This window comes from Mirounga angustirostris, unplaced genomic scaffold, assembly GCF_029215605.1.
Source record: "Mirounga angustirostris isolate CCGP_5_RB_7025 unplaced genomic scaffold, mMirAng1.0.hap1 SCAF_5, whole genome shotgun sequence".
Lineage (NCBI taxonomy): Eukaryota > Metazoa > Chordata > Mammalia > Carnivora > Phocidae > Mirounga > Mirounga angustirostris.
In genome coordinates this window covers 175964874-176035612 of record NW_026991713.1, presented here as the reverse complement: position 1 = coordinate 176035612, position 70739 = coordinate 175964874, and the positions used below count along the sequence as shown (strand labels likewise).

General features: G+C 47.3%; 4 protein-coding genes across 13 annotated transcripts in view; 2 read left to right on the top strand and 2 right to left on the bottom strand.

Annotated features, from left to right (window-relative positions):
* The window catches only part of LOC123844889 (zinc finger protein 300-like), a 23169-nt gene extending 14873 nt beyond the window's left edge, over nt 1-8296 (top strand). For 9 of the 10 annotated variants that reach the window (XM_064593328.1, XM_064593330.1, XM_064593329.1 and 6 more), the window contains 3 exons: nt 1487-1613; nt 1895-1990; nt 3807-8296. In XM_064593328.1, the coding sequence (XP_064449398.1) occupies nt 1487-1613; nt 1895-1990; nt 3807-4882 (1299 nt within the window). In that variant the 3' untranslated portion in view covers nt 4883-8296. The remainder of the gene's footprint in view (nt 1-1486; nt 1614-1894; nt 1991-3806) is intronic. The other variant, XM_064593331.1, reaches the window with a different exon arrangement.
* A 2477-nt stretch (nt 8297-10773) lies between these two features.
* LOC123844890 (olfactory receptor 10AC1-like) lies at nt 10774-11878 on the bottom strand. Its single transcript, XM_045875868.3, has one exon. The coding sequence runs from the start codon at nt 11876-11878 to the stop codon at nt 10901-10903; it is 978 nt and encodes a 325-aa protein (XP_045731824.1). The 3' UTR covers nt 10774-10900.
* A 19520-nt stretch (nt 11879-31398) lies between these two features.
* Nucleotides 31399-55579, bottom strand: RBAK (RB associated KRAB zinc finger). Its single transcript, XM_045875861.3, has 5 exons — nt 55129-55579; nt 54282-54340; nt 43733-43859; nt 43344-43439; nt 31399-37897 (listed from the first exon to the last, which is right to left on the bottom strand). Exons 2-5 carry the CDS (start codon nt 54318-54320, stop codon nt 35979-35981), a joined length of 2181 nt encoding a protein of 726 aa, XP_045731817.1. The 5' UTR covers nt 54321-54340; nt 55129-55579; the 3' UTR covers nt 31399-35978.
* Nucleotides 55580-64300: 8721 nt separating this feature from the next.
* LOC123841402 (speedy protein E4-like) lies at nt 64301-68874 on the top strand. Its single transcript, XM_045871003.1, has 7 exons — nt 64301-64336; nt 64559-64691; nt 65186-65383; nt 66033-66091; nt 66603-66688; nt 68471-68639; nt 68815-68874. Exons 1-7 carry the CDS (start codon nt 64301-64303, stop codon nt 68872-68874), a joined length of 741 nt encoding a protein of 246 aa, XP_045726959.1.
* Nucleotides 68875-70739: the final 1865 nt, after the last annotated feature.

Here is a 70739-nt window from a genome sequence, read left to right as displayed (position 1 = left end):
CCTCTGACCCTCCTCCCTCTCGTGCTGTCTCTCATTTTCTCTCTCACAAATAAATAAAATCGTAAAAAAATAAAAAAATAAATAATTGCCAGTAGGTAAAGGCTTACTATTGCCACTTTGTTCATCGTTTTCTGTTCTGTAGTTTCTTTCTTCTGCTCTTCCTCTCTTGTCTTTATTGTGGTTTGAGGATTTCTTGTAGTGATATGTTTTGATTCTCTCCTCTTTATTTTTGTGTATCTATTATAGATTTTTTTGGTGTGGTTACCATGAGGCTTGCACTAAATATTTTATAGTTTTAGCCGTCTCTTTTAGCCTGATAACTTCAATCACATATGGCAACTCTACACTTTACTTCCTCACACATTCATACTTTGTTATTTAGGTCAGATTTTACTTTTATATTGTTTCCATTAATCTGATTATAGTTATTTTTACGTTTTTGCCTTTTAACTTCCATACTTGTGTTAAAAATGATTTACACACTGTTACAGTATTACTACATTCAATATAAATTAATTTGTTTTGGTCCTTAATTCATACAGAGAGAGAGAAGATGAAGGAGGAGGGGAAAGAGAGCCAAGCCCTATTCTGCATTTGTGGAATCCTTTCTCTGTTTTCCTCTTGTTGCTACCTTAATTTTGACCATATCTCATGTCATTGATTATAATTGTGTCCCAATTTTATTTACTTACTCTCCCAGTGATTCCCTACCTTTTTCTACATCTCATCATCTCTTGTAGCTCCCCTCCTTAAATACTGTGATGGGAGTCCCCATTGCCTTATAGGAGAAAAACCCTTTGTCTTGTGATCTGCACGCTCTCTCTATTCTCTCTCACTCTCTCACACACATACACACACATTATATTCTACATTGTCATTCCCAAGTATTTGCAATTCCTACCAGATTTTTTTCTGTGACTCCTTGCCTTTGCTCATGCCATGCCTCTTGATAGAAAATATCCTTCAGACATCAGGACATGCCGTTGATCTTTCACAATTCTGCTCAAAGGCAGCCTCCAGTGAAGCTTAACTTGACATCAGGACATTGAATTTGACTGCTGTCTTTGTGTCTGTTCTGTCCTTAATATACTTCCGTCATAGCCTCTGGTGTAATCATACCATATGGAAGTCTTATGTTTATCTCGCTCCACCAGACTCCAAATGCCTTTAGAGCAGGAATAATGTTGCACTCAGCTTTCAACCCCAAGCACCAGGTGGAATGCCATTAACCTACCAAATCTTCTATAGATGTTCATGCACTGAATGAATGAATGGATGAATAGAGATCCAGAAGTGAGATCTATTCTAATAATCTTTTTCTTCTCTTCCATAAAATGTAGTACAGAGTTAGGGGCATGCTAAGCTTCCTAAATCACTTAACATGGGGAAACCTGACATCGAAGGTGGTAAGATCCACCACCTCTACACCTTTGCCATGGTACTCTGTGCCGAACATTCCAGATTAATCAGGAACATGTTGTTCCAGGGGTCACTGTCATTCAGAGACGTGGCCGTGGGCTTCACCCGGAAGGAATGGCAGCAGCTGGACCCCGCACAGAGGATGCTGTACCGGGACGTGATGCTGGAGAACTACAGCCACCTGGTCTCAGTGGGTGAGGAGAGCTTCCCGTGTTTCCCGATTCTGTCTGAGCTCCTTTCTTTTCTGTTATGCAAAACCTCTCAAGGACTAAGCATGTTTGGCCTTGGGTTTCAGTTGTCAACAAGTCTGGCTCTCATCTCACCCAAATTATTTGTGAATTTATCTCCCAAGTGAGATACCCATTCTTCAGCCGAGATGTAAATGTTCGTTGAGCCACCCGAACCTTCTGCTTCCTTAGATGGCCCAAGTGGCTCGGCATAAATCCTCATAACCAGGGATATTTCTCATCAACAGGGTGTCAAGTTACCAAACCAGCTGTGATCTCCAGGTTGGAGCAAGGGCAAGAACCATGGATGGAGGAGGAAGAAATCCTCAGATGGAGCTTTCCAGGTGAGAAAGGAGCAGCTTGCAGCCGGGGGGACCCCGGGCGGCAGGGCGGGGGGGGGAGGCAGTGGACATCCAGTTGGTCACAGAGCAGAATTTCAGGTGGGTTTTTGTTTCAGGCCTTGGATCTTTGCACCCAGCTGTGGACGTTTGGCCTGAGACCTTGAGTTGCCCCAAATGACTCTTGCTACCTACACACATCACACATCACTACATGATCACTCTCCTTTCCCTGGGTTTTAGAGAAAGACCTATTTTTATTTATTCTTTTATTTGACTCGACTGTCCCCATCTGAGACCTTGCTTGTTCAGTTTTTCTCTAGAATCTTCAGTCTGATTTCTCCCATGGTTATGAAACAGACTTTCCCATGTTTTCAGGGATTTGTAGATTGCCCCTATTTTATTTTATTTTTTTTATTTATTTTTTTAAAGATTTTATTTATTTGACAGAGAGAGGGAACATAAGCAGGGGGAGTGGGAGAGGGAGAAGCAGGCTTCCTGCTGAGCAGGGAGCCCAATGCGGGGCTCGATCCTAGGATGCTGGGATCATGACCTGAGCCGAAGGCAGATGCTTAATGACTGAGCCACCCAGGCGCCCCTGCCCCTATTTTAAAATAACTTATTTTGTGCCCCTCATTTTTATTTTTGTTGTCTTGTCTTTTACTGTGAAATGCCTCAAAAACTTAATTTCTCCCTTTTATGTGACTTTAAATGCCTCTTCTTTCAAAACATGTAATATGGCCCCATTTGGCTTAATAGGTCAAAAATGAAACTCCTTTCTTAGGAATAAGAAGTATAATCCCAGTATAATCCCATGGGGAGAAGAGCATTTATCTTATTTGTCCTTATTCTGTGGGACACACATCGTGGACACTGACTAACTCCCTCTTCCTTCCAGGACCTTTTATCCTTCCAGGGTCATTTATTAAGCATTTGTTTCAGGGACGTTGTTACTAATCAGGGGTGCACACCAGAATCACTTGGAGAGCTTTAAAAACACCCCCTAGCTGGGTCCCAACCCAGAACACCCTGGTGTAGGCAGGGCGGAAGATCAATAGGCTTGATTTTGTCCCTTAGGAATTCAGCTATGGGACTCAAGGAACTTCAACATTTCTAAACCGAGGAGCTCCTTGGCTGCTTTGGTTGTGGGTGTGAGAGGTGAAACACAGGTATAGTTTGTGGTTTAAAATGTAAAAGAAGCTAAAAGCAAATGAGGATCCAAGCACGGGATGCCGAATCTGACATTTAAGAATCTCAGTGTGTTTACCACAGTGACGTGGACAGCAACATGCCCACTATCTTTCCAGTTTTTCTCTCACTCCCTTTTACTTGTGTGTCTTCACCTTCTTCTCATTTGACTGTGTCATACTCGTTAATAGCAAAGCTACTTATATTTATTGTCCATGTTTTATCCCTCTTTCTAGTATCCCATTTTTTCCTTTCAAATGCCAAGGGATGGGGCGCCTGGGTGGCTCAGTTGGTTGGGCATCCAACTCTTGATTTCAGCTTGGGTTGTGAGATCAAGCCCTGTGATGGGCTCCGTGCTCGGTGTGGAGTCTGCTTGGGATTCTCTCTCCCTCTGGCTCTCCCACTCATGCTTACTTGCTCTCTAAAATAAATAAGTAAATTAAAAAAAAAAAAAAAAAAGCTAAGGGACTAGGACGTATTTGTATTAGGCTTATGATTGTGATGATTGATTCTCAGCAATGAGGTCTGAAACCACAAAGTTAATCTTCCTCCTGAGTGTTTCTGAAATCATTTAGTTCTGTGACGTGATCCTGGAAAGATTAATAAGTTTGTGTCATTTTTTTTTTTCCCCTAGAAGAAATTTTGCAAGTTGACCGCCCAGTAGGTACACAACAGGAATACCAAGACAAACTTCTGAGGCACGTTGCATTCCTAGACAAGCAAGAACCAACCAAGAAAGGGCGCCACGAGTGTAAAACAATTGAAAAGACAGTCTGTCAGGACACAAACCTTGCTCCTTCAAAACAGCAAGTACATACATGTGACTCGTGTGGAATGAGTCTGCCGTGCAACGTGGATGTTAGCCCCAATGCCTACCTTGCGAGAAGGAGATTTGAGTGTGACGGACAGGGGAACTTGTTTCTCTACTCCAAGCTTGAAACCCCCCCTTCCGGAAAGCGGCTGCGTGAGTGTGACCGCTGCAGGAAAGCCCTCCACCAGAACCAGGCCCTGAGTGCCCACCGGGGAGCTGGTGGCGCTGAGAGAGCCCACAGGTGCCTGCAGTGTGGGAAAGGCTTCTCCTGCGAATCGGAACTCAGCACACACCTGGGGGTGCACGGCGGCAAGCAGGCCTCCGCGCACGGGGCACAGGGGCTCGGCTGCAGGGTTAGCCGGGGAGGTCACCCCAGAGAGAAACCCGGGGGAGATGGCCGCGGCAGGATGACGCCATCCCAGAAGACGAGCCTGTCGGTGCCCGCTGCAGCTCTTGCCGGAGGGAAGCCCTACAAGTGCTCCGAGTGCGAGAAGATGTTCTCCCACAAGTCCCGCCTCATCGAGCACCACCGGTCTCACACGGGGGAGAAGCCCTACGGCTGCAAAGAGTGTGGGAAGTCTTTCTCGCGCAAGTCGTGCCTCATCATCCACCACCGCATCCACACTGGGGAGAAGCCCTACGGCTGCGGTGAGTGTGGGAAAGCCTTCTTCCAGAAGTCGCACCTCATCCTGCACCAGAGGACTCACACGGGCGAGAAGCCGTACAAGTGCAGCGAGTGTGGGAAAGCCTTCTCGCAGAACTCCTGCCTCATCATACACAAGCGAACTCACATGGGCAAGAAGCCCTACGAGTGCTCTGAGTGTGGGAAGACCTTCTCCCAGAAGGCCAACCTCATCCGCCACCACAGAATCCACACCCGGGAGAAGCTGTATGGGTAAAAGGAGAGCTGGGCTTCGGCCCGAGTCACGGCACATCCGCGAATGTCACACCTCTGGATGTTGTGAGTGTGGACAACCCTTCAGCAGGAAGTCCAGTGCCATGGGTGTGCAAGGGATGCATTCCGAGGTGAAATTTGACCAGTCTGGAGAATTAGGAAGAGCCTGTCTCTTAAAACCATGACAGGAGGCTAATGATGCTCTAGAGTGATCTATTTTTATAGGCTATGCCTCATTATAAAGTCTATCTGTCTGCATTAACTGTGGCTATGGAGCTTTGAAGTCTGTGAATAAATTAAATCTTTAAGACAACAGATCTAATAAACATCAGAGCAATCCCAGGGAGCTTATAGGGGTTATGTTCCTGAGGATGCTGCCTAGAAAGAATCTGATTTATTTTTAAGCCATGTTGGTAATTGAACATAAGTGTGAGCTTGTTAGGCATGCACACTGGAATATACAGAACGACCTCTATCAGGATGTCTCACGTGAAATTATGCCTTTTTGTCTCTGATGTACACTATACCCAGAACAATAAGAGCTTATTATTAAACCAGGACTCCAGACATCATACCAACATCCCATTCCATTTTTTGTTTACTTGCTGGATCTGAAAACCAGCGATTTCATGACATCTCCTGAGGATCTCTCCACCAACTGGCTCATAATTAGGTTTCATATTGTGTAAGGTTAGAACTCCCTTTTATGGCAGAATGGCGGACCACCTGAGGTGAAAGCCGTTCCACTGTAAACGACCAGAAATGGTGACCAGTAATAGATAACATTCTTTTAAATGCATAGTTCAGCTGGCAAGAAAACCAGTGGAGTCTCCAGGTGCCAGCGAGGTAAGCTGAACGGAGAGCCAGAGATGCAGTTGGAGGGCCGAAGCTGTAGCTGCCCGGTGGGTTTGACTAGGTTTACCCCGAAGCTTGGGTGTTCGAGACCAAAGGAGGACACGAGGCGAGGCCTTGGGGCACACAAGGCAGAGAGTGGGTACGGAAGTAACTTACAAATTCAGAAATTTCAGAGGTCTGTACGTACAGGGAAAGGGGGTGGACTAGCAAAAAATCTCACGCAGAAAGCTTGTCTGTCTCTCCTTTGGGCTCTGATGGGGAAAAATTCACCCCCAATAATTCATGAGCCCTAGCCAGCATCCCGTGTGAGTCAGAATTTGGAATTTCCCCTATTCCTGTCCCAGTTTTAAAACTAACCAGTCCGTATAGAAATTTTCCCTGTCTTTGAAACAAATGACAGAAGCAAACAAAATACATTTTGGAGGGAGACACCCTCAACCCACATTTGTCAGGCTTCTGACATACAAACCCAACATGACTTCATAATCCCAAACTACACAACACGAAGGACCAATCCACAGCGAGAGAGTCAACAGACACTTGAGCAAAATAACATCCAGGATTTTAGGGTCGTGGAAACACACAAAATTCTATAAAAATAACTACCTCTACAAATGATTAAAAGCAAAAACTTAAAACCACATGAAAGCAAGGCACAAAGCCAGATAACTGGTCTCTTTGGAAAGGGGAACACAGAGAAATATAGGCATTGCAACGTGAACATCAAAATGCTGAGCGTAAAGCCCAGCGGTAGGCGATACTCAGCTGCAGAGAAAATGAACAGAGTAGAGCAAAGCAGATTCCTAGGAGTCCGTCTACAGAGAAGCATCTAGATTAAAACGAGAAGAGCAAGCAGGAGTTCCTAAAAGGCAGACTAGAGGAAGACAAGTACATATTCAAAGAAAACCCTGCTCGGATTTGACAAGACGTGAGCTCACAGATGCAGGCAGCACAGCGTATGCCCAGATGGATAAACGGTAAATTCGCATCTTAGATACACACCTGTCGAGAGCTGGCTAAGCTGCTCCGCCCCCGCGTTGTCTGGCCGAGCGGTCTGTGGGGACCCGACCCTGACACTGGCCCCCCGATTGCAGCCGTGAAGCCGCCAGCAGATGTGGGGTCCCCACGTGGCTTCTCCCACATCTTGCGAGTTGCAGACTCCCCTGCTCGCCAGCGCCTGACGCTCCTTAGCCAAGACCCCCATGGCGCTTACCTAAACCTGCTTTTTTCTGGTTTGCATTGACCAGCATGGTCCTAGCCTACAGACCCTGATAAAGTCACGTGCCCCAGGTCCAGTCTCTTTCTGTCTGCTTTCTGCCTTGACATCCCGTGTGGCCCCTCCAGGCCTGCTGTGTACTCCTCCCCCCCGGGGCCCTGTGAATAATAAACGTCTCTGTTTCCATTTCTCCTGTGGCCTGCTGTCGAACCCGCTGACCACCTTAACAAGTGTTAGTTTAACGTCATAACGGCCATAGGAACAGGCGAGCTGTGCCATCTGGGGGCCCCATGCTCGCTGGCCTCGGCGGGTGCTGGCTTTGCTCTGTGGCTACTGATCATGCAGAGTGCTGCTCCTTTCCATCCCGAAGTGTGAGCTGGGAAAGAAGCAACCAGAGTCCTCCTGGACCTGGGAGGATGGCCACGGGGGCTGCTTTGAGATCCTGCGGGTCTGTCTTCCACCTGTTAACGCCCCGCGGAGGGCGAGTTCCCCCAGCAAGTGTTGGACTTCGAGCGAGCTTCCCCACTCCGAGCACCCGCCCGGCCGAGGCTCTGAGGACCTGCTGCATGGGGTAACGGCCGGGACAGGAGTGGTGACCCTGCCGGGCCCCACGTGCCCTTACAGGCCAGAGAGACTCCTTCCCTGCGAGCTGTGCTCACAGGTGGCCCTGGGACTCCCAGTCCCGCCTGGCGCCATAGGGGCCCTCGCGCTCAGGGGAGGCACAGCTCCCTGCAAAGGCAGATGCGGCGGGGCCCGCGCTCCCTCCGTTGCTGTACACCTTGTCCCTTGACCCCGTGGGATATTGCGGGTCCCACCCTTGGCACATGGTCGCACGGGATCTAGTAGCCTGATGTCAGTGGTCCAAGTGCCACCTACGAGGCCTGAGCAAGTTAGCAACCTCATTGCTAAAGTCAAAGCCCACAGACGTGGCCCTGGGCTGGTCAGCCTGCAGAGTGCCGACGCGTCAGCCCTGGGGGCCTGGGGGTCCGCCTGTCACTGTCACATTGCTGCAAGTCACTCCTATCCTGGGGAGGCCAACTGGGACACCCCGGAGAGGGAAGTGGCCACGGGGGGACATCCACTGCAGATCTTTCCCGTAAGAGTCTGTAGGGTCAGATGGGGGATGGTAGAGAATCTGACACTGGAGACTATCGTGTGTTTGAAAGCTGCTAAGAGTCAATCTTTGAAGTTCTCATCACAAGGGGGGCAATGTGGCAAATGTGAGATGACGTTAACTATACTTCCTGCGATCATTTTACAGTATGCGCATCTATAGAGTTGTGTTGTACACCTGAAATCCATGTCATGTTACGTGTCACTTATATCTCAATAAATAAATGAAAAAAGAACCCAAAACTCGAAACTTCATGCGTCTCAAGACTCGCCATGTTCTCAAAGCCTTTGTGCAACGGGGGTGGTTAGGAGGGCCGGCCGGCTCTGACCTGCTGCCCGCCCCCAGAGATGTGGCCAGGGGCCTGCCGTGCCTAACCGTTCACGGGGACCCAGGGACCCAGGGCTACTGCCGCAGATGCAGGTGCGCCTGCCCCCGCCTGAGATGAACCGGTGACAGCTCAGACCCCAAATCAACCACAGACACCCCTGCCTTCCCCCCAGGGAGGCCTGTGAGCTGGTCAAATGCAGATGGCTCCTCGGTTGTGGCTCCCACTCTAATGGGGTGCAGCCTGCGTCGCAGGATTGCTCGTGGAGTGCCCCTCCGGAGCCTAACCCCAGCTCCAGAGCCCAGCTGGAACAAAATCAGCCCCACGCACAACCACAGACGGCTGAGCACCGGGTGCCCCTTCAAAATACAAGACCATCTACCTGGTGGATTCGGGGAGGGGTGGCGCATCTAGGGCCTCCAGCCAGAACTTCTGTGCACATCGGGACATCCCGTTCACCTCCTAGCACCGGCCTGAGGGAGACACAGTAGGTGAGAAGGCAGGTGGCGTGGGCAGGCGGGCGGGTGGCTGGAAGGACGGAGACCCTGTCACGAGTCGTCTGAGGCAGCTGGTGACCCATTCTTGAAGCTGCGTGTGGCCTGCACATATTCCCTTCTTCCTGGGCTCCGAGGCAGCCCCTGTAGGTGGGCCATTTCCCCGCCAAGGGGCCAGGTGAGCAGGATCCACCTGCACTGATTCTGCCCCTCAGAATTCCGGTGTCTGAATGGGACTCTACGGGGCGGGGGGCTGTTTTTCGGAAGAGTTCCCTCCCACACAATCTGGGACTCGGGCCCTGGTACAATCAGGTCTGCTGAGTTTTCTGAATGCAGTTAGGATGCCAAGTTACAAGCCTGCAGCTTCTGAGGCTCCTTGCATTGATTGGTAAGTTGGGCCTAAGAATTTGCCAGCTGAGGTTGTCAGCCCGCTCTGACACTGAGAACAGACCCCAGAGGAGGACTCGGTCTGACAGATTCTTGCCCTTGGTGGGACTCCAGAGCTATGCTATGCCCTGGGCCTGTAGCCCATATGTGAACCCCCCAGAGAACCCAGGAGCTCGTCTATGGTTTGTTCCTCCCATCAAATTCTTATTAAGAACTACCAAGTTCACGGATCTGGAACTAGAAGAACAGGGTCTGAGGTCTGGCTTTAAAGAGCTCACCGTATAGTTGCATGGGGGGCGTGGGTAGGTGAGCGGAAAGCGAAGCAGATGCTGAAATTATGTTTTGGAGTCGCAGCCATTGTCATTGAGAGGAGGAAGGCGTTTTCGTAGGTGGAACGAGAGGAAGAGAGTACCAGGGAAATAAAGCAGCATAAGCAAGGGCATGGCAATCCCGATGGCCCGCCTTACTTGGCAACAGTTGAACCAGCTGTGGTTTATTTTAGGGACAGCGAAGTGCTCAGATCTAAGGCAAGCATCTGGATGAAGATTTGCACACACGGATACCCATGTCATTCCCAACCAGATCAGAATACGGAACTTCTCCAGTGCCCGCGCCCACACAGACCCTTCTCCTAGGTGACCCCTCTTATGGTATCAACCACCACAGATGAGCCTGTCGTTGCCCTTACGAGGAGGGAGGCATTCGGTGTCTCGCTTCTCATACTCAGTATTACGTCTGTGTCTGCGTCTGCCAACAGGAAGACCTCTCCTCCTCATTGCTGTGTATAGTTCCCGCACACGAATATGCCACAGGTTGTTGGTGTCTATTCTTTTTTTTTTTTTTTAAGAGAAAGAGAGTGGGGTGGGGGAAGGGCAGAGCAGGAGGGAGAGAATCTTAAGCAGACTCCACACCCAGTGTGCAGCCCGACGTGGGGGCTCGATCTCATGACCCTGAGACCGTGACCTGAGCCGAAATCAAGAGTGGGATGCTTAACCGAAGGAGTCACTGAGGTCCCCCCCTGCTTTTTTTAAAGCAGGCTCCACACCCAGTACGGAGCCCAATGTGGGGCTTGAACTCATGATCTCGGCATGAACTGAGCCGAGATCAAGTGTCGGACGCCCAACCAACGGAGCCACCCAGGCGCCCCATCTCTGTGTCTAGCCCATGTCCATGAACATTTGGCTCGTTTTCAGTTTTTGTCTGTTATCAATAACGCAGCCGTAAACTTCTTGTATAGGAGGACTCGTTTCTCTTCAGCAGATACCGTGTGGCCAGAGTTCAGCGCAGCTGTTCTCCACCAGGGCTGACCTTGCCCCTCAGGTGACGTTTGGCCATGTCAGGTGACAGTTTTGGTCATCCCAACTGCGGGGGAGCGGTGGTGTGTTACTGGCATCTACTGGGCAGAGACAAGGGCCGCGGAACATCCCACAGTGCATGGCCACCAACGAGAACTGTTCAGCTTGAAATGTCCACAGACGCCGAAGAACTAGGCTGAGGTCCGATTTTGGAGTCCTGGTACGCCGTACTCAGGTTTCTGTCCAGCCCGTCCCGGGGAGCCCCAGATGGCTCTGGATGGTGAGGTTCCCCTCAGTGAGGGCGATTTCAGGACAGACACCACCTGGCTCACACCGTTAGTTGGCGTCAGCCTGGGGGACGGTCCCTGCCATCCTGCCGCTGACCACCCGCTGCAGGGCGCGCTGCACATCCCGATTCCGCAGCGTGTAGATGGTGGGGTAGAGCAGCGGTGTGAGGCTGATGTAGATGAGCGAGACCAGCTTGTCCTCCTCGAGGGAGCGGCCACTCAGGGGCCTGGCGTACATGGCCGTGGCGCAGCCGTAGTGAAGCACAGCCACCGTGAGGTGCGACGCCATGGTGTTGAAGGCCTTGCGGCGGCCTGCACACCCCCCAGCGCCCAGGATGACCACCAGCACCCTGGTGTAGGACAGCAGGATCAGGGCCAGGGGCAGCACCAGCAGCAACAGGCAAGCTGCCAGCAGGACGCGCTCCTGCAGCTGGTGGTTCCCGCAGGCCAGCACCAACACCGCCGGGAGGTCACAGAAGACGTGGTTGACTGAGCCCCCCTGGCAGAAGGGCAGCTGGAAAATGGCCGTGGTGAGCCCCAAGGCCAGGATAGAGCCCCCAGCACAGCAGGAGGCGAGAAGGCACCAGCAGAGCCCCGTGGTCATGAGCTGGGGGTAGTGGAGGGGGCGGCAGATGGCCAGGTAGCGGTCCAGGGCCATAGCGGCCAGCAGCAGGCACTCGGAGCCTCCCAGCGCCACGAAGAGGCCCATCTGGGCAGCGCAGGTGGATCGGGCCACCGCCTGGCCCCCCGGCGGCAGCAGGAAGCCGGCGAGCATGCGCGGGGTCAGCACCAGCGTGTAGGCCACCTCCACAGTGGACAGTGCCCCCAGAAAGAAGTACATGGGAGTGTGCAGGGCGGGGTCCACGACAGCCAGGCCCAGGATGAGCAGGTTTCCAGCCAGCGTGGCCAGATAGAGTGGCAGGAGGAAGGCGAAAAGCAGCTGCTGCAGCCCCTGGGGCCACCCGGAGAACCCCAGGATCACGAACTCCTGCGGGGTGGTCCAGTTGGACTCGGGCCAGGGGCTCATGTCAGGACCTGTGGGAGGACAGGCGCACTGGCCAGAGAGGAAGGTCGCGGTGACACATCCCTCCCAGAAAACACACGGATGGTCCCCACACCCCTTCCACCGGAGACACCAGGCTTTCTCCCCAAGCCAGCGCTCTCTGCCCCTCGTTGCCCCCAGCCCAGTGTCCCCCAGGAATTCAGATGTCTAGAGCCACCCCCTGCTCTCCCTCTGGCCTCCATGCCCCATGCTCTTCCAGGCACCCAGGTGTCTCTGCACACCTGTCCACGCAGCCCCCGGGTTTGGCCAGCATTCTGAGCCCACAGCCCCTGCACCCGAGGGGCCAGCCTTCAGGGAGGAAGGTGGGGATGGACACCTGAGTGGACAGTGGCCTGAGGGGTCAGATTTCTGAAGGGATAGGCTCTTTCCCGAGCGGCTGGTTCTGGGGTATGGAGATGGTCGCTCCTGGGACAAAGCCCCGGGTGAGGGGCTGGAGCAGCACCGGAGTCTCCTGTCCGCAGAGGCCCGTCCTATCCCCTGCACTCACGCATCCCGGGGCTCTCTGCGGATAGACCACACGCCCTCCTGTCCTCACCTGCCCTGGCTGTTGTCTTATTTATGTTTTCCCGCTCCCATCAGCTGGACTCAGGACACCCCCATGGTCATCCTGGGCCTGCCCATTCTCTCTGGCTCTGTCCCGGGGAAGACGCGCACCTGCCCCGTGTTATGGTGGACACGCCCGAGGCCCAAGCTGCGACGTTCAGCCCCAGCCCCCCACAGACCCACTCCCTTCTCCGAGCTGAAGACCCTCAGCACTGCCACCCACACGCCCCGCCCACACTTCCAATGCAACCTGTCCCGAACTACGGCGTCATTTCTCGAGGAAACTTCCTCGACCTTCTGTGAATGGAGCTAGCCCCGGGCCCATTTCCAGAGTCAGAAGTCACTGTGGAGGAGCCCCCCTCCTGCACCCCACAGGACGACTGGGCAGGTGCACCGCCCACCTCCGGGAGTGCTTCCCTGTTCTCTCACCTCTCCAGTTTCCTCCCCCCGCCACCCCCCACCAGCAATCACAGCGGACACCAGTCGCGCTCCTGCCTCCAGCACCATTCACCTGAATGACCCTCCAAACGTCAGCTGACAATTCTTGGCTTAACTCTCCCTTCTTTGCCCTGGGGTTATGTCCCCAGTCCCCTTCAGTGTGACTTCCGGCTTTGTCTCCTGCATGCTGGCACCACGGGCTCCAGGTGGAGGGCGTGACTCCCCTGTCCTGAGCAGACCTGTCCCTGCACATGGGGGAGGGGGCTTCCTGGGACGCCCTGCAGTCCCCACATTCCCTACAGGGAAGAGCTGGACTGACGTCACACGCTACGTGTGGGTGACGACCCCTGCCTCCCAGGTGTCATCCTCCCATCCCACCGTTGTCATGGCAACGCCACTAAACTCAGGCTCCGGGAACGGGAGGTTTGAGTCATGTCTGTTGTTTGCTGAATTATTGTAAGCGAGGGGATTAATCCCCATTTCTCCCAAAGGTATGCCTCCTGTCTGTGTCCCTGTATGTCCCTGAGTTTCTGGTCCTGGAGAGGCCTCACCCCTTGGCGACAGACAGCTGTCCCCACCTTCTGTTGGTTCCTCCCCGAAAGTGCTCCTCAGCACGTGTCAGTCTCATCCCGAGATGGGATCCATGCTCTCGGTCATCTTCAGGGCCAGTGCCCCCCCAGACTACCAGAGTCCTGCTGGGCTGGCCGCCCCGCCGTCAGAGGTCCCGCCGTCCCCTTCATTCACTCTACTAAGAGGCATATTCTCCTCGTCGTTCTCTTCACATACCCCAGGCCTTAAAACTGCACCGCTCAGGGGCGCCTGGGTGGCTCAGATGGTTAAGCGTCTGCCTTCGGCTCAGGTCATGATCCCGGGGTCCTGGGATCGAGTCCCGCATCGGGCTCCCTGCTAGGCGGGGAGCCTGCTTCTCCCTCTGCCTCTGCCTCTCTCTCTCTCTCTGACTCTCATGAATAAATTAAAAAAAAAAAACATTAAAACAAAACAAAACAAAACAAAAAAAACTGCACCGCTCAGGAGCCTCAGTCAAGCTCACCTCCCCAGGAGCCTCAGCTGCCCACGCCGAACGGCTGCCTGCCGGGCTCCGCGCGTAGGCACGCGTGGACGGCCCTGAGGCTGGTGCGGATGCAGCTTGTGCAGCTCCCCCCCCAGCTGCTCCCTCCTCTTCAACTGGTGCTCCCTCTCCGCACAGGAGGCTGCTGGTGCCTCGAGGCCATTTCTACAGAGCCCACGCCGCTGGCCACCGCCCGTGAACCGCGAACCCCGTCCCCCACCATCTGCTGTGTGACGGCGAGCGGGCCACCACGTATCAGTCTGGTTCCTCCCCCGCGAGGGGACTTGGACCAGACGACCTTTAGAGTTGCTTCAGGTTCTGATACCGTACAGTTCTACCGAAAGTTGTGTGTGTGTGGTTATGCTCGCTTGCCCAAGGTAAGCCGTTTTTTAAAGACATCTTGATGTTCCAAGAGCCTATGAGGGACTTGGAAGGGCATCGGGTGACTCTGGAACACTGGATCAGTAAGGGAGGCGTTAACCTAGGCCTAGCGGTTGGCATCCACTTACGGATCTTTGGAGAGCCTCAGACCAGCGTAGCTATCAAAACAGCTCTTTCCAGCCTTGCCACTGTGTGCGTGTGTGTGTGTCCATTTGCAGTGTGCAGGGCACGGTGAGGGGCCCCGGGAGTGCCCCGGGATGTAATGTCATAGTTCTCTCCCCAGCAGAAGCCCATCCTTTGTGTCTCTTGGAGCCAGAACGGCCCAGTGGCACAAACGGGGCCTTGGGGTTCACGTACACCTGTTCTGTCTCAGCTGTTTCACCGACCAGCAGAGACAGCTCCGAGTTTGAATCTCCTGAGGCACCAGCAGCCGCCTCGGTCGTGATGACGGGCCGGCAGCAAGTCCGGAAAGCGCCTGGCACAGCCCTGCCTACGTGCAGGAACCGTATGGAACGGATCGCCAACGTATCAGCACATGCTCCGTCCTGTCCTGTGCTTCCTGCTCCCCGCGTGTGGGTGACATTCCGCCCTGGCTGAAGATCTCTGGAGACATCAGACAGCGAGTGGCAGAGAGGAGAGGGACGGGCGGGGCCCGGGGAGGCGGAGGCAGGGGGCTGACCAGTGTCACCTGGCCTCTCTGCCCTGAGGCCAAGACCCTGAAGCCTGCAAGTGCCTGGCCTCGCTTCCTCTTCTCCAAAGCCTCCCCGCAGCTCTTCCGCCAAGGCCTCCTGGAAAGTTGCCCCAGGGACACAGATATCGCCTCCAACTTCCCTTTGTTGGCAACAGCCCCGTATTCCCTCCAAACGCCGAGCGAGGGGTGCGGGGGGTGGGGGAGGGGAGCCGAACCACCGCAACGACTCCCCTGTGACAGTCACTGCCACGCGCCCAGCCCTGATGGCGAGCTCTAAACGCGCCCCATGCGCGGCATTATTGGATCTTTGTGAGTCCTCTGTGAGGCAGGCACGTCACCGTTCCCGTTAATTTACAGATGCGGGAGCTGAGACTTGGGGGAGTCACAGAGCATCTCCCCTAAGCTAGAGGTCCCCAGGTCAGTCTGATTTCAAAGTCCGTGCTCTTCTGTCTGCCTTGTCTGTGGGTCCTTCCCCACCCAGGCGAGGGGGAAACGGAAAGGGGGCTGGAGGAGAGAGAAGGAAGCAGATTGAGGTGCAGAAACAGAACGAGGCACACGACGAGGGACAGGCAGAGGGAACTGCTGAGGGCAGAGCGGGAGGGAAGACACTCGGCCTTTGGCAGAGCATCCCGCCCCAGGGGGTTCATCAGGCTCTGGGCTAACAGAGACCCAGAGAGAGACAGAGAGGGAGAAAGAGAAAGAGAAAGACAGGAAGGAAGAGAGGGACAGAGACAGAGAAACAGAGACGGAGAGACAGACAAGAGACAGAGAGATAGCGGAGGACCATCTCCTATGTCCCTCAGGCTTCTGGACCTGAGACTCCCCTCCTTGTGGGATTTCCTCTCTCCTGAAAACATGGGTTTAAAGCTGGTGAATTCCTGGGGCGCCTGGGTGGCTCAGTTGGTGAAGCATCTGCCTTCGGCTTGGGCCATGATCCCAGAGTCCTGGGATGGAGCCCTGCGTCGGGCTCCCTGCTCAGCGGGAAGCCTGCTTCTCCCTCTCCCGCTCCCCCTGCTTGTGTTCCCTCTCTCGCTCTCTCTCTCTGTCAAATAAATAAAATCTTAAAAAAATAAATAAATAAAGCTGGTGAATTCCAGCAGGGGCTTTGCACTAAGTCCTTGGCACCCACACCCGATCTTCCGTGGCATCCTTGGAGAAAAAAGACCAAAATCTGAAAACTCATTCATTCAAGCCAGACTTGGGGCCACCAGACCCTAAATGGCAGCCTGAATTAAATCCTCAGCATCTTGGCTGGCCGGGTGCCTTGCTCACCCTGCTATCCCGGACGGGGGAATATGCGTCCCCCAGTGATGCCTGCGAGGGGAGAGATCCAGTCTGGGCTGAGTGGGTGACCTGAATCCTGGGTGGAAGGGCAAGTTCCGGCCATCGCGACACAGACCCTGTGGGCCTTCTCAGTCCCCCCATCTCCTGGTCATGCCTTCCGCACAAGCCATGCAGCAGTCCGCACCACACGTCCACCGGTCTCCCACCTCTCCCTGACAGCGCACACCTTCTCCACATCAGAGCGTCCTTCCCCACCTGGAAAGCTACTCACTCTTCACAGCCCAGATCAAATAGCAGTTCCTCTGTGGATACAAATCATAAAGTAGCAGCGGACTATAGGAGGACTTGGTAGAAAATGGGGGGCAGCCTGGCTGCACCACATCGTTCCCCCTCTTCTCCCATGATCTCCGCCCCTGTTCCCAGGGACGCTCACCATAAGCAAAGAGTGACTTAATAGGTTTCCCAGGGCCCACTTAAGGGTCTGGCTTCATCTAAAGCCCCAGGGTCTTGTTAAGTGATCTTGGCCCAGAGCTGCGGAGCTTGAGGAGCACGGCGGTCTCAGAAGGCTGGGGGCTGAGGGACGAGCGGGGAGGACAACTTGGGAAATCTGAACTGGGGTGTCCTGGGAGAGTTGGAAACTTCTGGGCCAAGGGGACGGAGGCCACCACCTTCCTGCAGTGATGGAGGGACCGGCAGGAGCCGGAGGTAAACTGGGATGGGGAACATGCCTGCTCACTCCACATTTCCCCAAAGTTTGAACTAAGGGGTGGTCAGCAGCCTGGATCTCAGAATGGGGTGATTGGTGGAGGGGATGGGGGTAGGCACCTTCTCCACCACCACCACCATCACTAGAAAATACCCCAAAGTGCTGAGCAACAAAATGCAACAACACAGACTTCTCGAGTTCTCACTGCCCAATTGCAGAGACGACCACAGCACTTCGAGACAGACGATTCCGTATCCTGCTGTTCCCATTTAACATTGAATGACACCTGTTTTCCATTTGCTACATAGTCTTCTTAACTATTTTAGGCATTAATTTTGTTTACATTTTAAAATATGAAATATCGGGGCGCCTGGGTGGCTCAGTCGTTGAGCGTCTGCCTTCGGCTCAGGTCATGGTCCCAGGGTCCTGGGATCAAGTCCCGCATCGGGCTCCCTGCTCCGCGGGAAGCCTGCTTCTCCCTCTCCCATTCCCCCTGCTTGTGTTCCCTCTCTCGCTGTGTCTCTCTCTGTCAAATAAATAAATAAAATCTTAAAAAAAATATATCTGGTTCAAAATTCAAAGGGTGTAAAAGAATAGTCTGACCCAAGAACCCTGCCTCTAAACCCACCCAGAGGCAACAGCCTTTAGCGGATCCATTTCTCCTTACAGAGATATTCTAAGTATACACGGGATAGCATCACATGTGTGTGTTATTTGCTACTTAAAAAAAAGATTTATTTATTTATTTTAGAGAGAGAGCTCGAGTGGGGCAGGATGGGAGGACAGAGGGAGAGGGAGAGAGAGAATCTTCAAGCAGACTCTCTGCGGAGCGCGAAATCCGACACAGGGCTCAATTCCAGGACCCTGAGATCATGACCCAAGCCAAAACCTAGAGTCGGACACTTAACTGACTGAGCCACCCAGGTGCTGCTAGACGCCATCACTTACTGGACAAGTCCCTGTTGAAGGGCATTTAGATGGGTTCTGATCTTTGGCCATTACAACCAATACTGAAATAAATATCCTTCCTTACCTACATGGTATTTGGCATGTGTGTAATTAGGGTCAATGGGTTTGTGCATTTTATTTTCTTTTTTTAAGATTTTTTATTTATTTATTTGAGAGAGAGGGAGGGAGCACGAGCCAGGGGAGATGCAGAGTGAGAGGGAGAAGCAGGTTCCCAGCTCAGCAGGGAGCCCAATGTGGGGCTCCATCCCAGAACCCTGGGATCATGACCTGAGCCAAAGGCAGATGCTTAACTGAGTCACCCAGGCACCCCGGGATTGTGCATTTTAAATTGTCTTAGTTATTTTGTTAGTTATTCACATGTTACTTTGCATCTTTATTCTAGCACTCAGTGCTCCCGTCTGGAATAAATTAAAACACCTGCTCGTCCTCCACATCTTCACCAACACAGTGCTGTCAGATTGTCCTCGATTTGGTAGAAATGCGGTGTCTCAGCATAATTTTAACTTGTACTTCTCTGTGAGTAAAGTTGACCTTCTTTTCCTATTTTAAAAGACATTTCTATTTTTTGCACTGTTCGTTCATATTCTTTTTCTTCCCCATTTTTTCTATTTGCCTGTGGCTCTTAGCTTCTATTGATTATAAGCCATTTTTAATATACATATTAAAGGAATTCAACTGCCTGTAGTGGGAATTGTAACTCTTTTTCCTGGCTCACTATGTGTCTTCTGATGTTGTTTATGGCGAGTTTTGCCACGGAGAATTGTTTTATTTCAATGTAGTCAGATTCATCAATATTTTCTTTTGTAGCTTCTGGGTTGCACATCATGCTTGAAACACTCTTAAAATAAAAATTATTTCTCCACATTTTCTCCTCAAACATTTGTGGTTTGATTCTTTTTTAACAATTAAGTGCTTAATCGATATGCAATTTACCCTGTAAGATGTGGGGTAGGAATCCAATGTTATTTTTACCAGATGTTAGTCATCATTTAAAAAATAAGCATTATAATTGATATACGACAGACTTACAGAAAACTACACAGAATAATGGTACAATTGAATTTTCACAAAGTGAAGAGACAGAACATTGCCAGAATTCCAGAGACCCTCCTCACTCCCTGCCCCACTGTTGTCTTCCCTCTTCCCTAGGGGAAAATAATACATTTTTTTAGCACCTTATATAGTTTTCCTTGTTTTCAAACCCTAAAATACATATTCTTCTGTGTCTGGTGTCAAAGAAAAATGTAAAGACACATAGTTAACCATCAGCATGCTGTTTACTGGTGTATAGTAGATATCAAAACCATGGACTGAGTCCTAAATAAGCAAAAAAAAGGGGGGGAGGGGTGGGGGATTTAAATTTTAAAAAGAGGGAAAGGAATTAACACTGCAGATAGTCTGGGAACAGTGAATCTTGTTTGAACATTTTGAGGGGGGCACTGATTAGCTATGAACCAGCAAGGGGGTCAGAATAATCTGTCTTTACCCAGGCTGATGAATGGTATCAGAGAAAATGATTTCACTTGTAGATTCACCAGGAAACCCTGAGAGATTAACTATGGAGAATAACAAACTATCTTTCTGTAACATGTGATCTGTGATTTAAAAAAATTATCTGGAGGGGCGCCTGGGTGGCTCAGTTGTCAAGTGTCTGCCTTCGGCTTGGGTCATGATCCCAGGGTCCTGGGATTAAGCCCCGCATCGGGCTCCCTGCTCGGCGGGAAGCCTGCTTCTTCCTCTCCCACTCCCCCTGCTTGTGTTCCCTCTCTAGCTGTGTCTCGCTCTGTCAAATAAATAAATAAAATCTTTAAAAAAATTTAAAAAAATAAAAAATAAAATTATCTGGAATGCATATAAGCAAGAAAACATGACCCATAATGAAGTGAAAAATCAATCATAACCAATCCAGAGATGACAGATTTAGTAGACAAGGACGCTGGGAGGGTTATCACAACTGTATTCCATATGTTCTGGAAGCTAGAAGAAATATTGGTCATGCCAAGGAGAGATGGGGAGTATTTTAAAGGGGGACAGTCAAACTTCTAGAGAAGAGAACAGCTGGGTCCAAATGAAACATACACCATGTGGAGACAATGCAGGAGAGATTGGTGAACTTGAAGACATCGCAATGGAAACAATCCAAAATTAAATACAGATAGGAAAAAAAAAAGAATCAGCAAGTTGTGGGACAAAGTCAAGCAATGTAATAAATGTGTAATTGGAATGTGAAAAGGAGAAAAGTAGAGGAGGATGGAGAAAAATATTTGAAGAAATAATGATCCCCGAAATCCCAAATGAAAACCAAATCCATATATCCAAGAAGCTCCACAAACTCTGAGCACAAGAAACATGAAGAAAACAATGAAACAGCTTAAAATCAGGGGCAAAAAGAAAACATAAAAAAATCTAAATAAAAAAGACACATTCTATACAGAGGAATAGATGTAGGAGTGATTGCCAACTTCTTGTCAGCAAGCCTGAAGACAGTGGAGGAACAGCTTTAAAGGACTAAAAAGGAAAAAAGTCTGTACCCAGTGAAAGTATCTTTCAAAAAAGGAGACATTTAAACATTTCTGAATGTACAAAAGCTGAAAGAATTCATCAAGCAGCGAATCTTCCACGATGCGTGGCCATTGATGTTGGCGAAAATATCTGTAGAGCAGAAGGAGACCTCGTTTCACGAATGCACAAAGCTTGTGAAAATAGAAGGTATTTAGAGTCTGTGGTTATTAATTGCCTTCTTTATTAGCAGGTACTTTTTGAAAGCTATTTCAACCTATCGTGTGTTATTGATCAGTAGCGTCAACTGTGAGCCTCATTTGCTCTTTTGAACTTGATCTTTGAAAATATTCTCACCTGTAGTTGTTTGATATCCGTCGAGGCTAATTCTTCAGTCACTTCAAGCTTGGCATTGGCATCTCAAAAAATGAACAACCTGCGAGGTATCAGTAACAACTGTCAACTCACTGAGAGACAAAGTAAACCACTCAAAGTCACTTGCCTTGTTTTGAAATTGACTACTGATGTTGCTCTCAATGTCCTTGACTCTTCTTCTCACCAAAAGGCCAAACGTCTCAGAATATGTTTATCTTCTCTTACACATTTTTTTTTCCAGCTGTCTCTGTCACGATTTAATTAACCCATTAGGGAGGTGGCTTTTCTTGCTTGGCTAATAAATGGGCCACTCAGAAAAACTCAGTTTCATTTCAGCCTCATTAAAAAAAAAAAAGATTTATTTATTTGAGAGAGAGAGAGATCAGGAGGAGGGACAGAGGGAGAGGGAGAGGGAGAGAGAGAATCCTGAAGCAGACTCCCCACTGAGCTCGGAGCCCGACATGGGGCTCGATCCCAGGACTCTGAGATCATGACCTGAGTGGAAATCAAGAGTTGGATGCTTATCTGACTGAGACACCCAGGCGCCCCAAACCTCATTATTATTTTTGTGAAGAAATTCTGATGCGATAAGATCATCTCTTTCAAGCTTTCTAATGTCTCTGATTGTTGCTCTCCTGTGAGCTGGGAAGAGGATGACGAGTGTCTAGCCTGGTAAGGTCAATGTCTACTGTACTCTCGAGCAAAGCTGTGTTTTGCTATGGCCAACACAATGCTTTGCCATCTAAGTCGATAACAAAATAATCTTCACTCCACCAGGTCTTAAAAGTACAGTGTTTGAAGTCACTTTTCCTCTTTTACAAAATGGATATACACCGTGTCTGTTGCAACTGATCTTTGTTGCACCTGCTTGAGTCCGCCATTGTACTCCCGATGCAGCCACATGGGAGTGAGCGATCCTGGTTACGTTCCAGTAACACTTTATTTACGGACACTGAAATTTGAACTTGGCAGAATTTTCATGTGCCACGAAATATTATTTTTCCTTTGATTTTTCTCAACCATTTAAAAACACAAAGGCATTCTTAAGTCAGAGGTGGTACAAAACCATGTGGTGGGCTGCATTTGTTGAATGGGCCATGGGTTTGCCAACTGCTGGGTTAAAGAGAAAATTATAGTGCCAAGTTCCTCTGTTAGAAAAAAAGATCTGAAATCAAACTCAGCTTCCACCTTAAGAAACTGGAAAAGGAATAGTGAATTAAATACAAAGTAAGCACAAGAAAGGAATAAAATAAAGATCAGAGCAAAAATCCCCAACATGGGAAAATGAAAACAGAGATGAATAAAATTACAATTTTATTTTTTGAGAAGAGCAAGAAGATTGATAAATCTCCAGAAAGACTGATCAGGAAAAAAAAGAAGAAACAAATTACCAAAATCAGGTAAAATGTGGAGAAACAGAGCCACATGCTCATCTCAATAGATGCAGGAAAAGCATTTGACTAAAACCTGCATTTATCTCTGATAAAAATTCTCAGCAAACCAGAGAAAGAGAGAAAGGAACCTCCTCTATTTAATGAATGATAAACACGCTCAAGTGAACTTGTGTCTTTTGAGTAATTTGTCCAGTGTATGTGAATTGCTGGATCTATTGGCATAAAATTGGTCACATATTTAAGTATGCATAGGATCTGTGGACAGGGATCAATTGTGCTTCTCTCTTTTTTCCTAACTAATCTGGCTATTTTTATTGATCTTCTCAAAGGATCAAGTTTTAATTTCATCAACTTTCTCCACTATTTTTTTTCTCTGTTATATTTTCTATTTGATTGATTTCTCCTCAGGTAGTATTTCATTTCTTCTTCCTTTTGGTGAATCTGGACTGCTTTTTCTAGTATGATAAGGAGGAAGTTGCCATCATTAGCTTTAGACCTTTGTTCTTTCCCAACGTAGACATTTATTGCTAATCCCCTTTAAACACCGTTTTAACCACGTCCCACAAAATTTTATACATTGTTTTTAATTTTTTTTTCATTTGATTCAAAATACTTATTTCCTTTTTTATTTCTTCCTTGACCAGTTTTTCTCCAGATATCTCGGGGCTCTGTTGTTAGGTGTATATATGTTCATAATTGTAGCATTCCTGATGGATCAATCCTTTTATCATTATTAAATATTCTTCATCTCTAGTAACAATTTTTTGTCACAAAGCCTATTTTGTCTGCTATCGGTCTAGTCACTCCACTTAATTTTTATTATTGTTTGCACGGTACATCTTTTCTCATCCTTTCAAGCAATCTTGTCTTTCAATCTAAAGTGATAATCTTGGGGCACCAAGGTGGCTCAGTTGGTTAAGGGTCTGCCTACATATTTTGGGGGCTTACCTTCTTTTTTAAAAGATTTTATTTATTTATTTTGAGAGAGAGAGGGAGAGAGAGAGAGAGCACAAGCAGGGGGGAGGGGCAGAGGGAGAGGAAGAAGCAGACTCCCCCCTGAGCAGGGAGCCTGATGTGGGGCTGGATCCCAGGACCCTGGGATCATGACCTGAGCCAAAGGCAGACACTTAACGGACTGAGCCACCCAGGTGCCCCAAGATAAATGTACTCTTAATTCCCTTTATCTATTTCACCCACCCTCCTACCCACTTCCCCTCTGGCAACAACCAGTTTGTTTTCTGTATTAGAGTCTGGTTTTATTTGTCTTTTTTCTTTGCTTGTTCATTTGTTTTGTTTCTTAAATTCCACATATGAGTGAAATCATATGGTATTTGTCTTCCTCTGACTTATTTCACTTAGCATTATACCCTCTAGGTCCATCCATGTTGCCAGATTCAAGATCAACGAAGATTTCATCTTCTTTATTCATTCATCTGTCGATGGACACTTGGGTGTCTGTATCTTGGTTACTGTAAATAATGCTGCAATAAACAGAAGTGTGCATATATCTTTTCGAATTAGTGTTTTCATATTCTTTGGGTAAATACTTAGTAGTGGAATTACAGGATCATATGATATTTGTTTTTAAGTTTCTGAGGAATCTTCATACTCTTTTCCACAGTGCCTGCACCAATTTGCATTCCCACCAATAGTACATGAGGGTTCCTTTTCCTCTACATCCTCACCAATACTTGTTATTCCTTGTCTTCTGATTTAACCTCTTATTTTTTCTTTTAGATTTTATTTATTTGTCAGAGAGAGAGAGCACAAGCAGCAGGAGCAGAGGGAGAGGGAGAAGCAGACTCCCCGCCGAGCAGGGAGCCCGACACGGGGCTCGATCCCAGGACCCTGGGATCATGACCTAAGCCGAGGCAGATGCTTAACTGACTGAGTCACCCAGGCATCCCCTGATTTAACATGTTAATTTAAAACAATCTAGCTTGGATTAATACCAACCTAACTTTAATAGGATAGAAAACACTCCTCCAATATACCTGTATTTTCTCTCCCCACATTTGTATGTGCTATCATCACACAAAATATATCTTATAAACCCATCAACACAGATTTTATAATTTACTTGAACATATTTATAATAGCTTATTTGAAATCTTTGTCTGAAGTCCAACATCTGGGATTTCTCAGGGCCAGTATTTATTGACTGCTTTTTTATTTTATGTGTATAGGCCACACTTGTCTGTTTCTTTGTATGTATCTCTCTTTTTTACATAAAACTGGCTATTTTAAATAACAGTGTGGCGATGGGATTCCCTTCCCCCTCCTCAGAGTTTTTGCTCTTTGTTGTTGTGCTGTTTATTTAGTGATGTTCTTTGACTAATTCTGTAAAGTCTGTATTCTTTGTTGTGTGAAGCCTTTGTTTGCTCAGTTATCCTAGTTTTCAGGCAATGGTTGGACAGAGCTTTCCAGACATGCCTTAAACCTGTAAGTCTCCCAGGCTTTGTCAAGGGGCCCCTTGCGTGTTGGGGCCACCCTCACTGCCCCAGCAATCAACAACTCTGCCCTAGCCTTTATTTCCTGCTTGCTCAGTCTCAAGGCCAAGCAGATGTGAGACTAACCTGTCCATGGTACTTCCTGGGCATGTGCATGGCCTCCTAGGCAAGGGGCAGTAAGTCAGAGCTTCTCTTCCCTCAAATTTTCCTTTTTTTTTTTTAAAGATTTTATTTATTTATTTGACAGAGAGAGACACAGCGAGAGAGGGAACACAAGCAGGGGGAGTGGGAGAGGGAGAAGCAGGCTTCCCGCAGAGCAGGGAGCCCGATGCGGGGCTCGATCCCAGGACCCTGGGATCATGACCTGAGCCGAAGGCAGACTCTTAACAACTGAGCCACCCAGGCGCCCCTCCCCAAATTTTCCTTTTTAAGTTCTTGGCCAGCCTCTTGTTTGCCTCAACTGGTAACATCACCCCAGATAGCTACAATGTGATTAAAAGGCCACTAATTGGTTTTGACAAATGCTCCGGGGATAGGTCTTTACTCCCACAGTGAGCTCGTAATCAGGGAAAATAAAGACAGTTCCTACAGATGAGGCTTTCCTGGGGAGCTGCCATACAGGCTAAGTTTTGACAGTGCCCTGGGGATGGAGCTTCTGGGGAGCTTCAACCCATTTGGTCCCTTCAATGGCTGCTAGGTTGATGCTTTTCACCACTGCTGTGTTTCAGGGGCTGCTAGTTTTCAAGGCGACCCCAGAGCTGGGGAGAGGGGGATGGAAATAGGGCAAATTTAGATACCCCAAAGTTCACTGTTCTTATATTCACCCATTTTTCTTGAATAAAGTCTCCCCAAATTGTTGTGAGTCTTTGGTCAATTTCCAGAGTTCTGGAAAAGTTGATTATGACCATTGTTTTCATCAATGTTTTGTTGCTTTTATGGAACAGAAGATTTTCAGAGGTCCTTATTCTTCCATTATGGAAGTGCCTATGCCCTCAGATTTACTCTTGATTCAATAAATGGAAAAAAAAAATTGAAGTGCAATATTTTGCTTTTGCAACAATATTGGCCAAAAAATGTTTAAAGTTTCTGAATCCAGAGCTGACAAAGATGAGAGGAAACAGGCTTTCTCACACACAGTTGGTGGGAGAGTGTAACTTTCTGGAAAGGAAATTCGGCACTTGTCCCTATAAATTGGAATTTCAAAAAATTTCATGTTTTCCTGGTGGAACCCCTCGTATTGGAGAGATTCCATCGGATTAGAGAGGGAGCACCATCCTCCCAGGCGAGGGCAGGAGGGCATTTGCTGAAAGGATGAGAGTGGGGAGCTCCCCCAAAACAGAGGTACATCGTGCCAAGCAGAGCTGACCACACGAAGCCCCAGTACGTGCAGGAACAGGGGCGAGAGGGAGAGAGGAAGTAGGACCAAGCCTTCATTCCCAGTGTGGTAGGGAGAAACTAGGAGATGTTTTTGACTGGACAAGTTGTGTGAACAGATGGTTTGCAGCATGATCTTTGTGTGCCTTCGAGAGCCAGACCACAGAGGAGATGTAAAAAACATTAGCCGGTAGTTTGGTCCTGTGATCAACAGATGCCAAGCAATAGATGACAAAGAGTTGTTTTGAACACCTTTTCACATGCCCAAGCTCCACACTCCTGACCAAAAGTGGCAGCCTAAGAGGATAGAGTCCCCTTTTGTGGGAGGTGCTACTGCTGTTCTCATTTTACAGCTGGGGAAATGGAGACCTCTGCTTCCCCTTCCTCTTGAAAGCATGCACACACGCGCAAGCGCACACAGCTCTTGGCCAGAAACTCGTGGCTGAGCTCTTCTACCTAATTAAGTCACCATTCCCAAACTTGTCTTAGGACGGTGATTCATTCTAATACCTTAGGATCTCTGCACTTGTGTTTTTGAGAGATACTGAACTGAAATTGTTCCTTTCTCAAAATTTACTTTTCAGGTTTTGCAGCAAGGCTATTCTGGTGTCCTAACACACATTTAAGCGACTGCCTTCGGCTCAGGTCATGATCCCGGAGTCCTGGGATCGAGTCCCACATCAGGCTCCCAGCTCAGTGGGGAGCCTACTTCTCCCTCTGACCCTCTCCCCTCTCATGCTGTTTCTCTCTCTCTCTCTCAAATAAATAAATAAAATCTTTAAAAAAAAAGTTGGGAAAAATAAAAAGAAAAAGATTGCCATTAATATTTTTCTAAAGTGTTAGGAAGGATTTGCTACTGAGGTGAGCAGAGTCTGTAGACTTTTTGATGGGAAGATTTTAAACTGTAGATTCCATTTCTTGTGTCAGTTTCAGTAAGTTGTGTTTTCTTTTTAAAAAGTTGTCGGTTTTATCCAGACTTTCAAATTTACTGCATAGAATGTTCATAATATCTTCTATGGGCTCTGTGATGATGTCTCACGCTTTTCCATCCTAGTGGATGAGGGGAGGAGAACAGAGATGGCATTCCAGGCAGTGGAAGAGTATGAGCAAAGCCCTAGCTCACAGACTGAACCAGCAGCTGGATGCACCTGTCTGGAGATCTGAGGCACAGGCCCCAAGGATATAGAGGGTCCCAATATCAGGTCCTGCTGACACTGGATAGGAATTTGTTAGCAGAAGAAGCTGCCATTTGATTGGATGTTTCCATCGGCCGGGGGTCCCAGAGACAAGCCTAAGAGCAACCTGAGTCACACACTGTGGCTTGAAAACAGGGCACAGCAACCATCCTGCAGGCTCCCCCTGCACCAGTAGGATGCCATTTCTTGCTGGCTGATATCTCCATCAGGTGTGCTCACTTGGGTCCCTGGTGTAGTTGCTCTTCCACCGGCTCTGCACCCTGAGCCCTGCCTCAGCCCAGTTTTTTTTTTTTTTTTTTTAAGTAGGCTCCATGTCCAGTGTGGAGCCCAATGTGGGGCTTGAATTCACGACCCTGAGATCAAGACCTGAGCTGAGACGGAGAGTCAGATGCTTAACCGAATGAGCCACCCAGGCGCCCTTGAGCCCAGTTTATAATTGCCATCTGGCCCACCCACCCGGCCTTAGACCAGGCCCACTGTATCAGCACGGTCCTGACCTTTCTGGCCTCAAGCTCGGCCCCCTGCCCCCTTTCTTGGTGCCCCCACATCCACCTGACTCGGATCAAGCAGGGACCTATCCAGACAACGGCCAGGACCCTCACAGGCTGCAGTACAACTGGCCGTGCCCATGCTGCCATAGGGCCCAGACACACCCACAGCCACCAGAACACAGAACCAAAGAGGAATATGTCATCACTTTAAGCTCAAAACTTAACTGAACAAATAGTGCTTCTTCACCTCTGAACAGAGGTAGAGGTCCCCCACTATGAATGACCCATTTCTTTTCACCAACCCATCAACGTGTGTTGTTACCTTCAATTTCAGCTTTAGGAAAATAGGACTCCAGTATTTTTCAACAGTCCAATGTGATCACCCCTTTAGGCTACATTGAAGTGGGATTTGGGGGCTGGAGTGTCAGGGAGGGGGTCCCTCCAGACAGCACACAGGGGACTCAACTGTGTCTATTCTTGTTGACAAAGTATTTTTGAGAACTAAATTCGAGCCACACTCTCTGGTAAGCATCATGCATCATCTTGCTGCTACAGGAGCTTGTAAATTAAGTAGAAGAAAGTATTTTTAGTTGGCCAAGCATTGGGGACCGGCCCTGAAAGGAAACGGCACAGCTGACTGTAAGAAAGGACTTTATTTCTAAATGGAGCTGGGGATGGGGTCTGGTAAGGTACATGTCTGTCCCCTGCCAGTGCTCTGGTGCCCACCCCCAGCCCTGACAGCTGCTGCTGAGCCTCAAGTGGGTTGTGGGGGTGGGCTGTTTGAACTGAGAGGGGCCCCAGGTCTCCCTTCAGGGCAGGCCCCCTTTAAGAAGCCCGGGGCAGACGGCCTGTAGCCGTGGAGGCTGCTCACAGAGCCACAGGCCAGCCTCTGGGGCTTTGGGGCTCATAACCCTGGAGGACAGCCAGAGTGAGGAACTTGATTTGTGATCGCCCACGGCCCTCTTTCTCTTCCAGCTTGAGTACCTGGTGAAGGAGAACAGGTTGGACTCCAGGAGGGGCTCTCTGGTGCTAGCTGGAAAGGGGGCTGCTCCCCAGCCAGGATCCCTGCTCCTCTGTGTGGTGGCAGTTCCTGGGGAGGCACTTAAGTCCATGGGGCAGAGAGGAAGCTGTCCGTGTCCCATAGCAAGTCCGCTCCAGCCTAAGCCCCTTGTCCCTCCACCCCCTTCCCTGTCCACCCTTTGACCGGGAGGGTCAAACCAGTCCACCCCCACCCCCATTTTGTTCCCTGTGTTTTTTTTTAATCTCGGTCCCTTGTCTATTCCGTCCCACGTTCTCCTTATTCCAGACCTTCGTCTGTCGTGTTGTATCTGTTTCCCTCAGGCTCCCCCCCTTTATCTCTGTCTCTCCCTTTCTCTGTGGCCCTCTGACTTCTCTTGCTGTCTGCTCCGCCCCTCTTCTGTCTTCTTCCTCGCCCCAAACCCCAACGAGAGACGGTTGGAACCTTGGAGAAGGCTCTGCAGGCTGTCCTGGCTTCTGGCATCCGGGATGGGAACGGCAGTGGCGCTGGGAACGGGGACGACGGGGAGCAGCAGCAGCAGCAGGACCAACGGGCGCCACATGGCCGGGCACCTAGGGCCGGCGCAGGGCGCCGAGGACCGGGTGGTCAGAGGCCCTGCCCCCTGTCCAGGCTCCGCCTCCCACTCCGCCAACCCCCTCCCCGCGCCCTTCTGTCCCCTCCCCCTTCGGGGTGCTAGGCCCACTGCCCCCGAAGCCCGGCCCTCAAGCCCAAGCCTCAGTCACTGCTCACCTGCCCGCAGGCCTGCCTGTCTTCTCACTGCCCTCGTGTCCGCCCACAGCCCGGTCACTGGCCTTCCGCTCCTCTGGCGCTATTAGAGCCACACGGTTTTCGCCCGAGCTCTTCCTGGAGCTTCGGACGCCTTCTGCAGCCGGAGCCACGCCCACTCCTGGCCACGCCCCCAGGGCATCACCACGCCCCACTCATTGTTACACCCAACCCTCACATAAAGATCACGCCCCCAGGACAGCCACACCCCCCATTGTTACGCACCACCCGACCGTCCTACTATGGCCACTCCCCTGGTATAACCACGCCCACATCCCTTAGCCACACCCCTAGCGTCAAGACAAGCCTCCGCCCCCTGACCACGCCTCGACCACAGCAGGCCACGCCCCAGGCCAGAGCCACGTCTCTACTTCGAAGAGCAAGGCCCTTGAGACCCCTGGTGTTTGGGGCCTCTGCTCTGTTCCACTTTTTTTTTTTTTTTTTTAAAGATTTTATTTATTTATTTGAGAGAGAATGAGAGCACGAGAGGGAAGAGGGTCAGAGGAAGAAGCAGACTCCCTGCCGAGCAGGAAGCCCGATGTGGGACTCGATGCGGGACTCGATCCAGGGACTCGATCCAGGGACTCGATCCAGGGACTCCAGGATCACGACCTGAGCTGAAGGCAGTCGCCCAACCAACTGAGCCACCCAGGCGCCCCTGCTCTGTTCCACTCTTGAAGACCGCCCAGCGACTTGGGGTGCCCTTTTCCGCACTGTGGTCCAGAAGGTCTGTCCAAGCAGGCACGCTGGGCACCCAGGGAGATCACTGTCCTGTGCCCACTGTCCCAAAGCCGTGACCTTATTTTGTCCAAGTTTGCAGTTTAGTCAGAAGCGTAAATCTGGTTCCTGTTACTTCACAATGGCCAACAATGGAAGATGAGAAATTCTTTTGAGTGAGTGACTACAGAAACTTGCAAAATTTTATCTTGAGTATCCTTACATTTCACTTTTTTTTTTTTTAAAGATTTTATTTATTTATTCATGAGAGACAGAGAGAGAGAGAGAGAGAGGCAGAGGGAGAAGCAGGCTTCCCGCGGAGCTGGGAGCCCGATGCGGGGCTCGATCCCAGGACCCTGGGATCATGACCTGAGCCGAAGGCAGACGCTTAACCATCTGAGCCACCCAGGCGCCCTCCTTACATTTCACTTTGACGAGGTATGGCTATTTCCATATCTTTCCTTTTGGAGCACCGGATGGTCTTTTGAGGTCATTTTGGTTTTTTCCAAATATATGAAATTAAGTATCCCCCCCAAGTAGTTCCTCCTCTTCACTGCTGCAGTCTCCCCCACTTCGGAGATTCCTGTTATCTTGTGGAAACCTCACTTCTACCCCTTTCCCCGCACATTTTCTTTATTCTTGCTGAGGCCTTCTGCAAACACTCTTTGCCACACAGTTATCTCCCAGCTCATCAGCCACCGGCTCATCTGAACTCTTGAATCTTTATTGTTCATACTCAACACTTCACCGTTTTACTTATTCCTACCTGACGTTAGCAATACACTGTTTCTTTGAGGACGTTCATTTAGCGGAGGCGGTTCAGCCTGTTCCTTTTTAGTGGCTAAGTCTCAGATTTTCCCGAGCTCCTTTTCTCCCAGGAGTTCCTGGAACCTTGCCCGCAGGAAAAGCCACTCACACTCCTGTTTCCCAGTGAGGGTTTCTGGAGAACCTGTGTGCCCCAAAGCTGACAAAGCTGTTGTACATTTCCTGTTTGTCCACCCACCAGACCACCATGCTGCAAAAGGATTCCCCCTTCCTTGGTTTTAACCACTAAAATATGCCCATTTTCTTCTGTTGCTGCAAAAGCTTAGGTTTGGGGAGTATGGCAGGGGGAGGGCGGAACACCCGCCTGTGTGTTCCATCTACTCCCCAGTCCTGCCAGGCTTGAGGGTTGTCTGGTGGTCCTGAGCTACGCACTTGCTTTCCTGTTCCACTGTCGTCAGGTCAGCTGACTGTGTGGAGAAACGATGAGGGTTTGGGAGCTGTGCTTGGCAGATGCCATATTTGCACCTGTTTCTTCACCATCCCCAGAGGCCACATGTTCCTCCATAGAGAGACCATGGTCCTGTCTTCCCTTGGAGGATTTCTGGACATTATTTTCACTCCATACTCTGCTCACAAGTCAACAATTCAACCAGTTCCCCAATTTGACAGGCACTACAGCAATCTGATTTCCTAAATGTGAAAGGGAACTTTGTCATGATTACCACGGTGGCAAGTCAGGGGGTGGGGAGGTTATATATTTGCTGTTTTTCTTTGTGGCCTTTAATTTGGGGAATACTGTAACCCCATGGTGAAAGAGGCAGGCTCTGGCTGGGATGGAAGGGGAGCTTGACCACATGCCTCGCGGTTAAGCCCAGTGGACTGAGGGAACAAACAGGCAGCTGGGGTGGGGGAGCAAAGCATCAAGCCCCAGCTCCTGGCTTACTGCTCCTTCAGCCAGGTGTTAATCTGTATACACTTCAAGCTTTGCCTAGTATGAGGAAGGGAATCAAGTCAAGTGCACACAGTCCACTCCATCCCATGGCCTAACTCCTTCTTGCTGGGCCGCTGAGCTCAGCCGGCCCTCTTCCCTCCCCACCCGCCAAGCACTCTTACTTTTTACGACACAGAGCTTTCACATTCACACATCTGTGCTCACAACCGAGTAGAAACCTTCTAAGTACAACTTCCCATCAAATCAAAGTCACCGTTATATGGATTCACCTCCCAGCAAGGTCATCTCGAGAACGGTAATGTAGAAGATGCACCCCCAATTCAGAATGTGAAAAATCATTTGAGAAAATATGAAATATTTACACACGTTAGTTCTTTATTGGAAGAGGTGGTTCAGATCCATTTATATATGCAAAAGGGTAGGATGACAAAATACGTAATGGCCCTGTCACCTTTTCAAATATTTTACTTAAAATATACTTTTTATTAAGCTTTAAGGTCACAGTGTAGGAAATCTCTGTAGTTGCCATTAAAACTACTCTAAAGAATATTTCCTGCACAAAACGATGCAGGATTTTAAAACAATATACATGCAGAAAAAGACACATATCTTAAGTGCACAGAACACTCAGATATTCAGCACCCAGATTTAGAAACAGTATTACCAGCACCAGATAAATACCTTTTTCAGCCTTGCCCCAAGGCTAGCCACTAGACTGCTATCTAAATGCATAGACAAGTTTTTACCTTCTTTTGCTTTACACAGATGGTCATGCAGGGTGTGTGCCTGTGTCTGGCTTCCAGCATTCAGCTCTGTGAAACCGAGCTCCTATTGCAAATACTTACGGCTCACTCGTTCTCAACACTCTACAGTCTTCTGCAGTGAAACATACCACTTAGGTTCATTCATTCTACCGTATGCATGCCTTCAGAGAATTCTGGTTTTAGCAGTTTTATGCCATGAATATTCTAGCATGTCCTTTGGTTGACATAAACGCACCTATCTGCTACGTTTGGGTTAAAAGGGTATACGCATGTTCAAAGAGCCAGCTTTCCAAAATGGTCATAATAGTTGGCAATACCTCGAGCAGGGTAGGCTTCCTGCTGTTTACCTCCTTGCCAAAACTTGGTTCTTTTTTATGCTTTTCATTTTAACCATCTCAGTGGGTGGGTGGTGTTTTAATTTTGCATTTCCCTGATTACTAATAAAAATAACATACCTTTTTGTGTTTACTGGCCATCTGGATATTCTAAGTGGATGTCCCAATCTCTTGCCCATTTTCTATTTTTTTCTTGTTGATTTGTAAGCATTCTTTTTCAATTTTAGATTCAGGGCTGGAAGGGCCAAATCCAGACTGTTGCCTGTGTTTGTGAATAAAGTTTTACTGAGACACAGACATGTTCAGAGACTGTCTAGCCCACAAAGCCCCAAGTATTTACTAACTGGCCCCTTCCAAAAACCATCACCACTCCCTCCTCTACACTCAAGTCTGCTGTCATATATGTAAGTTGTGTATTTTCTCCCCGTTTCTTGCCTATTTGCTTTCTTAATGGGATCCTTTTGATAAACATAAGTTTCAAAAAGTTAATATATCCAAATTAACTGGCTTTATAGTTTAGTGATTTGGGGGTCTTAAGAAAAATTTTCTTACTATAAGGTTACATACAGTCTGCTAAATTTTTCTCAACGCTTTATTATTTTCCATTTCATATTTAGATCTGTAATCCATCTCAACCCACTTCTCTATTTCCTATTAAATTTACTGACATTTATTAGAAAGAATATCCTCTTCCCCATTACACTGCATTATCATCTTCATCAAAAACCAAGTGACTGTATTATATATGGGTGTTTCTGGAATCTTTATTCTGTCTGAATGGTCAATTTGTTTCTCTCTGCACCAATACCACACAATTATAATAATTTCTATGGCTTTATGACAGGTCTTCCTTGGTACCTGGTAATATAAATTCTTTCACTCTATTCCGGAAGATAGCCTTGACTATTATTGGTCTTCTGAATTTTCATTTGAATTTTAGAGTTAGCTTAATTTCAATTAAATAACTTACTAGGACTTTTAAGATTGCATTGAATATATGAAATTATTTGGGGGAAATTGAGATCTTTTAAAAACTCTCCTGGAATCCATGAACTAGATATGGCCCTCTCAAGTTTTGTAGTTTTTTTTCTAGATACAGTTCTTGAAAATAGGTGTTAGGTAATTTTCCCTCCAGGCACTTGAGGATTTTTGATGCTATTTTAAGTGGTATTGCTTTTAAGTTTTTCATTTTTTATGTTCACTGCTGGGTATATTAAAAAACTGTTTTTGCACAATGAGCTTATATGCAGGGACCTTGCTAAACTTGGTCATTAATTTCAATTATCTGTGCATTCTTCAGAACTTTCAATGTACAAAACCATGTCAATTGCAAATAAGTTTTACTTCTAATCCTTAAGCTCTTTGTTTTTCTTCCCTTATTCTCCTGGCTATGTCCTCTTGCAGAATACTGAATACAATTAGTGACAGCATATAGCCTTTTTTTTTTTTTCCTTTTTTGCATCCTGGAGAAAACTTTCAGTATTTCAGTATTAGGTAGGCTGGCGGTTGTAGTTTTAGATACTTTTCATGCAAGTAGGGAAGTTCCTTTCAAATCCATAGCTTATGAAGAACATTAATGGATGCTGACTTTACACGTGACTTTTCTGCATCCTAGATTGTTTCCATGATGTAGTCCAGTGATTAATTTTTGATTATTAAATGACCCTTACATTCCTTGGCCCAATGAACTGGGTCGTGTGACAGGTTACTGGCAATCAGAATGGAATTACCATGATTGGTTTAGACGAATCGGGATTCACCCTCTGTGTCATGTGAGGAAATGGTGAACAAACTCTTCCAGCAAGGAATAAGGGGAAAAAGGACACTGAGTTAATCAACTAAAACTGCCAGAAACTTGTATTTGTTCCACAATACTGGGAATGAGGAGCAGTGCACAAAATAATGTGACATAGCATTCACATCAAATAAAAGGAGATGAAGTTTCTGAATTACATATTGGCACACCGCGCACTCAAACCTATGGATTAGACAAGCAGAGTGGCATGAGAGCTGTGTGTCGTTTACAGATAAACTGTGTGGATGCCCTTTTACTGACAGAGACTTAACTCCAAATCATCTATGCATAGTTTATGAAAATAGTGTCTTAAAATCTTTTTTGTTCAAATGTAGTTGAAAACTCTACAAAAACCACCAGCTTAGCCTTTATTGATGGGGCATTCACCAAAAACCCATTTGTCAATGCCTCCCAACAAATAGAAAAGTACGTATTTAACTATCTGGTACCTAGCAAACGTCTCACCAACAACAAATATCCTGTGTTAGTACATTCTGCCACCTTAATACTCAGAATACTGCCTTTTCCCAAATAATTCAAATCCAAATTTGCATAGAATTACTATTAGACTGCATTTTAAAAACATGATAGAAACTGCCATATATGTTTAATGTTTCTGTCCTCATTATAGACTCCTGATTCCAAAACTTCATTTTATACAATGGTTTATTCAGAGCTGATAGCTTCTGATGGCTTTCCTATAAACATTGGAATTTACATCAGAAATATGGCTTTTAGTATAACAATTTCCAAGACAATATGTTTTCCCACATTCATCACTCTGACAGATCTCGTCTTGGTATGATTCCCTGATATGTAAATACAATTTGAATTCCAAAATAAATATTAAATATTCATCAAGTTTCGCTCCTGTATAAATTATCTCGTGCCCAATGGGTTGCAGGATCTCGCTGAAGGCTTTGCTGCTTCTTGCATTCCTAGGGATCCTTCTCTGTGAGAAATCAGGTAGAGATGAATCTAATGCCTAAATGGTTTTCCCCATTCAGAAACACGAGCTCTCAGTGACGTCTGTCTCCCTATTGGATTTCGTCATACTCAGAGCGTTTTGACTTCACAGGAGAGTCTCCACGTCCAGTACACTCACATTCCCTCTCCTGTGAATTCTCTGATGGCTATTGAAGGCTGACCTGTGGTGGAATTTTTTCCCACACTCGTTACATTCGTAGGGCTTCTCTCCTGAATGAGTCCTATAGTGTACTGTGAGGTATGACTTCTGAGAAAAGACTTTCCCACACTCGTTACATTCGTAGGGCTTCTCTCCGGAATGGCTTCTATAGTGCACAGTGAGGTTTGACATCCGAGAGAAGACTTTCCCACATTTACTACATTCATAGGGCTTCTCTCCCGAATGGATCCGGTGGTGGATGGTGAGATAGGACTTCTGAGAGAAGAACTTCCCGCATTCGTAACACTCGTAGGGCTTCTCTCCTGTATGCACTCTTTGATGTCTAAAGAGGGATGAGTTATGGGAGAAGGTTTTCCCACATTCACTACATCCATAGGGTTTCTCTTCAGAGTGACTTCTGTAATGTAGAGTGTAGTATGACAACTCGGAGAACAATTTTCCACAGATGTTACATTCATAGGATTTCTCCCCTTTTGAAAGCGGCTGGTGCCCACTGAAGGCTGAACTGTCAAGGAAGATTTTCCCACATTCATTACATTCATAGGGTTTGTCTCCTAAAGGAGCTGTAGGATGGTCAGTGAGATATGAGAACTGAGAGAGCTTTCCACATTCACTACATTCGTGGGGCTTCTCATCTGTGTGTACTTTCCGATGTCTAATGAAGGCTGAATTTAAATTGAAGGTTTTCCCACACTCATTACATTCATAGGGTTTCTCTTCTAAGTGACTTCTATAATGTATAGTGAGGTATGACACCCGAGAGAAGAACTTCCCACACTCACTGCACTGATAGGGTTTCTCTCCCGTGTGGGTCCTCTGATGTGTAATAAGGGTAGATTTTCGGTAGTAGGATTTCCCACATTCATTACATTTGTAAAGTTTCTCTCCTGTATGCGTTCTCTGGTGGTCACTGAGGGCAGACTTGCGGGAGAAGGATTTCCCACATTCGTTACAGGGATAGGGTCTCTCTCCTGAATGATTCCTCTGGTGTAGGGTGAGATGGGTCTTTTGGCAGAAGGTTTTGCCACACTCATTACATTCATAGGGCTTCTCACCTGAATGAGTTCTCAGGTGTTGGGTGAGATGTAACTTCTGACAGAAAGTTTTCCCACACTCAGTACATTTATAGGGCTTCTCCTCTAAGTGTGATCTCCGATGGACGGTGAGGGTCCCCTTTTGGCTGAAGGATTTCCCACATACATTACATTCATAAGGTTTCTCTCCCGTGTGGGCCCTCTGATGTATGATTAACTTTGACTTTTTACAGAAGGATTTTCCACATTCGCTGCATTCAAAGGGCTTCAATTCCATCTGTGACCTCTGGTATACGTTAAAATTTGACATCTGGATGAAGTCTGACCCAGAGTCATTCCACTCGTAGGGCTTTTCCCCCATATAAGCTCTCTTATGAGCAAGGAAAACAGCTTCATTGTCTAAGGCTTCCATGCATTCATTATATTCAAAGGGTTTCTCCAAAATATTAATCTTCTGAAGAATACTCTCTTCATTTTGAGAATAGCCTTCCCCATTTTGATTACATTCATAGGGTTTCCCTCTGTGGTACATCTTCTCGCATTCACTACACTCATCAGGTTTCCTTCTTGCATAGCTTCCATCACTAATAATTAATTCTGAAGTAGACTCTAAATTCTTTCCACATGAGACACAAGTATGAGATGTTATGTTTGAAGGAACAAGGCTTGTTTCCACATTACATGTTTTATCAAATGCATTCTCTCTCTCTTCAATCGGGGTTTTGCTGTTGGTAGAAATAGCTTGCCTTGAATGTTCATCTTCTTTTCCTGGGATTCTCTCTATCCAGTCATCAACTTTCCAGACTATTTCTAAAAAGGAATAAAATTAAACAAACCTTGTGAATCTGAACACACCAGGTATCAAACGGGAGTGGTACTCAGGTGCCCTACAGAGGAAGTGACTCTGGCTTTATAGCCAGTCTCCAAAAATAAACATCATCACAAGGGTCTAGTCTTCCTCTCCCCTTGATGGGTCACATAAGACACACACACACACATACACACACACACACGGGAGTGGGGTGGGGTAGGCACAGGGAAGGGATAAGAGTGGGATAGGACTCAGCACTAGAGAGAGAAGGGAGAGTAAATTCATACCAAATATAAGTACCTTTGTTACTTCCCAAATATGTTCAAAACTTTGGTAGAAAAGGTGAAATAAACCCAAGAAATGATGAGCAGAGGGCACCATCACTGAAAGAGCACTAGATTAAGGCAGAAACAGGAGGGCTCTTGAGCACATCGGTCCAGTGGGAGAACAAGAGCAATTGCTACATGAATATTCAAGGAAAACATTCAAGTATGGATTACGCTGGGAGTAAGAGGTCACAATTTATATTAAACTGTAAGATACTGCTTCACACAAAGATTACCATGATGACATCCTCACTAGCCCAGACCCTTCCAAAACCTTTGCCTTTCTATTCTGCACATAAATCCAAATAAGCATTCTAAAAATTCCAATCTCCTCATCTTTAGAAACAGTCCTACCACCAGGGCTCCAACTCCCCAGCCCTGGTTCACATTCACCTGGAGGGAGGAGAGTTCCAGGCACATAAATATCCAAAAGGAATGTAAGATGGGACCAGATGGCAAGAGACCGAGCCACGAACATCGGCTCTCTGAAGTGTCCCGACAGTCTTACTTAACTGTAACTGCACTTTGCACAACAGAGCATGGCGACTCAAAGTGCAGAGATGAGGCTACCTCGATTCAAAGCCACTTCTACACTACTGGCCGAGTCTTGAGCAAGTTACTTAACTGTGATGCAGCTTCGCATGGCTGAAATGTGCCCAAATCACTGGGAAGGGACCAACTTGGTGCATGTGAATCGCTCAGAACAGTATATGAAACGAAACACATGTCCATCGATTTTCTTTCAATTTACTGACTTAAATTTCATAAAACCAGTCATGTCCCTGACACTAACCAAGTCCTGAAAACAAGCAAGTTATAGTACAGGTTTCGTTTAGTTTTAGTATAAAACCTTAAACGTCAGATTTCTAAAGCTGCCCCTGTACTATTAACTTTTTATTTCCATGCCTCTTACAGAGTTTTGGAGCCTCTGAGCTCTTGCTGGCTGCCCTCATCCACAATCAGTGCGACACCAACAGTTCTGTGCTCAGAAATCTACACCATCCCTGGGCCTCCAAGCCCCGAATACCAACAGAAAAAAAAAAACAAAACAAAAAAAGAGAAGTTATCATTCACCAGTAAGATTTTTCATTACTTGGATTCACAAATGTATTCAAACTAGCATTTCACTAATCTTCCAAAAATACCTTCTGCTCCAGGAAGCCAGGCCATGCCCGCTTCCTCCCAATCACCAGCCTATGCTCACGCTCTCGTGCACCAAGGTGGCTTCCAGCGGTGGCTACACTCCACACCTATCCATACTTCAGGGGAAGCTTTAAATGTTTCTTCCCAGCTATTTAAAGCTCTTCTTCCTTTAATTTTTAAAACAGGTTTAACACAAAGTTATAAATAACATGTACTTGAAAGTCACTACTCTGTGTGAAAGCTCAACCTGAACTAGCCCATGCAACTATGTTTTCCTTTCCTAACTTTTAAACTGTGTGCCTGCGGATAGTATGGCAACGTTTCCTAGTTTTCCTGAAATCTCTCTGTGATTGGAAACTAAAGTAGTTCCTAATCTGATCAAATGGGGTGCTTTCAGGTCCCACCCTAACCCTGTTTTATCGAATCATAGTTGAGGATAAATTATGTCTCAACGGATATAGATAAAAAAGGTCTTTCTTCCCTAGGTCCTCAATCCATGAAAAACCTACAGAATGCCTTCTATATGTTACATACCAAAGCAGGATCCTTCCTCTTGGAGGATTGTAACTCAGGTAGAGAAAGAGAATCAAGTACCAAATATATAAACATATCTAACTTTCATGGTAACTGCGGAATGGGTATCAAGAGAAGGGAGAAACAAGTGTGGTGAAGAAGTAATTAAGGAAAGCTCAAATAAGAGGTGAACTTTTAAGGATAAAGTTCTAGAGGTTCTGTTGCACAACAATGTGAATATAGTTAGTACCACTGAACTGTATGCTTAAAAATGTTAAAATGGCAAATTTTGTTATGCGTTTGTGGTTTTTTGAGCCTTGGCATTTCTTCCGGGGTAGATTTTTTAAAAAATTACTTTTTTTTTTTCTTTTTAAGATTTTATTTATTTATTTGACAGAGAGAGAATGAGAGAGAGAGCACATGAGAGGGGGAGGGTCAGAGGGAGCAGCAGACTCCCTGCCGAGCAGGGAGCCCGATGCGGGACTCGATCCAGGGACTCCAGGATCATGACCTGAGCCGAAGGCAGTCACCTAACCAATTGAGCCACCCAGGCGCCCATTTTTTACTTATTTTCAAAATTCAAATATAGTTATTAATGTGCTGTGTTATATTAGTTTCAGGTATATATTGTAATCTCTTTATAACTACAATTTAAAAAGGAAGGAAGGAAAATGTATAACTTGGGTAAAAGAGGCACATACGAAGAAGGGCTAGGATAGTCTGGACATCTAGACCAAATGGAATTTAACAAGAGTCTGGGGAAACAGGCCATGAATTTTGATGGGAAACATCACACCATAGTGAGAGGAACCCGAGGAGAGGAGAATGTAAAATGTATTTCAGAAGAAATAGTTATGGGCTCATCTTGTCAGCCTAGTGTTAAATCAACTGGATGTTTCAGATGAACAGACTCTGCAACTTCCAAATAGGATTCACTGTGATCCAGGTATAAGAAAGTATCCTTTACGCTGAGGTCAGAAGAAACTAAGAATATACAGGAAAATTTTAAAGCATTTCACAACATAAACAGGAACCAAGGGAGAGAAGACCAGTATGATGTAATAAATAAAGGAAGTGGGGAGGATGCACAGGATGGTTTGGAGAAGTTTGCAGCTGACTGTCAGCCACTCTGAGGAAGAAGGGATTGGGGTACCTCTCCAGCATGGGCATCCGTCAGGTAAAACAGTCCACAGGTTACAGGCATTAAATATCAATTGGAACAGGCAGCATAAATACAAAGAAAAAGGCCTCACAGTTGAGATAAGATGAACCTTTTTAAAGGATATGAAGAAAATTAAAGAATGGAAAAAAGGCTCTTTCCTCCCTGGCTGCTCGAAGCTCAGCCGCCATCATGAAGGACATGGTAACTATCCAGACCAGGAAGTTCACAAGCAAGTAACTACTTCAGTGGAAACAAATGGTCATTGATGTTCCTCACCCCAGGAAGGCCGCAGTAATGGGGGAACAACTAGCACAATGTACAAGACCACACCAGGTGTCATCTTCATATTTGGATTCAGAACCCATTTTGGTGGTGGCAAGACAACTGGCTTTGGCATGATTTAGGATTCCTTGCATAATGCAAAGAAAAATAAACCCAAATACAGACTTGTAAGACATGGCCTGTACGAGAAGAAAAAGACCTCCAGGAAAGAGTGAGAGGAATGTCAAGAGCAGAATGAAGAAAGTCGGGGGGGACGCCAAGAGCCATGGCTGGTGCTGGCCAACAGTGAGCCAGAGATTGGACAACAGGAGTAAAGATTCTGCAGTGACTTTATCTGTGGTGATTGTGCAGATTTTCCATGAGGATTAATAAAATAAGAACTTAAAAAAAAAAAAAAGATTCTATTTATTTTTGTAAGAGAACATGAACGCCTAAGCGAGGGGAAGGGATGGAGGGAGCAGCAGACTCCCCACTGAGCAGGGAACCCTGGGATCATGACCCGAGCCAAAGGCAGATGCATAACTGACTGAGCCACCCAGGCGCCCAAACTAAGAACTTTTAAAAAAAAGAATGGCAAACAGGTCCTGGGAGGCCAACTTCACTTATGAGTAAACGCTTCCTGCACATCTACGGTGGCTGCAGATGTGGGCAGACAGAGAAGGAGCGCTGGGAAAAGAGGAAGGCCCGACTCGTGCTGCACCAGCATACTGACACCGCTTAAAGCACGAAGTCGAAGAAAAATCAAGACGGCTGCATGAATGCTTCAGCGAAGCTCGATTTTACTTATTTTCATTTATTTATTTAAAAAATTTTATTTGACAGAGACAGAGAGAGAGAGCACAAGTAGGGGGAGCAGCAGAGGAGAAGGAGGCTCCCTGCCAAGCAGGGAGCCCGATGCAGGGCTCAATCCCAGGACTCTGGGATCATGACCTGAGCCCAAGGCAGCTGCTCAACCGACTGAGCCATCCAGGCACCCCGCGAAGCTCGATTTTATTTTATTTTAAATTTTTTTTAAAGATTTTATTTATTTGACAGAGAGACAGACAGTGAGAGAGAAACACAAGCAAGGTGAGTGGCAGGCAGAGGGAGAAGCAGGTTTCCCGCTGAGCAGGGAGCCCGATTTGGGGCTCGATCCCAGGACCCTGGGATCATGACCTGAGCCGAAGGCAGACACTTAACGACTGAGCCACCCAGGCGCCCCGAAGCTCGATATTACAGTAACCTTTTTCCTCTCTTCTGCAAACCTGCCTGTGGTCTCAGGAACCTGGCACCACCCTGAAAGTAACTAACAAGGCTGGCAGCATTCCTGTCAAATCGGCTAGATCCTCTCCCTTATATAAAGCCCCCTTCCTTGCAGTTTGTGAATGCCACAGCCCTCTGTAGCCTCCTTTGCCCAGCAAAGCAATGAAGCTCTTGTTGCTCTTTATCCCAAGCTGTCTTTCAGTTGTATTTGCGCTCCAAAGCACAGGGGTCAGTTTTCAACAACATCACGTGAGGACTGGACTGACTTAGGGCCTGTGCTCATCGGTGCCAAACGGAGCGCTGGTGCACCTACATGAGGCAGTGGCTGGCCTCACCGGCTCAGGGAGGGAGCAGATTTTGGTGTCTGAGTGCACAAAGGAGGGAGTGAAACAGGCAGGAAACCAGCCCAAGGCACTTCATGGCAAGGAAGGAAGGAAAATGGAAGACAAAAAGAATGAACGGGAAAGTCTCAAGTTCATTTTTCTCTGAGACTTCTGAATGCCTGCAAAGAAAGGAATTCTGTGCTACTGGGGGTGAGTGAGTTACTGAGAACACACGAGGAGGAAGTGACTGGATCCTCAGCACTGGCTAGCGTGGAAAATGTCCACAAGTGTAAATCAAATGTAAAATCAGAAAAGCAGCCTGCACGCGGTGCTGGAGGGAGCAAGCTGCCTGCGGCCTGGGAGGTGTGGCCGGGGCGCTGGAGGCTGAGGGCCACCCTCAGTCCCTCAAAGCGGGGGCGACCATGTCCAAAACCCTACTGTGCTCCTAACTTACCGGGATGACTCTGACACGGCAGATCACCTTCGGCTGTCCATGGCTCCTCTCCCTGCTCCAACTTGAGGATCACTTTCGGTTTGGTGCTGTCATACCCTGTGAGTGAGAAACAGAGGCAGACTTGGACCGGCTGCTCGGCTCTCAGATCTCTGAGTCCAAGATGCTGCCTCAGAGGCTGCAGGATAAAACGTGGCCAGCTTTGCACCTTCGCGAAATCAAAGGTTTCGATGGAGATGCCAACATACGAATACCCAACCTGGTGCCCAAAGGGAGTTAAATGGTCCTATCACTTATTTCTTCAAACTTGAGGGAAAATCATTAAATTGGCAGTCCCTCCACCTCAACCCCGGCCCCCGGGGGTATGGACCCACACAGCAAGCTCTCCTCACCCACAGAGACGAGATGGCTGTAGTTCTCCAGCATCACATCCCGGTACGTGGTCTTCTCATCGGGCTCCAGCTGCTGCCACTCCTCCTGGGTGAAGTCCACGGCCACATCCCTGAATGACACTGGCCCCTGGAACAGCACCAGATCAGAACTGGTCACATGGAGGAGGCATGCGGGCATGGGAGCTTACCAAGCTCACTGATAAAGTTAACTGTGAACGCTGAAAACCTGACTGTGTGTTACAGATTATGGAACAAAATCGGAGTGGAAACACACTGCCTTCGGGTTCTTTCACATGCCCCCTAAAAAACCAAGCCCCGAAACCAGAAAACCAAGTGAGCTCCCGTTTTGCAACTGAACTGAGTTCTGGGGATGTAAGATGAGTAAGACACCACTCCTGCTCTCAGAAAGCTTCCAGCCTGGGAGGAAAACACCACGGAAATAAAGACACATTTTAACCCTCAGCCTCCCGCCCCACCTCGTCACGGGGGCGCATGCAGCACTCGGTCCCTGGTCTCCGTCTTCTGTTCAGCTGTTTCATCTGTAGCGACCTGCGTGACTAAGGGTTCAACTTCCTCCAAGTTTTGGGCCAAATACCACACCTCAAACACCTCACTCCTGCAGCAATAACTTGCACCAACGAACACCCAAGAGGTCAGAGTGCCGCACGGAGAGTGGTTTAACAAACTGAATTTTATGCTGCCAGGTTAGGTTTCACAGATGCAGCCAGGATGCCAGAGGAGTAAGGCGGAAAGAAGAGGCAGAGGCGTGAAGTACCAATGGGCAGAAACAGAGGCAGCATTGACACTGAAGAGGGGGGTGGGAAGAACAGGGCAGGGAGACCCCTGCACAGCTCTCTGATGGTAGGAGCGGATTCTAATTCAGGAGGGTAAACTCAATGGACACAGTTACTTTCCTGCCTCAAAAACAAAACAAAACCCCCTAAAAGTCCAATTCAAAGAAATAAAAGAACAGAGCCCTGGAACACAGAGGCTGTTCCCTGAGCAGGAATTTCTCTGAGGAGACTCCTGACACACAGAGTCGAGAAGAGGAGAACCGAAGCCGCAGACCGCACAGCTCCACACAGGGCGCACGCAGGGCCCCAGCAAGAGTGGACTGCGGACTGTGCCAGAGCCCTGGAGGATCCCCAGGCCCATCGAGAGGGCGCAGGGCCCCAGTCAGCAGTGGAGGTGAGGAGCAAGGAGCCACAGGAGCGCCTGAGCAGCCCAAGCGGATCCCGGTTTTCGGTCCACAGAGCAGTGGGATGAGCGGCGGACGGTAAGACCTCTCCGGTTGTGGGCCCCGTGGCCACACACGTGGCGGAGTACCACACGTTTCAGGCCTCCACAGGTGGGGGGGGGTCACACATTCACTGCGACACAGACAGCTTCTGTCTGGGATAAATGTTAAATCGGAGGGAATACGGGTGCACTCCAAGAGGGTCTTGGGCAAACCAGGACACACGTCCACTCTATCCGTGCTGGACGTGGGTGATCTTCCTGAAGGCAGCTCTCAGAGAACCACACTGAGGGAAAAGCGACTCGGGAGACGATCTTGTCCGCCAACTCACAGCCAGTTCCAAATGGGAGTGGTGCCTACAGATTCCGTGTGTAAGAAGACACTATCCACAGGAGAAAAAGGCAGCCTACAGAACGGGAAGAACATCTGCCAACCATGTCTCTGGTAAAGAACTCATACCCAGAATACACAGCAAACTCCTAAAACCCAACAACAGAAACCAACATGATTCAAAATGGGAAAAGGACTGGAATGGACATTTCTCAAAGAAGACACATAAGCGTCCAAGGAGCACATGGGGAGATGCTCAACATCACTAATCACTACGGAAATGCAAATCAAAGCCACGATGAGTCACCACCTCCTGTCCCTTAGCATGGCTACTACCAAAAAGCCAGCAAATAACACATGTCGGAGAAATCAGAACCCTCGTGCGCTGTCGCTGGAATGCAAACTGGGGCAGCCACTGCAGGCATGAGAGTGCCTTAAAAATTAAAAATAAATTTGTTATTAATTTACCGTATGATCAAGCAATTCCACTTTTGGGTATATACTTAAAAGAACTGAAAGCAGGGTCTCAGAGAGGTATTTATACACCCATGCTCACTGCAGCATTATTCATAATAGTGAAAATGCAGAAGTAACCCAAGTGTCCATGGACACACGAAAAAACAAGCAAAACGTGGTCTATATTTACAATGGAGTAATATTCAGCCCTCAAAAGAAGGACATTCTGGCACCTGCTCCATCATGGATGAACTCTGAAGACACGATGCTCAGTGAAACACACCACCAACAAGACAAATGCTGGACGATTCCACTTAGGTGAGGTACTTGGAATAGTCACAATCAAAGCGACAGAAAGTGCAATGGTTGCCAGGGGAGGGGGGACGTGCGACGTTACTATTTACTGGGGACAGAGCTTCAGTTTTACAAGATGAGAAGTGTTCTCAAGATGGACGGTGGTGGTGGTTGCACAACAATGTGAATGTGCTTAATGCCAGTGACTTGTACGTTTTAAAATGGTTAAAACAGTGAATTTCATGCTATATGTACTTTATCACAATAAAAAAATGGAAGAAAAACTGAAGTGATGTCAACCTAAACACATTTCCCTACTCCACTAACTTCTAGGGCTCTGCAGTCATCCCCTCCATAAAAAAAAAGAGTGAAATGGCGTCATTAGTTGAGTATATCCACATTAGCTATTAGTGATTTTTCTTCCAAAAACTGAAATTAAAAAATCACGACTCATCAGCTGATTGAGGAAAAGTGTAAATAAAAGATAAGCATCAAGATGAGCAGCTCAACAATGATTAAAATCAATTTCGTAAAGGACACTTACATTTTTTCTACTGATTTGTATTTTTCAATAAATTAAGGATACTGCTTCCATAAAATGAGAACATTCTCCCAAAAACAGCCAGCAGAGAATACTTAGAAATTAAAGACCAAATTGTTGAATTTTTTTAAAACCCCCAAGTAAGAGGCTTAAATAACAAAGGGGACACAGAATATACAATTTAGGAAATGTCTCAGATAACAAGAAATTGAAATGCTGAAATAAAGCTTGAGATACAGAAGCCAGGTCCGACAGACTCAACATTTTCAGAAAGAGAAAACAAGAAGGACGAACACAAAGAATCAAAGGCAGAATGGAAAATGATACCTGAGCTGAAGGATCGCGTAAGCCTTCATGTCACAAGGGGCCATCCAACTTGCAAACAAGAATTTTTGGGGGGAAATACAGATCTAGAGATTTCCTGATAAAATGCCCCAAACCGAAAAATTAAGGGGAAAAAAAAAAAAACTCCTAAAAGGTGGGGAAAAAACACACCAGTTACCCTGGAAACTGCCATTCTACTTCTCACCTGAGAAAAACCCTTGGACAACTGCCCACGGCTTGTGAAAGAAAAAGTATTTCGAACCCAGAAGTGTACACCAAGCCAAGCTAACATTTCAGCCTACAGACATTAGATTCTTTCAGGAAAGCAGGACAATTTATTATCCAAAGGATCACTTTCCTCAAAACCTTCAAGATATCCTCCACTGAAAGCGAGTGAGAGGGCCGCCACAGAGGAACACGGGGATACAGACGCCCCCCTGAAGAGCAGCAAGGGGGTCTCCAATGCCATCGCAAGCAGCGGTGCTAGGGGCTGCCAATACTCAACTCCCGCTTCAGAAGAAGAGTGCGCGGCAAATGTGTCCCATGATCCTGCTGTTGACAAAAGATGTATCCACACAGGGTTTTCTACCCCCATGTAGGAGCCACAGCCGACATTCCCCAAGACTGCAGGAGTTGAGCTGACGGAGAATCCCGAGCAGGACATCGCAGGACAAGTGAGCTGATGAACTGCCACGGAGAGTGGAGAACCTCCTGGGTTCAGTTAGTCCACAAGGCAAGGAGTGGCGGGGTCAGAAGGCTGACCAAGCAATCGGTAAGACAGACAAAATCACACACCCATACCCCTTGTATCAACACAAACGCAAAATGAGATATTAGCAAACAGAATCCAACACCAGAACGAAAATATATAATATCTAAGTGGCACTTATCCCAAGAACACATGCTCATTTCATCTTTGGAAATCCATCAGCACGCTATTCTAGTATGGCCAAGAAAAGACTTTTATCCCACAAAGATGCTGAAAAAGCCTCTGACTATATTCAAAATACATACGTGATTTAAAAAAACCCTCAAGAAAATAGGAATGGACACTTCACTAGCACAGATGTGTGTATACACACACACGCTCACACCCTGATACACATAGTACGTGGGATACACACACAAGCACTCGTGTGCTTTTTAAGTTTATACAGACGGAGACACATGTGCACAGGTTTTATACAGTCCTCTCAGTTCTAAAGTCAGGGTTTTACTTAATGGACAAACACCAGATGCGTTCCCAGTAAGATAAGGAACAAGGCAAAATGCTCATTATCTCCAGTTGGAGAAAACAGAAGGCATACTAATCAACAGAGAAAGAATAAAACTATTTCTATTTCCAAGTGATATACTACACCCAGAAAACTCAGAGAATCAACAACAAAACCAACTCAATAAAGGAATACTGTTAAATCAGCACATATAAAGCAGTAGCCCCCAGGGAGCCTGGCTGGCTCAGTTGGAGAGCGTGCGACTCTTAATCTTGGGGTTGTGACTTTGAGCTCCATGTTGGGTGGGGAGGGGAGGGTGGGGAAGGGAGGGGAAGGGGAAGGGAGGGGAAGGGGAAGGAGGGGAAGGGGGACGGGAGGGGAGGGGAAGGAGGGGAGGGGAGGGGACGGAGGGGAGGGGAGGGGACAGGAGGGAGGGGAGGGGTGGGGGAGGGGAGGGGAGGGGAGGGGAAGGGAGGGGAAGGGAGGGGAAGGGAGGGGAGGGAAGAAGGAAGGAAGGAAGGAAAGAAAGAAGGAAAGAAAAAGATCACTTAGAAAAAAACTAACAGCCCTTGTTACATTAACAGACTAAGAAGATTTAATTCAAGTATACACACACTTTATGGAGTAAAAGAAAAAATAAAATTGTTAATAAGAAACATACAAAATCTATACTAGGAAAACTTTAAAAACACTCCTGAAAGGCGCAGAAGCACACTTGAACAAATGAAATGATGCTCCTTTTCCCTGGATGGGTCAATTCAGTAATACAGAGATGTAAATCACTCTCCCCTCAATTACTTTACAGATATGTGATCCCAACAAAATTACCAAAAAAGCTTTTTTCCTGGAACTAGGTGAGCTGGCACTAAAGTTCATATGGGGGGGGGGGGAATCAAGAACTAGGAAAATCTCCAAAAAAGCAGCTCTTTAAGGGGCCTAACCTCTACCAGATTTAGAACACACCCATTATGATTAAAAGGGTTTAGTGTTGGCACACGGATGGAGGTGGGTCAGTGGAATGGAGCAGTAAGTCTAGAAACAGACTTCTGTGATCACATGACAAACCATGAGGACCTGTGATATTACAAGACGGTGTAACAACGCACTGATTTTTTTTTTAATTTTTTTATTTTTTTAAAGATTTTATTTATTTATTTGAGAGAGAGAGAGAGAGAGAGCATATGAGAGCGGGGAGGGTCAGAGGGAGAAGCAGACTCCCTGCTGAGCAGGGAGCCCGATGCGGGACTCAATCCTGGGACTCCAGGATCATGACCTGAGCCGAAGGCAGTCGCCCAACCAACTGAGCCACCCAGGCACCCCAACCCACTGATTTTAATACACAGTGTTGGAGCAACTACAGTCCTTTGGGCAAAGACGAAACTGCATCCATACCTTATACCATAAAAGAAAAAAGTCCAACTGGATCGGTGATCTAAATATAAAATACTAAACCACACAGAAAAAAAAAATGGGTGAATTTCCCTATAACCCGGATGGGGGGAAAGGTTTCTGGGGACACCGAATAACAGAATATACAAAGCGGTGGTTTTCAAGACACGGATCTTGAAGCAATGAAGGACAGGAATTATAGACAGGAAATCAACATGGGGAGGCCTGTGGTTACTGCCCTGAGAGTTTCTGGCCCTGGAGCAGGGAGGGTTGACAAACTGGGGAAACATGCAGGAAAGGACAAGCCATATAGAAAATCAAGGATCTACTGAAATAGGCCTAGAATGGACCCAGATGTTACAAGTGGTATTGAACATTAAAATAACTTATTACCGTATTCCTTATGTTCAAAACATCTGAGTAGGAACAGGGAAGACGTAAAAAAAGACTCATATTGAACTTCTACAGATAAAGACTACAGTGTCTGAGATGGAAGTTACACCAGACTAGATTAACACAGCACTGAAAAAAAAGATCAGTGAAAACAAAGCATAGCAATAGAAGCTTATATAAAATGAAATGCACAGAGAAAAAGGAATTTAAAGAGAACGAGGTGTGTCAGTGAGTTGTGGGACAACTTCAAGCAGCCTAACACACAGGAATCGCTGAAGGATGGATGGAGGGAGGCGGGGGGAATATCTGAAAAAATGTGGTCAAAAATTTCTCAAAGTTGATGAAAATCATAAACACACAGATCCAAGAAGTTCAATGATCTGCAAGCATAGAGACATGAAGAAAACAATACCAAGACATAGCATAATCAAATCGCTCAAAACCAGGGATAAAGAGAAAAGTTTAAAAGCAGCTAGAAAAAAACCCAAAAAACAAAAACCACAGTACATACAGAGGAACGAAGGTAAGGATGACATCACATTTCTCCTGGAAACAATGGAAGCGAGAAGACAGTAGGGGAAGATGTCTGAAGTACAGGAGGAGAAAACCCAGCAAAGCTCCCCTGAAATAAAAGCCAAGGCAAAATAAAGCTGTTTTCTGACATACAAGAGCTGAAAGATTCTTCAGCAACTAGAAGTGTTCCAAAATCTATAAAGAACTTATCAAACTCAACACCCAAGAAACAAATGATCCAGTTAAAAAATGTGCAGAAGACATGAATAGACACTTTCCCAAAGACCTACAAATGGCCGACATGAAAAGATGCTCAACATCACTCATCACAAGGGAAACACAAATCAAAACTACAATGAGATATCACCTCACACCTGTCAGAATGGCTAAAATCAACAACACAAGAAACAACAAATGTTGGCGAGGCTGCGGAGAAAGGGGAATCCTCCTACACTGTTGGTGGGAATGCAAGCTGGTGTAGCCACTCTGGAAAACAGTATGGAGGTTCCTCAAAAAGTTGAAAATAGAGCTACCATATGACCCAGCAATTGCACTACTGGGTATTTACCCAAAGGATACAAAAATACAGATTCAAAGGAGAATCTTTGATGTTTATGGCCCCCTGATGTCTACAGCAGCATTATCTACCGTAGCCAAACTATGGAGAGAGCCCAAATGTCCACCGACTGATGGATAAAGAAGATGTGGTTTGTATACAATGGAATATTACTCAGCCATCAAAAGAATGAAAGCTTACCATCTGCAATGATGTGGATGGAACTACAGGGGATTATGCTAAGTGAAATAAGTCAGTCAGAGAAAGACAAATACCATATGATTTCACTCATACACGGAATTTAAGAAACAAAACAAATGAACATATGGGAAGGAAAAAAACAAGAGGGGGGGAATCAAACCATAAGAGACTCCTTAAGGACAGAATACACCGAGGGGTGATGGAGGGAGGTGGATGGGGGATGGGCATTAAGGGAGGGCACTTGTTGTGATGAGCACCAGGTGTCCTATGTAAGTGATGAATCACTGAATTCTAGTCCCGAAACCAGTATTGCATTGTATGTTCACTAACTAAAATTTAAATAATAATTTGAAAAAGAAAAAAACAAACAACTAGAAGTGTTGAAGGAAGTCCTTCAGGCAGAAGGAAAATGACAGCAGATAAAAATCTGTATCTACATCAAGAAATGAAGAGTACTAGACATGATAACTATGTTATTTTCTTATTCCTGAAAAAATAACTATTTACTTAAAAATCATTATGTCTTGTGGGATTGATTCTACCTGTAAAAGTAAAATGACACAACGGCATAATGACCCAGAGGGGAGAAATGGAAGTGACAAGTTCCCTACATTCTCAGCGATCAACGGTACATTACCTGAAGATAAGCTGTGATAAATTAAAGCTGCATACTATAAACCCCAAAGCAATCACAAATAACAACAGTGTTAGAGCTAACAAGCCCACAAGAGATGTAAAATGGAATCATAAAAGACACACAATGAAAAGGAAGGAAGACAAAAGAAAAAAGAAACCTGGGAGTCCTCTATGATCCTTGCAACTGTTGTGTAAGTATGAAGTTTTTCCAAAATAAAATGCTGAATAAAAATGAATATTATCAAATATACAGGGGATGTTTCAGGGGCGTCTGGGTGACTCAGTGGGTTAAACGTCTTGGCTCAGGTCATGGTCCCAGGGTCCTGAGATCGAGCCCCGCATTGGGTTCCCTGCTCAGCGGGGAGCTTACTTCTCCCTACCCTCTGTTCTTCCCTCCCCCCGTCCCACTCGTACTGTCTTGCTCTCTCAAATAAATAAAACCTTTAAAATATATATATATAGTTGATGTTTCAAAAGGACTCAGAAACCAATCTGAAGGGATTTCTCTGGTCAAAGACAGAACCACCTAGGCATCAAAGAGAGTAACAACTTCGATGTACTGAAATACTTAAAACACGTGTAAACCCATAAGCTCATAATAACAAAATGCAACAAACAAAAATCTCGGTTGCTCAGGAGCCTACTCAATATTGTGAAAATTACCTTTCCTGTATGAACCACAAAACCAATTAAAGAGATATTTTTCTTTATTTTACTTTTTTTTAAAAAGATTTTATTTATTTATTTGAGAGAGAGAATGATAGAGAGAGAGCATGAGAGGGGGGAGGGTCAGAGGGAGAAGCAGACTCCCTGCCGAGCAGGGAGCCTGATGCGGGACTCGATCCCGGGACTCCAGGATCATGACCTGAGCCGAAGGCAGTTGCTTAACCAACTGAGCCCCCCAGGCGCCCAAAGAGATATTTTTCTTTAGAAAAGTATTCCAACCGGTGAATGAGAAAGAAATGGCAAAGCAGCACAGCACCATCTTGTCTCCCCTAAAGAATCCAGGAATTTTGGCAACGAACATCAACCAATGGATGCTAACATCACAAAAACAAAGACAGGAAGAGGATACGGGCCTCTAGGAGAAAGCAGACAAGTATCATGCGCAACAAAGTCTTCCCAAAAGAACTGAACAGAAATGGGTAAACTTGCAGAGCTAACTACCAATCTTATAAGGCAACGAGGGAATTAATAAAAAAACGTGTTATAAAGTTAAAATGATGGCAATGTGGTAAACACAATCCAGACTGTGGGAAACAGAGGATAAACCCAGTTTCTTCAAACGTAAGTTACATAGTAACACAAGAGACATACCAGAGGAACTACTAGTAAAAGACTTAAAAGACTTACCAGCCCCCATCGCTTCCCCGCCCCACAAAGTATGGTCTCTACGTGTACCCTGACTGAGAAGAACCCAAAACATTCAGAAAACGGTGAAACTTTGAACAGCAGATATTATATATTAAGAAAGAAAGGTATTCAGTCAGATGCATGGTTCCGTGAGGTAAGGGCTGGAAGATGTTCAATGGATTTGACCGTAATTAGGTCACTGTTAATCTTTGCCAACACATTCGGGAGAAGGGTGAGGACAAACCAAGATGCTGAGAACTGAAACAGGAATGGGAGTGAGGACGTATTTACTAAAGAATACCTTGCTGTATTATTTACTGCACAACCCAGATGAACAGTAACAGAAGCATCTGAAGGATGAGCAGGCCATTCCCTCCGACTCAGCTTTTATCCCTGGATCAAACAGTAACAATGAAAATGTCTCCTTGGATCAGGGTATTTTGCTACCTGGAAAAACTATACGCAGCAGGCCCTTGGCTTAGATAAGCAACAAGTATAAGCCATATGTTGCAATGACTTATTAGGAAAGCTACCCATGATAACATCAATTTCAACAAAGACATTTTCTCAAGTCCTACGAAATCTTGAAAACCCACAGGTAACAAAACAGTCAATTCAAATCACATAATGGGGGTGCCTGGGTGGCTCAGTCGTTAAGCATCTGCCTTCGGCTCAGGTCATGGTCCCAGGGTCCTGGGATCGAGCCCCGCATCGGGCTCCCTGCTCTGTGGGAAGCCTGCTTCTCCCTCTCCCACTCCCCCTGCTTGTGTTCCCTCTCTTACTGTCTCTCACTGTCAAATAAATAAATAAAATCTTAAAAAAAAAAAAAACAACCCACAAACCACGTAATGGGCCATACTCTCCTTTTCTGCGACTGTCAGAAAACGAGAGTTATGTGTAGCTCTATCTCCACAGCCCTGAGGTGACCTACTGTCTGCACACATGAACTCGAAAAAAGACTCTGGGTGCTGATCTGACCCCTTAATAATGGTACTTTACGTGATAATGTCTTTTATTTCCACATTTCCATTTTAAAATCTGGATCCATATACATCTCCTAAAATGCATTACAAACCAAGCAAGGGAACATATACAGAGATAGGAAAACTCACCTGGGATTCGTTCATTTTCTGCTGCTCTTGGAAAAGCATACAGACTGTTAACAGTGGACCTAGGGAAGCAGGAGAAATAATAGAAGTCAGAAACAACCGGCATAATAACCACCAAAGCTCATATCCTGTGAACACTCAGAAGGGGCTAAAAATGTGAGAAAGGAGAAACATAGAGTAGAACTGTTGTCACTCCCACATATCAGGAGGTGATTAGATGGGTTACTCTCATTGGCTAACATAAACATCGACTCATTTTTCAAATAGCTTGCCTCCATTAATGTTGAAAAAAAACCCTCTTCTTACACTGTTTACATATTTTCTTACTGACTCTTCAAACTGCTTAAAATCAAAGTATCCACAGGAACAGAAAACACTACTTCTCTAAAATGATTAATGTGCATCAAAGCATACTTCTGTTTTTAAACAGTATCACTTCACTGCGTTATCGCTGCACGTAAGAATCTTTTACTAAGAAAACTGTAACAGAGCGGACAGAACACGGGCCCAGGAGCGGAGTCCGGTGAGCAAGCCCACCCACAGACCCCGTCACCCCGGACAAGCCACCTCCCTTCTCGGACCCAATGTCCTGTCAACCCAGGCAGCAGCACCTGGCCCTCGCACACTGGTCCCCCAGGGCACAACCCAGCGGGGTCAGCAGACCCTCCGCGCTTACAGACGCGTCGGGAAGCTGGACAGGGAACCCGGGGGAGGAAGGCGTGTCGGGTGCGGGCGGAGGCGCGGGCCCCCTGCGCCCCCGGGAAACCTGGGTCCCACGAGTCCCGAGCCCCGGGGAGCGCCCATCCCTCCCCGTCCAGCCGCCCGGAAGATCCACAAGCGCACGACCTACCCCGTCGGGACCCGCCGAGCTGCCCCAAGGCTACCGAACGCTCCGGGACGGGGGCTGCTCCTCCTCCGCCTCCCGGGCCGCCGTTCCCGGGGAGCCGGGTCTGGGCCTACGGGACAAACTCACTTCGGGCCGACGACCCTCTCGGGGCCCGAACTGGCCGCCCGGGGCCTCGCCGCCCCGCAATCGCAGACGTGCCGTGCCCGGGCCTCGCCGCCCTGCGCCGCCGCCGCCCGCCCGGCCCCTCCGGCCCAGCCCGCGGGCTCCGGAGCTCGCGCTCGGGGGTCCCCGCTCGAGCCCCCGCCCGCCCCGCGCGGACCCGCGCCCGCTGGGTGCCGGCCCGGCCGGACGGCGTGTAACCCCGCAGGTCCCGGGACCCTCGCCCGCCGGAGGCCGAAGCCTGGGAACCACGGCGAGCGGTGACCTGGGCTCGGACAGGAAGCGAGAGCAGCGCGGCGGCACTGCGCGTGCGCGAACACGCACACAGGCCGAGCTGCACATGCGCAGGACAGGGGCGGCGGTGCGCCTGCCGGAGCCCACCCGGGGAGCCCGACAAATACCCCGACCTCTGTTTCCCGTGAGTCCAAGCGCCCACATGTTAGGGGACGTCTCGAAAGTCTCCACCCCATCTGGTGGTTAAGAGGCGCTGTGCTGAGGATCAACCGCCTGGACCTAGGGCCCAATTTCCCATTTGTCTTCGCTCCTGTTAGGGATCAAGGAAAGGTGTCACCTTTAGTAGAGGGCTGTGTTTGCGTCCTGGATCCCTGGTCCTTTGCTTGCCCTGAGATCTATGGGGTTGGCACTGAGATTCCCCATGAGCAGGAGAGGACAAGCAAAGGGTGTATCGTGTGCACGTCACTGAAATATTAGAAGTTTCACTAAAACACTGGGATACAATTAATGCCCAGCCATGACATTAGATATTGTCATCCATGGGCACATGGTTTCTCCAAGGAAGGGGAGGGAAATAGAAAATGTAGCTTGTCCAGATTACACAACGAATGCTTAAATACTGTAGAACAATCAGAAATCACATACAAGGGGCGCCTGGGTGGCTCAGTTGGTTAAGCGACTGCCTTCGGCTCAGGTCATGATCCTGGAGTCCCGGGATCGAGTCCCGCATCGGGCTCCCTGCTCAGCGGGGAGTCTGCTTCTCCCTCTGACCCTCCCCCCTCTCATGCTATCTCATTCTCTCTCTCAAATAAATAAATAAAATCTTAAAAAAAAAAAAAAAGAAATCACATACAAACCCAAAATAGAAACAAAAATACCACCAAACCCAGCTACCTGAGATCTTGCCATCAAAGAGAATTATGTGTGTGTTAGGTTAAAATGTCATTTTTCAAAGACAGGACCATAAGGATGATGATTTATCAGTATTTGTGTGTGTGTGAGATTACATAATCCTGTTCTTGGCCAATTGCTTCTTAACCACTGGCAGATGGTGGGGATTAAAAGTAAAATCTCCTGCCATCCAAGAAATCCTCTCCATGAATATAGAAATAAGGACAACTGTTGTTTTTTTTTAAAAAAAAGATTTATCTTAGAGAGAGAAACAGAGAGAGCAGGGGGAAGGGCAGAGGGAGAGGGAGAGAGTGAATCCCAAGCTGACTCCCCACTGAGCGTGGAGCCCCATGCAGGGCTCGATCCCACAAGACTGAGATCAGGACCTGAGCTGAAAACAAGAGTTCACCGCTTAACTGACTGTGCCACCCAGGTGCCCCTGTTCTGTTGTTAAATAACCATTGAACGAGACTGTGTTGCACATCACAGGCAAACCTGTGGAGAAACATGAACAAGATTGCAAGGAGAAAAATGAACCTTGTCTTTTCATGCAACTCAGCAGATACAATCCATTACATAGACGTTCTCAGGCTAAAGAGCACACCTGTTTCACGTTAACAGGACTTGCCAGCACCATTTGCTATATGTTTTTTCATAGTTCATCCTCACCTGGTAATCTGGGTGCCCATCCGTGCTAGTTGTTTCTGTCCAAAGGAAAAAGAAAACTTCTTAACCTCTCTCTGACAAGCAGGTAGTTACAGCTCAGAGCTAGGTGCCTAGACCCCATCCTTAACTCACCTGCTGACAGAGAGACACTACCTTCCTTGAGGTTTACATTTCAAAGAGATGGTTCCCAGGCCCTTACGAACAACCTTCCCCGGTTGTAATGCTGGCAAGACAGTTACTTAGCTTCTAAAGAGATTTAGATACATATGAAATCAACAGAGGAAGTTCTCTCCAGGTAACACTCTTTTCAAAGGTAATAGTAAGTACTGATTTATGCAAATGAATGGGCACATAACCCGTTCCTGATTTCCCTAGCTGAGCGGCTACGTCAACTAATCCTGCACAAAAGATGTGCTTCTCTGGAAGCTGTGAAGTCTTGCCCAGCTCTTTCTGCTAGTAAGTGTGGCCCGTGCCCAAATTCTCACCGATGGAATTCTCACCGATGGAATGCTGGAATTCGAGCGAGGTGACCATACCTCCCCTGGGTCTGAGCCTGGAAGACCTCCAGGCACGTTTCTTCTGTGTTCTTTTCCATTTCAGCAGGTAAAGGATGGAAGCTGTGCTGAGTACCTTGGTGAAGACAGGCAGAGCCCCTCTCCGCTGGGTCCTGGCCTCCAGCCCTTGCCTCCCCCACCGGCACTGACCCGCTCAGCTGAAGACTGGGACGCCCTCCTGCCTCTCTCTCCATTCTGGCTGTGAATTCTGGCTATTGTACCCCTTTGCCCCATAACACCCAACTCTGTCCCTGCATCTCAGAGAAACACTGCCCCCCCCCCCCCCGGACCCCTGCCCCATACCTTGGCCTGGATAACTCTCTGAGACACTCTTGGAACTCACCCTTCTCTCCAAATGGTTAAAACCTGTCATTTCATATTCATATATTTCCCCCTTCTAGAAACTTCTTTAAGTGGGGAGGGCAAATCTGAACCCTGTGATTCTGTCTGGGCCAGAAGCAGCAGATCTACACCTTTTAATGTGGCTTCATTAAGATCTCTACATTTATTAGTGTTTAAAATATAAAGCTTTCTCTTTTTGTATTTGTATCAAATACAAATATTTTCCCCAATTTGTCACTGATCTTTTTAACTTAATGTTTTACCTTTATTTTCTGCCTATGGACATTATTTTTTTGTGTTCAGATTGTTCACTTTCTGTTCATACTTGTCGTCTGTTTTGACACTGTACTTGAAGCCTTTCCCGTCTTTAATTTTCTAAGCTACCTGCATTTGCTCCTATTTATTTTTTCTCTTTAATGCATCGATTTTATTAAGATAACTGGCACCCATCTTCAAGATTTGTAAATCATTCTTCTCTTAAAGTCTTTCAACCATTTCTTCCCAAAACTAGCACATTCACCGTGACCAGGAAATGCCAGAGGCTAAGAAAGCCCAAGTTTCTAATCTGTATGAAAAGAACTGGTTCTTCTTCGAAGCCTCCTCACACGTCTTGCTTTAATGGAAGGGGCAGCAGAAGTGGCAGGAAAGTGACCGTCAGATCTAAATTCCCTCTTATTCAAAACACTGGTTGGATGGGATTACGGGAAGCTGTAACAAAGTAAGACAACCCAGGCGGCTTTAACAACAGAGATGCACTGTCTCGCAGTTCCCGAGGCTGGGAGTCGGAGATCCAGGTGTGGGCCGGGCTGGTTCCCTCTGAGCGCTGTGGGGGAGGCTCTGTCCCATCCTCTCTCCTTGGCTTGTGGATGACAGTCTTCTCTCCATGTGTCATCACACTCTCTTCCCTCTACCTGGGTGTCTCTGTGTCCAAATCCCCCCCCTTTTTTTGGTAAAGAATGATGTATTTATTTTAGAGAGAGAGAGAGAGAGAGCGCACATGAGCAAGGGGAGGGGCAGAGGGGGAGGGAGAGAGAGAAGCAGACTCCCCGCTGAGTGCGGAGCCCAACTCGGGACTCGATCAAATGACCCTGAGATTACCACCTGGACTGAAATCAAGAGCCGGATGCTCAACGAACTGCGCCCCCCAGGCACCCCCCAATTTTCCCTTTATATAAGGACACCACCCATCTTGGATGAGGGCCCACCCTAAGGGCCTGATTTTACCTTGATTTCCTCTGTAAAGACCCCACCACCAAATAAAATCACATTCTGAGGCACCAGGGCTTAGGACTTCAATATATGAATGGGGGGGTGGGAGTGGTAGGGGGCACTCAATTCAACCCATAGCATTTGTGTACCTGGTCATGTCCAATTTGCTTTCTCAATGCCTTGGTTATGTTAACATGGGCAGAGCCCTTACAGATCATCTTATCTAAATATTTTATGTATTTTTATTTTTTTATTTTTCTAAATATTTTATTTTATAGGTGAAGAGATGGGTGCTCAGAAGGCGGGAGGATTTGCCCGAGGGCACATACTGGTTTGTAACAAAAACACTACTTTCCCATTCTCCTCCCCCCACCCCGCCATCTTTTATTTATTTTTATTTTTTAAAGATTTTATTTATTTGACAGAGAGAGACATAGAGAGAGAGGGAACACAAGCAGGGGGAGCGGGAGAGGGAGAAGCAGGCTTCCCGCCGAGCAGGGAGTCCGATGCGGGGCTTGATCCCAGGACCCTGGGATCATGACCTGAGCCAAAGGCAGATGCTTAACGACTGAGCCACCCAGGTGCCCCCCCGCCATCTTTTTTTTTTTTTTTAAAGATTTTATTTATCTATTTGAGAGAGAGAGAATGAGAGAGAGCACATGAGAGGGGGGAGGGCCAGAGGGAGAAGCAGGCTCCCCGCCGAGCAGGGAGCCCGATGCGGGACTCGATCCCGGGACTCCAGGATCATGACCTGAGCCGAAGGCAGTCGCTTGACGAACTGAGCCACCCAGGCGCCCTCGCCATCTTTTATACAGGCATATTGTAACTACTGGTTTATGTCCTCCAGATTGTCTATCATCAGGAGTCTGGGCAGATGGAGAAGGGGACACAGTGAATAGGATATAGGACTTGAATCAGAGCAGCCGAGGTGAATCCTGGGGTCTTCAGTCTTTTGGGCTTCACATCCCTTGTTTCTAAAAAACGAATCCCAGAACCTGCTTTCTCCACTCAGCAGAGAAAATGAGACAATCCTCCTGAAAATGTCTTATAAAGGATGAATCTTTATTTCAGAAGAAGATTTGCAAACATACATGGGCATATTGGCATGTAGACAATATTTTATAACACTGAAAAGGGGCAATTGTAACAGACTACAAAACTCACCTGATTTTAGGACCCGCCAAGAGTATGTCAGCCATGGTGGAGGGGAGTATAAAAGTCAAAGACCAAGACTGGCCTATAATGCTTAGCTTCAGACACCAGCTCTTAGAGATCAGTATCCAGAACCTCTTCCCATCTGCCCATCGCAGAATTCTCTTCTGTGGGTTAGTGCTCCCTGTCGCATTCCTAGGGTGTCTCTAGGTCTTATGGGTCACAGAAGGGAATACAGAGACCATTCTTCACTAGGGAATGACAGGCCAGGGTGAGCAGCCCCTGGTGAGCCGTGACTTCCAAGTGGAGAGGGCAGTTTTTACATTGGTGCAGACATATACACTTGGGACACGTATCCAAATCAGTGCCGAGGCTGCTGCATGGGTTGTCCCCGGCAAGCTGGCCAGAGGATTGGAGCTGGTTCTGAAGGTCCACTCGAGGCTTGGTCATAGTCTACTTCATCCAATAGTGGCTTTGCTTTCTTTCTTTCTTTCTTTCTTTCTTTTTAAAGATTTTATTTATTTATTTGAGAAAGAGAGAATGAGAGAGAGAAAGCACATGAGAGGGGGGAGGGTCAGAGGGAGCAGCAGACTCCCCGCCGAGCAGGGAGCCCGATGCGGGACTCGATCCCGGGACTCCAGGATCATGACCTGAGCCGAAGGCAGTGGCTTAACCAACTGAGCCACCCAGGCACCCCGTGGCTTTGCTTTCTTTAGGACCCCATTGCCCTACCCGGGTGGCATGTCCCACAGAGAGATTTCCAAATCTGAATGTGCATCCATAAGAAAGTTAAATTGGCCCCCACCTCAGCTCTGTTGATCTAGAACCACTGAGGCTGGATCCAGGTATCTGGATTTCAATTACTTTCTCCATGTGATCCCCATTTTGCATTTGCAAAGCACTTCTGTTTTCACGCTACTGATATTTGTACAATGTAGCTACAGCCACTGGAAGAAACAGAGGAGAGGTGGTAGTTTGCTTTTCTCCATCTGAGCTGTTTAGTCCATTTTTGGGCAATGTACCAAGGTATCTTGAGATGGGCCCTGCCTAACTGCAGTGCGTCTGGACAAGGTGGCAGGGGAGAAAGGATGATGCAAACCATCTTGAAGAGCCCCCCTCTTCAAAGTAATCCACACTTTCACAGCAAAGATGAGAATTTTTTTTTTTAAGATTTTATTTATTCATTTGAGACACAGAGATACAGAGAGAGAGAGAGAGCATGAGCAGGGGGAGAGACAGAGGGAGGAGAAGCAGGCTCCCCGCTGAGCCAGGAGCCCGATGCGGGGCTCGATCCCAGGACCCCGGGATCATGACCTGAGCCGAAGGCAGACGTTTAACCATCTGAGCCACCCAGGCGCCCCCAAAGACGAGAATTTTAATGGGGACAGAATATCCACCTTCTCGTATCGGGAAGCCTCCCTGGGAGGAAGAGTGGACTTCTGTTTTGTTATGGGAGGACCCGACCAGCTATGGGGGCTGAAAGCATCAGGACTGGAATCTGAATGCAAATTGGCTTCCTAGAGATTGAACTTCTCCAGCCACGAGTCACATGTCCTTCACACGGCAGTGCCTTTTCCATCAGTGGGGACCCCCAGGAGCGCCTGGGCCCAAGGACGCTGTGCAGGAACCTCAAGGCCGTCTGCATGCTCTCTGAGACCTCGTCCAAGTGTGAAAGTTGGTGATTGCAAACAAAGGCAACAGTCAGTCCCTGCACCTTGGATCAACTACTTTTTAAAAATTTCAGCTTTATTGAGACATAACTGACATATAAAACGGTAAGATGTTTAAAGCGTACATCATGGCGATTTGATATGTGTAGCCACAGTGAAGGAATTCTAACCATCTAGCTAATTAACACATCCATGACCTCATATACTGACCTTTTTTGGGGGCGAGAACATTTCAGTTCTACTCTTGGCAAATTTCAATGATACAATACAGTGTTATCAGCTGCAGTTACCGTGTTTGATAGGAGATCTTCAGACCTCATTCATCTTATCCCTGAAAAGTTTTCCCCTTTTTACCAGCCTCTCCCTAGTTCCTCCACCTTCCCAGCCCCTGGCAACCTCTTCTTTACCTTCTGTTTCTATGAGTTTGACTTTTTTTTTGCTGTTTTTTAAGATTTCACATATAAATGGTACCACACAGTATTTGTCTTTCTCAGTCTGGCTTATTTCACCCAGCATAAAGCCCTCAAGGTCCATCCATGTCACAAATGGCAGGATTTCCTTCTTTCTCACCTATATATGAGATATATATCTACAGATCTCTATATATGTACCTCACATCTTCTTTATCCATGCATCTGTTGATGGACACTTGGGTTGTTTTCATATCTTGGCTATTGTGAGTAATGCTGCAATGAACACAGGAGGGCAGATATCTCTTTAATATCCTGTTTTCATTTCCTTTAGATATATACCCAGCTGTGGAATTGCTGGATCATATGGTAGTTCTGTTCTGTTGTGTTCTTTTTTTTTTAATCTTTTGAGAAACATCCATATTGTTTTCTGGGTGAACTGATTTGACTTTATTGATGCTTGGATTGGGCTACTTAGAAACACGTAAGTGATCAAAATACAAAATAAAACTTTAGGCACATCCCGAATAACAGATGTTCTTCTCATCAAAGTTCAAACAATGGATCGAAAGCAGGGCTTAGCCAAAATGTGGACACAACCCACATATCCATCAACAGATGGATGGATAAACTAAAAATGGTACGTATGTATCTATATATTATATTGTTATTATATTATTATGAGAGGAACATGCAAAAATACACACACACACACACACACAATGGATATTATTCATCCTTAAAAGGGAAGGAATTCTGACACACACTATAACATGGATGAACCTTGAAGACATTTTGTTGAATGAAATAAATCAGAAACATATGGACAAGTACTGCATGATTCCACTGATAGGAGGTACCTGGAATAGCTAAATCCATAGAGACAGAAAATAGAACGGTGGTTGACAGGGGCTGGGGAAGTGGAGAACAGGGAGTTATTCTTCAATGGGTGCAGAGTTTCAGTTTCAGGGAGGATGAAAAGGTTCTGGAGAAGGATGGTGCTGATGGTGGTACAACAACCCAAATGTGCTTAATGCCACCGAATTATACCCTTAAAAATGGTTAAAATGGTAAATTTTATGTTATGATATTTTAACACAAAAAGAAAGAAAGAGTGAACAAGAGTCAGATGCCCAGGTGAAAAGCAGAGGTAGGAGGTAGGAGGTTTGGAAGTCAGCTAGCTATTTTGTTACGGCATCTGTGGTCCCACATGCTTCCTACCTTCTCAAAAAAACGGATTCCGCCTTGAATTGGAGATTTTTCCATTTCGCCTTTTTGTGTATGTGACATTTTACTTGTAGGATACACAAGTGGTAAAATTTCTGGGTCAAGAGTATTACACACTCACAAAGTTTATATGCAGACTAGAGCTGATTAATTGCAATCAAGAGGCAGGTTTTGGGTGATCTGGGGACTTCTGAAATTGTAGACACTGTCTGAAGTGTGTGGGAGCACATGTACAGTTTTCTGTGAGTTTAGGTTCCCAAAACGTCTCTCGGGCTCAGAGATGCCTGAGAGTAGAGCATGAGTGCTCCCCTAGCACAGAATCCCAACACAGCGTCAGTAAAACATCAAATGGAAGAACTCTGCCAAATCAAGCAATTTAAACTAACTTTTAAACCCAACAAGTCCATGTACTGGGACCTTCTTTATATACTTATTTCGCTCTTGTAAGGCCTTACCTTTCTGCTCATCCCAAATTTCCTTGTCTCTTTCCTCCCTCTCCTGCCAGACTGTGCCCTGAAATAGGAATAGAAGGATGGAGAGAGCCGGGCATCTGCTGGAGAGGAGTAGAGTGATCCAGACCCCTCGAGGACGGTTTTGGAGGATGGTCCAAGGCTGAGTTGGTGGCAGGAGACAGCCTTTACCCTGAGCTCCAGAAGCGGACATGGTCTGGCAGTTATGGGTGTTTGCCTTCAAACTGGTTGCCAGGCTAGAATGACCCGTGACATCAGAGGCTTCTGACCTTCCTGATTGGAAGGACCAGACTTCGTGGTGCTTGGCAGTGAAGGTGGATAACAGCATCTTCACAGAGCTTTTCTCCACTCCTGGATTTGCCCCAGCCTGGAGAAGGGATAACGGGCTTGTGTTCAGCCAGAATCCAGAAGAGAAGTTTGAGCAGAACAGGGTCTAAGTTTTCTGGAAGAACAGAAAGAGCTTGGGAGAAATCATGGCCAGTTGTCAACCATGTTACCAGTCTGAGGACCAGAGCCCCCAGCCTAGCTCCTCAGGGTACCCCTTGGAGGCGGTGGTGGATGAAGAAAGCCCGGGGCCATCAGGTGAGGAAGAGGAGGGGGAAGGGACTTGAGAGGCTTGACTAGTAAGGAGGAATGTGTACAGAAGTCAGGAAGAAGTGTCTGAGTAGGGTGTGTGTGTGACAGGAGAGATTGAGAAAGCCAGGGATTGGAGAAGGAGAGTACAGGAGCTGGGGACAAGACTATCCCCATGGAAGGAAAACCCAGGAAGCAAGGAAGGAGGGTTAGGAGATGAGATCCAAAGATGAGATAAAGGAAGAGAGGAAATTATCCCATTATTCCCATGGGAGAAGTTATCTACAATGAAGAAGTTTTGAGGATGGGGGTGGTGAAACAGTGGCAAAGATGAATGGGGTCAGATGCCTATCAACAAAGGCGAAAGATGGAAAGATGGTTTGGGAGATGCCAATCATCAATGAGGCTGGAGAGAATGAAGGGGAGGTTTGGGTTTTTTGGGGGGAGGAGGGGTGGCTGAATTCCAAAGAAGCTTTATACCATAGCCTGGTTTCTTCACTCAGCCCCCTGGGTAGATCCCTGCCCCCTGCCTCAGTCCCCCGGAAGGAAGAGGAGAAGGGACGAGTCAAATGAGGAGACAGCCTCCGGGGCTGAGGACATCTGGGTCGCGGAGACACTGTGTGGACTCAAGATGAAGTTGAAGAGACAGCGGGTCTCTTCAGTTCTCCCTGAGCACCACGAGGTCTTCAACAGGCTGCTCGGTAGGAAGAGCACCCTCCAACCCTGTTCTTTTTTCTCTTAAAACACAAAAAAACTTCCAATGTTTATGCTTTTCCAGTGGAAAAGAATTCTCTGCAGGTTGGTGAGGTCTCCATCCTTGGAGGGCTCCATACTGATCCCTCATCGGGGACACTTAAAAATGACAGAGGATTAGGCTAGACTTGGAGAAAGGTGTGTACTTGCGATAAGAAAGCTTGGTTTTAGTTGCACTCCTGAGACGTCTTAGCTTTTACTGGCTTTTTGAATCTAAATGCCTTTGGCTGTGTGTGTGTGGGGGGGGATGACAGGCCCTCTTTGTACCCTGATGTCACTGTGGGATAAGAAAATGACAGTGAACGACTTTATGGTCTCTGCAGTGGCACATCCATGCATGATGAGACAGCATCACTGTTTACATCTAATCCTGCAGGGGCGCGGCTGACACCTACCTCTCTCTCAGCCACCGCACAAGGGGAGCCGCCAACTTTTCTTGGCCAGTGAATGGTTTTCACTCCCCTCTGCCCATCAGCCTCACACTTGGCCTCATCCTGAAACTTCCCCAGGGGAGGCATCGTGCTCCTCTTTGCTCTGGAATGCTCCCACAGTAACCCCATTCCACTTGCCAACTTGACACATGCTCTCTTTTCACAGAGGATCCTGTCATTAAAAGATTTCTGGCCTGGGACAAGAATCTGAGAGTATCCGACAAGGTACCGTTGTTCTCCACTAAGATGTATTCTTGCTCCAACACCTGTCCTGGGGCAGGGGGATGCCTCCTGAACCCTGTCGCCAACCTCATGCCTGCCAACACTTCCCCTCGGGGACCTCGTGGTTTCTTGCAGATCCTCTGGGACCTGAGTCCCAGGTGTGCCCCTCTGGCTGTTGCCACCTTGAGGACCTTCTCCTTTCAGCTCTTGGCCGGGGTTGGGGGGCTCCCCTTGGCTCCAGCTTATCAAGGACTCTCCAGAAGCCGGCTGTCCTAAAGACAAGCCCTCAAACCAGTACAACTTGCTATCCTGGGGGGGGGGGGAACAGCGGGCACCAAAAACTCTTTCCCTTGACTTCTTCGGTTTGCAACCAACCTTCTGCCACCGAGTAAGCAAGTTCACCCAGCACGTCCAAGCAGCAGCACCTGCTCCAGCCTCCCGTGCCCTTACCCCACTGGTCTTCCTCTCCCAGCATGTGACCTCTCTCTGACGCCTCTTCTCCTCTTTCCGCCAGTATCTCCTGTCTATGGTCATAGCATACTTTAGCCGTGCTGGTCTATTCTCCTGGCAGCACCAGCGAATTCATTTCTTCATAGCACTGTGAGTATTTTGCTTCATCCATCAGCAGTTTCCAATACCCTGGGAGGACAGAGGGGAGAAGTGGGACTCTGACCTTTCATCTACTTTTTTTTTCCAACCTGTCTGTAACTCTTTTTAAACCTTTTTTAAAAATTTTTTAATATTTATTTATTTTTTAAAAAGATTTTATTTATTTATTTGACAGAGACACAGCGAGAGAAGGGACACAAGGAGGGGGAGTGGGAGAGGGAGAAGCAGGCCTCCCATGGAGCAGGGAGCCCGATTCAGGGTTCGATCCCAGGACCCTGGGATCATGACCTGAGCCGAAGGCAGACGCTTAACCGTCTGAGCCACCCAGGCGTCCCTTAAACCTGTTTTTTAAAAAATTGTTTACCCTGTGTATAAAAACAATAGGATTATAGTATTGTGGTTTTTTTTTTTAATATACTGTTCTTTGTAAACACAAACAACCCTAACATCAGCTAAGAGGCTGACCGAAGAAAACATAAAACCCTCCCAAGAAGAGGGAAGGAAATAACGGACACCACCCTGCCCCAAGCAAATAGGCTCGACAAGCAACCAGTTCTGGTCCTCTGCCTGTCTCCTTCCCATGGCCAGACCAAGCATGATTGTCTCCCTCCTCTGCATTCCCAGCACAAATGCCTCAATTCAGGCCCTGAAGACATAGCACAGATCTGTTGTGAATGCTTCCACTGGTGTTTCTGACAAGTCCGTCCCCCAGGCAGTGGGCGCGAGGTGCCTGAAGTCTGTCCAAAGCTCCAGTCTCCTGTTTCACCCTCCGTAACAATCTCACCGGCTAGTGGCACTCTCATTCAAGGCCAGGGTTCCCAGCTTGGCTCCAACCCTCTCATCTCCGTCCAACTTGTCCACCCTCTTGGTATTTCATCCTTCCAAGCACCCTTCCCTCCATTCCTATACTGCTTTTTCTGTCTAGGTGATTTTGCACATATACCTGAAGAAAATGACCTGTCCTCAAGGTTGATTCCAACTCCCAAATCTTCAGATGCCCCCCTCCACCAACCTCCCTGACTTCTCTGCACCCTAGTAGTGCTTCCGTTAAAATCCTAGTCTCATGGATATTTTGGACTATAGTTATTTCTTATCCACCCACCTCTCCACCCCTCTGCCCCCTTCCCCAATCCCATTAGGCTGGATGCCTATTGAAGGCAGGTCTTGTCAAAATATGATCACGCTCTCAAGGACAATCAGCACAATTCCTTCCATTTTGCAAATTTAAGTTATGTTGGGTCTAGGAGGTAATCAGTATTGCACTTGACCATGAGAAAAAGCATTCATTTATTCGTTCAACAAAAACGTATAAAGTGCACCTTATGTGCTAGAGACCATGAGGCGACTGGAAGAGAGATTCAAGAAGTGCGTGTTGAATTAATGCACCCACGTGAGCCCAGTCCTATATTAGTCATTTGGTAGGAAAGCCGTGATTACAGAAATAGAGCAGTCAGCTCCCGCCCACAGGAGCTGTACTTGTCCTGCTCCCTGGGGAGACAGGTGTGTGCACAGACAAGCTGAAGCGAAGGGGGCAGGTGTGGGGATGGAAAAACAGGGCAGGATATGCCCGCAGGCTTCCCGGTGAGTTCTATCTTCATCCTCAAGATGGGAGAAGTCTCCGCCCCGCTGTGCCTTCTTGATGACTGGCTGGCTCTCTGTGACACAGGGTAATGAGCAGCCTGTGTCTTTTCTGGGAAGCTGAGCTCAGGTTGGGGGGGGGGGGGTCATCCTTCCTGTCCTGCTCCTGACCAGCAACCTGATGTCTCTCTCCAGCTACCTGGCCAATGACATGGAAGAGGATAACCAGGCCCCCAAACAGGCCATCTTTTCATTCCTCTATGGGAAGAACCGCTCCCAGCGTCCCTTGTTCCACAAACTGCGACTCCAATTCATCCGATCCATGGGCTGGAAGGCCAGGGTGTCCCGGGAAGAGTGTGAAGAGGTGGGTGCACTGGGGAGATTTGGGGTAGGGGGGCCCAATGGGAGAGAGAGGGGAACATGGAGGGACATGGGATTTGGGACGAGAAAGAATTAGAGCCTGGACAGTGGGAGGGAGCTGGGGGGGGGGGGGGCGGGCATCTGGAGATTGTCTTCTCATGGGGCCGCTTGTCTTCCAGATCCAGGCTTTTGATCCAGAGCTGTGGGTATGGGGGCGAGATCGCACCCTTGTGCCCTAGAGCTCCAGGGACCAGGGAGGCCTGAGGTCATCGGCCTGAGGGAAGGTAGGTCTGTGTCCTCACAGGTCCAGGCACAAGGATTTCTTGTGTACTGAGGGACTCTGTGGAATCCAGTTGCTGGACCCACGCTCATATCCCCCGCCCCACACATCAGCTTTCCACACACCGGGAAACAGAGCGGCTATTCAGCCAGACGCTGACTCAGGTCCCAGCCACGAGCTGACAACCACACAGAGGGGAGACGTGTGGGGGCCAGACCTCAGGAAATCCAGTTCGTCACGGAGGCCTGGGCTTGGCTGAAATAATTCCATCGAAAGCAATTGGGCCCAAATGATAGCTTTGATGAAATGTTGATTTTCTCTGAAAAGTGACTAGGTTTCCAATTTTTTCCCTAGATTGTGTTTTGACTTTCTCTTTCATCCCTCGGAGATATTAACTATAGGGATTTATTTACAACAAAGTAAATGTCTAACAGTAGGATATTTGATGGGCCAGTCTACCTATCCAATAATAAAAGATAAATTATGACTATGTATTCATCCAGATTTGCTTGCAAGCACATTGCTTATGGCCAGACCACCTGTGCGTCCTTCACGTCCCCTGCCTGCTTCTGGACCAGTCTCCCATCTTGTTCCATTACACCTTTCCCCTCAGCTTTATGGTCAAGGAACTTTGTCAGAATGAGTGAAGCTTAAGAAATACTAGTTTCCGCATGGCTTATTGTGATCAACACATGGAGTTACAGATTTGGGCAGAGGATTAAGTAAAGATTTGGTTTAAATAGTGTGAACTAGGTCTCTCAGTCCATTCGGCTCCTACAACAAAGCACCACAGACTGCGTGGCTTATGAACAACAGGCATTGATTTCTCACGGTTTAGAGGCTGGAAGTCGGAGAGCAGGGTGCCAGACCCTTTTCTGGGTTGCAGACTGGGTGGGTTCTGAGCTAGGTCACCGGGGTCTCTTTTATCAGAGCACTACTCCCATTCATGAGGGCCCCACCCCTGACCCAATCATCCGAAAGGCCCCATCTCCTAGCACCATCACCTTGTGGGTTAGGATCTCAATGTACGAATTTGAGGGGGGAGAAAACAAACATTCAGACTATGTAGCACTGACTAAGTTTAGGACTAGGTGTTACAGTTAAACATTAGGATCTAGGGTTAGATCTAGGATGTAGGGGGATTATCTGGTCTTACGGTTCGTGGTGCTGATGTGTTAGTGATGTTTGCCATATATGGTTATTAGTTCAGACTTTAAGTAGCACAAAAGGACCAAGGTGAGTGTCAAGTCTAAAGCAACATTCTCTCAAGTTTGTTTTACTCCCTGAGCAAAATCCCCCAGAGTCCTGGCTATCGAGCAGATAACTGGGCCTGACCTTAGGCACATTAAGAAATTTTTGGAGTCAGGGTCACCAAAGTCCAAAAGTCATAACTGAAAATGAATTGGGGTTTAGAATGAAGGATTAGAGATAAAACTGGATTTATCGATTAGTCTAAACTCTGATCAGAATTGACGGAGAATGTGAATAATCTTTATATCTGGAGAGTTGCCTCATTTGCTATCTGACTTCCTCTCTTCCTCTCAATTGTAGATCCCTGAGCCCAGGGGAGATGCAGGTTTTCAGGAGGAAGTCAATCCAGACACTAACGACAGACATGAGGAAGGAAGAGAGGAGTCTCTTGTGCAGATAATCTAGAAGAACTCAGGACCTTCTAGAGTGAGCTGAATGGAATTAGCATGTATTCCTAGGAGCTGGGAGTACATGTAGGAGTCCACAGAGCGACAATAAGAAACCAGGTTTTTTTTTCAGGTTCCATCCCTTCCTGGGGCACCACCAAATATTTCAGATTGTTTAATTCAAATC

Bases quoted from the DNA above. Each gene is read 5' to 3' on its own strand.
- LOC123844890 (XM_045875868.3), bottom strand. From the start codon at position 11,878: ATGAGCCCCTGGCCCGAGTCCAACTGGACCACCCCGCAGGAGTTCGTG.
- RBAK (XM_045875861.3), bottom strand. From the start codon at position 54,320: ATGCTTTTCCAAGAGCAGCAGAAAATGAACGAATCCCAG. The intron at 43,440-43,732 runs GTGAGGAGAGCT...TCTCACTCACAG, and splicing joins CAGCCATCTCGTCTCTGTGG to GGTATGACAGCACCAAACCG. The intron at 37,898-43,343 runs GTAAGTTAGGAG...ATTCCTTTTTAG, and splicing joins GCCGTGTCAGAGTCATCCCG to AAATAGTCTGGAAAGTTGAT.
- LOC123841402 (XM_045871003.1), top strand. From the start codon at position 64,301: ATGGTCTGGCAGTTATGGGTGTTTGCCTTCAAACTG. The intron at 66,689-68,470 runs GTGAGTATTTTG...GTCTCTCTCCAG, and splicing joins ATTCATTTCTTCATAGCACT to CTACCTGGCCAATGACATGG. The intron at 68,640-68,814 runs GTGGGTGCACTG...CTTGTCTTCCAG, and splicing joins CCCGGGAAGAGTGTGAAGAG to ATCCAGGCTTTTGATCCAGA.